The sequence below is a fragment of the Neolamprologus multifasciatus genome, chromosome 20, assembly GCF_963576455.1.
Source record: "Neolamprologus multifasciatus chromosome 20, fNeoMul1.2, whole genome shotgun sequence".
NCBI classification, from domain to species: domain Eukaryota; kingdom Metazoa; phylum Chordata; class Actinopteri; order Cichliformes; family Cichlidae; genus Neolamprologus; species Neolamprologus multifasciatus.
This window is the reverse complement of record NC_140458.1, coordinates 15,305,379-15,377,467: the sequence shown is the minus strand read 5'-3', so window position 1 is coordinate 15,377,467 and position 72,089 is coordinate 15,305,379. Positions and strand designations below refer to the sequence as shown.

The following is a 72,089-nucleotide window of genomic DNA, read 5'->3' as shown; positions in this document are numbered from 1 at the left end:
ACTTTATCCAGAGTAAAAATACCTGCCTACTTATAGAAGGGGAGTAGAGAGGGAAGCCTGTCTTCAAACATTCAGCCAAATGCCCCCTTAGTATTGGGGAAATACTCTGGTAGTCTCTCTGCTTCTTCCTTTAGAGGAGTTATATAGCATTAATTACGCAATATCACAGGGACTTCTGAAGTTGCCTTTCATAGTTGCAGCAGATTGCCCTACAGAGCAGTGAGACACATCCAATATTCCACTCTACCTCTAACTGCAGCCGACTTTCAGCTCAGTACCTTTCCACATTCACTGAATTCCCCTACTCCGCCCCTTTCACACCACATCTGTCTCTCTGCCCTCCGAGTCAAGGACAGAGAGGGCCAAGCAGACATGGAGAGGACAGCTCTGCACCAATCAGGAGACACAGAGAGCTTGTGTCAATTAAATGGTATGTGCTTATGCCGCAAATCACAGACACATGTTCCTTCTCCCCTCCCACCCTGTGGCTGTTGCCTCTCTTCTCCACCACCTAATGCAGCGTAATCATCCTCATTACCTAATGAGACCCTACTGTACACACAAAGCCTCCCCCCGCCCCCTCCCCCCAAACACATATGTATAAAGAGCAGTCACATGCTCATGAAAAACACTATAGACTGTTATAGCAATGCGATAAACAACGCTCTGAACACCTACCACACTGTCAACAGAGTAGCTCTCAGTGCCACAACATTGTAAAGCCTCTAATGCCACAGTAATACTATTGTAGTGTGTATTATCAACAGGACAGTGAGCACTGAATTAGGCTGGCAGCTGGGGAGGGGAGAAACCCCTCATTAGCTCCCTTCAATGTATCTACTTCCTCTAATCGCTTACAATAACATAATCTCTTTAAAAGTGCTGCAGCTTAAGTCCAATCTGCCTAAAACCTGACACGTGATTGAGGTCAATCCGCAGTAAACCCTCAACTGTGGGGTCCCAAGAACTTCCACCCAGTAGCTACAGTACTCTATGAGCAGGTATGCATTTATTGGCGGCACTGTGCAGAATATTACATAGTTGTAATGCTTCACAGTGATTCAGACATGTCGCTCCACAGCTGTCTTCATACATACCCTCAGCGAGACAGAGCACAGCCGGCCGCCTTCTTCTGTGCATGATCCCAGTGCAGTTTGTATCCTTCTCACAGCCTCCGTTCTCTCTAACTCTAGTAGAGGAGACCCATTATGCCCTTTTTTTTTTTTGTTGATGTTTTTCCATAGTGTCTCTTGCCTGCAAACCACTTACAGATGTTGGCAGCAGGGAGCGTTGTGGCAACTCCAAACGAGGAAATCTAAATAGAGATCAGGCTGTAAAATAAAAAAGAAGGCCAAGCGAAAGAGAAAACAAGGGTAAAAGCAAGAAAGCAAATGCGAGAATGAGGTAAATGGGTTAGAGAGAAAGTAGAAGGCATTAGTGTGGAATTAGTAAAGACAGAAAAAAAATACTTACTGGGCAAGTATGAAATGTGATGTTATTTTTAATGACTGGTTTCTGCAGAGCTTGGGCAGTTTGCCCTGGTTTGCATCTTTGCAAACATCTTTATTTTCCACACAACAGACAAGCAGAGGTAGTAACAAACACAAAACTGTGGCACAATGGTGGTATACTTACAGAGCAGGACTAGGTTAGGATAGAAATATTGCCAAAAAAAGGCAGCTACTGTAACAGGAAACATACACTTTCAACAAACTACTACAGCCTCTCAGTAGCTGATAATTATACCCTTAAAATTCTATATGGCTCAAAACCACAGCTTCATATTCACCTTTCCAGTTGCTGCTCCCTTGGCAGGTTTTTACATTAAATAGTGTTTTATAACATATATAAATAACCAGTACCAGCTGGAATTTACCGGTGCATACTGGAAAATAGGTTGGCTGTGCTCAAATAGGCTTGGTTTGATCTGTGGGGGCGGCTCCATGTTACCTCCCTCCACCTGTTTTACAGGAAGTAGGCTTGTCCCGGTGGATCCGAGAGGAAATGTGCTGAAATGCTACATCCTGCTCACAGCTTTTGGGTCACAGTTCAGTATCGCTAGTTCTCGTTACGTCCAGACACCTGCTAGAGAGAAAGAGAACAGAGAGAGAGAGGGAGAAGTGGCAGCGTGTGTGCAGCCATGCCACTCCCCCGAACAGTGATTGTAAAAATGAGTGACCTGTCTCTCCCGTCTCGCTTCTCGCTTCTCATCCCCCCTCCCCACCACCCCCTGCACTTTATTTATTAATGGATCCATTCAATTATTTACCTCACATCTTGGGGCGACAACAGGCCAGAGCGCAGTACATAAGGTGGAGATGATACAGTCGACAACACAACACACAGACACAGAGCTTGTTCTCTGTAGAATTAGCTGACTGCTACCCATTTCTCAAAGGATTTGTTTTTTCTTTTTTTCTTTTGCTTGTTCTATTGATTGGTAGAAATCAGTTTCCTGGGGCCCAAGATGATGTTTTTAAATAGCTTACTTTGTCTAATCACTGGTTTAAAACCCAGTAATCAATATTGTGAATAATCAGTATTTAAGCACAAAACAAGCACAAGATTTATAGCATTAGGAATCCATACAAGTTTTATACTTATGTGTTTTGCTTTTTACTAATATGCTCAAATAAGTGGCATGTACGACTTACGTGGAGGAGCTTGAATGCTTCCTCCACCAGTGCTTTTCAGCCAGCAGCACTTAAACAGCAGCAAGTTCCTTTTACATGACCTGGTGACATGCGGTCTGTATACCTTTAAAAGTTACTACAGCATCCTGTTTGCAGTAGAGGTTGATGGTCAAACGTATCATTGACTGCTCTGTGTCTGCTCTTATCTTCTTCCTATGGCCTTATCCCCGCAGTGGCCAGACATGGATCAATCCCACCCGGAATTGGGTTTCACATCCCGGAAGCAGAGATGTACACATGGGTCACTTTCATCGACTCACTGCGGCCATGGCTATAGGTATCCATCATACAGACCATTGACTGGTTGTGACCATGAAGGTACAAATTCATCACAACGAGAGAGTGTGGTTGACGAGGTCAGTGGGAAAAAAGTAGCTCTTTCCCATCTACAGTCAGGTGAAAATTGAGCCTTTTGACGTATTATCATTTAAGTTGGCGTAATAACAGCACAGCGTGAATGTGGAAGTATTTGGAAAGCCCATATTTTGTGTCAAGTGTCTGTCATATGTGTAATTTAGCTTATTTCTATGTGTCTGTGTGTGCATGTACCGGACATGACATAAGGAAATATATTTATACTACCTGCACCAATCTGTGTGTTATCTACCAGAGGAATGATGTAATGTGTGTGTATGGTATTATTTAAGAATGTGCATCCGTGTGTGTTTTTGTGTTTGCGTGCATGATGCGTAACATGCTGAAGATGAATAACAGATGCTGTGACGCTGTCGCTATCTGAACTTGGCTGGCCTCGTCCGAGGACTGAAGGGGAGTAGATGAAGGGAAGGATGACGAGGGAGATGAGGGAGAGATGAGGAGAAGATGCTGAAGACTGATTGTCACTGACTCGCGTCCAGTGTACTGATGTAACTGGGAGATCCCCTCAGCATATTTGGGAAGAAAGCAAACATTTCCAGTGCCAAGAAGAATCTGACAACACTCAACGCTAAAGAGGAAAGCAGAAAATAGAAAGATGAAACAACATATTTCTTTCATCTTCTATTCTCAATGTGTTTGTATTGGTAGGTAAATACTAACACATCCAAAAACAGTCTCAGTAACTGGTTAATGCTCTTTTGCGTGTGTGTGTATGTGTGTGTGTGTGTGTGTGCGTGTCCCTTGAAAATAGCCTGCTGTAATTTCCCAGGAAATCACTGTGATTTAGAGTAGCAGCAAAGTAACTTCCAATTACAGTGAATGGACTGCTAGTGTGGAAGTAGGCTAGACTGCTTGTGCACATGTGTGTCTCTGTGTGTGAGCAATATATCTGAATGGGATTTATTCCACATTTAATTAATGAACATGATAATACATACAAAGCTCAAGCTATGCTGGTGGTAATTAAAAATAACTAAATGCGGTTCTCTCAGTTGAGCAGCGTGTGGTAAAATTAGCACAAAAAAAGATCCCCTCTTTTTTTTCCTAAATGATGAAAGATGCAAATGAGTTCATGGTTTGAGTTCAAGTCTGCATAGAGGAAGCAGCAGTGAGCACACACTCTTCAGAGGCTCTAAAATGCGTGCAGCTGGGTTGAGGCTAACGCTTGGAGAGCTTATAAAAGGAGCTGACCTGCTGAAGCTGACTGGAGCATAAAAATGTCGTGAGGTCCAGGCGATGAACAGAAGCATGCCATGATTGAGGCTGCTGTCCCGGACTGCTTGATGCTGCCGCTGCGGATACAAGGAGCTGAAGGTGGAGGCTGGCAGAGCGGGCTGAATGCAGATAGGATCTCTGTGGGGGGGCATGAATGTGTGATTGGAGACTAAAATCATTACAGTACGCCAGGTCCCTGTGTCCTTGGCTCTTCCGCTGAGCTGAGGTTGATGCTGATGCGCTCTCGTAGTTTCAACCTCTGCCTTTTTTCGCTCATATTTTTTTATCCTTTCCCCAATTTATCATCACACATTTCTGTGAAATACACACAGTCCCCAATGAAAGACGCTCTTCTTCGCAAAATTTTAAATCGCTCTCTGCAGGCAAGAATATGACAAAAAGTTCCCTTTGAGATGTTATCGCTGCAGCTTGTTAATAATGCACATAAAATGCAGTCAGGAATCATGTGAGCAGTGGTAGCGCAGAGAAAATAGTGTAATAATGTACTCAGGTTTTCAGATTTTTTTAGACATAAATCAGATTGCCGTAATATTTTTTAGGATCAGCTTTTTTCATGCCGTCCAATATTGATGCGTTGCTTTTCAGAGGTTTATCATACATGTGGCGGAAATAGAATTTAAGCCTCTGCGATGAAATTGGTAGACTTCGTCATGTATTTGATATTAATGCTGGATTATTTCCCTCTGTGTGTCTCAGCGAGCGCTTCCAGACTCTTTCCCCTTTTCTTTTCCATGCATCCAGCTGAGTTTCATGCACATTTTGAGTGCTGAAGTCATAATATGATTCTTTACATAACCTGTTTAGATCTGATTCACTCATAAAGTGATGTTTATGAAAAATCTGAAGAAAAGAATCGGAATAAAGATAAGCCTAATCACTTGTTTTTGTTATGTTCAATTAAAATCACATATTAAAGGCCTCTTTCTCCTGGTTGACCCCAGTTGAACTCATGCCCCCAGGCTGCTGGTGGCTGTCCAAAGAGAGAGAGGGGGAGAGAGAGGGGAGAATGTAAACTAAACTTGCCTTCCTTGAGTCTCATTGGTTGATTCCTTCCTAGCGGTTTTGTCCTTGAGAATGTGCAGACATGGGGCAGATAATGTTCTGACACCAGAAACTCTAGACCGGGACCAGATCAACACTTACTCCCTTCTTCTTCTCTGCTTCTATCATCGTACTGTCAGGACATGCACATTGAATAGTGACGGTGCTTTTGATATGTATATATACTGCACCTAAAAATCAAGAGTGTGTTTTCATTTATTTAGTTTGTTTTAATGCAAATCAACAAAATACCAGAATTGTATACTTTGCTCAAGTGTTTGCATGCAGCAATAATCAGAAGTGAAGACAGACTTCCGAGGTATAGCAAGTGTGTTGACACATGGCAATAATAAATTCCATTACCGTTAACCGTAAAAATATCACACTAGCAGGCGCACACGGGATTATTTTGAAACTGAGGCCTTGCTCCGCGCTTTAGGCGACAGGGTCGGACTTTTTTTTTTTTTTTTTTTTAATATTCAAGTTTTGTAAGAACCAGTTAGATTTAGCCTTTAAGTGTATTCAAAGCCATGCACGGTGAGAATGAAAATTATTGTAACACTTAATTCAAATTTGAGGTTTTCATCTCTTCTCCGGTATATTGCAAGGTCAAAGATCTCCTTTTACGGCGCGGGGTTTCTGCAGAAGTCAGCATGCCAGCAGAGCAGCGTGTATAGGAATCTCCCTGCAGCGGCATATAAACTACCATACGCGGTGATCTAATCACTGCAGGCCAGTGGGCTTTAATCCAAAATTTGCACTTTGTTTTCACGTCTGAAAATAAAAATGAAGGCAAAGTGCAAATGAAACGGAAACTGCTTGATTAGTGCAAATTAGCTCTTAAAGGGAAAAAATAATTTTAAATGTTTTTCAGGGCATTAGCAAACTTTTTAAAGATTCATATTGTTACTGTCGTTACACTGCGTGGCAGCTTTAATTACCGCTAGTATGCTGTTGTTTATATGACAGAATGATTTTGTCACCGATCCTTAAATGTGAAAACGAAAAAATAATAAAGTCTGAGAGGTAATTATTGCCATTTCAATGACTTTAATAAGCAAAATAGGAAACAATTTCTTCCAAAAAACAACAAAAAGAGACAAAACAGAAACCAGCCTGAATGGAACAGTTCAAATTTAAGTGTTACTATTATTTATATAAACAGGATTGAAAGTTGATCCCCATCATCGCCAAGTACATGAAATTTGTGAAAACAAAACAACAACCCGCTGCTGCAGTTTCAGTTCGATTTCAACACAGTTGAATCACTAACAAACCAAAGATTGTTAAATGCATGACTTTTCCACAACAGTTTCAATGCAAGCACCATGCTTTAATCGATATGATCTGACAGTTTAATTTAAATCATTAAAATAAAAACTTTTAACTATGCATCTGGCCAGCAGAACCAGAATCATCAAATAATAATAAAACAAAGAAAAAAAGTATTACATAACATACACATTGTTTTCATTTTGAGACTTTGCACAACCTGGATCCCCTTTTTTTACTGACCGGCAGAAAAAAATCAGGAAAAACATAGAACATTAATATTCAAACTTTCTATCAAAAACATTCGTGTTATCTAAATCGTAACTGCGAATTTTCTAAATATTGCGTAAAATATAAATGATCAACATCTGTCGAATGGAGTTGGGGGGGCTACAGGTGGCTGCCAATTATGATGAGAAATATTTGGACTTGTTTGGTTCTAATTTGTTTAGAAATGCAGATAACACCTCTCCCCACTGAATATGTGCCATAAAAGCTACACTGAGTGTGAAAATAGCAGAGTGTTAATACACGCGGTATCCAGCCTTCGGTGCAATGGAGTATAAACTCTGCGTAATCTGGTTTGAATGATGTCGTGGTCACATGCTTGTCTCCTCTGCCTCACACAACATGCGTCCTAAATACTACTCTTAAAAGTTTGCACTGAGGCCTGCCTTTAATATTATTGCAGTATTACATCATAGTATGTCTTTCCTGGAGGGGGGTCTGCACAAAATTCAAAATGAAAAACTCGCAAATCATTATCCAAAAAAGTGCACTTGACACAGTTTTGCTGTATTTAAATGCAACTGGGAAAACAAATGCACTCCTCTTTCAAACAATACCCAACACGATCAAAAAAAAAAAAAATTTATAACAAATGAAATAAAAACACAACACACAGAAAGAAGTACAAACCAGCCTCCTCAATCTTGTTGTGCAGTTTTCGCGGTTGCATAATATTTACAAGCCCCCCCCCCCCCCCCCCCAAAAAAAGAAAAAGAAGCCCACACCATGATACTGCACCGCCAGTCCTGCTGTTCTGTCCCCGCTGCATTTCTCTAACCCCCCACCCCCACCCCCCAAAAAAGCGCAGATTAACAACATGCTCTTAATATACACGAGAAGATGAAGGTACAAAATAGAAATTATTACCGTACATGTCCAGCATGCAGGATTAATATTTAATGCAGATTTTTTTGTTTTGTTTTCAATATATATTCGAATATAACCAAGCAGGCAATAAATCAATGAGATGTTGCATAAAATGTCTCCTCCCGTGACGGGTTAGTAGACGGAAGATAAATTTGCATAAAGTGGTGTCCCGTGTTTTGTTTTTGTTTTGTTTTTTTTTAAAGATTTATTTCTTAATTTTTTCTTCAGATTTCGGGTCCACTTGTCGAATGTGAGTCTCGTGAGTTGCAGGCTGTGAGATCGGGCCTGCTTGTTGGTTCATAAGAATGTCAGCAAAAATACAACTGCCTTACGCCGTCCCACGTTACTTACAGGTGATTTAAAAGCTGGAGCCTCAAGTGAGAGACAAACGAACAAACAAAAAAAGTTCATCAGTCGCTCCTCTTCTTTGAAGAAGAAAAACAAAAGTCTCTTCACTACAAGCAACTAATCTACAAAGATGCTGCGACTGATCGGACACTCTACATTGCTCTTTGTATCTCAGTTGACACGTGGATGGTGAGATGATTATATATGAGAATACTATCTGATGGATTACTCGTCTAATATGAATATAATTGTTACCGTTATTAATATAATCAAACAGTATGGGAGGTGTGGATTATTATCGTTTGCTCATCAGCAAAGTCAGTCAGAAAGTAAAGGTGTCGGGGGGTGGTGGAGTGGGGGTGGGGGTTGTTTGTTGAGTAAGTTGGAGGGTTCACAAGAAAAAGGCTATGGCAACTCACATGAAAAACTCTGGTGATGAAGGGTTGTCACTGGTTGAGCCAGCCTCGCGGAACCCGTTATTGGCCCCCGACCCCGTCAGTTTCTCACACTTGAGTTTGTAGGCGTCCCTCTCCCTCGCCAGCCGGGTGATCTCCGCCTTCAGCTGCTCCACCTGGTTCATCAGCTGCGTCTTCTCGTTCTCCAGCACGTGCTTCTGCTGCACCCGCTTGAACCGGCAGGACTGAGCGTAGCCCCGGTTCTTCAGGGTCCTCCTCTTCTGCTTGAGGCGGATCACCTCGTCCTTGCTGAAGCCCCGTAGGTGTCTGTTGAGCTCCCTCACCGACATGGATACGAGCTGGTCGTCGGAGAAACGGTCCTCCACGTTGAGTCCGCCTCCGGAGCTGTGGTGCGCCGCTGACTGGCTCAGGTGGCCGTGCGGATGGTGGTGATGATGGTGGCGGTGATGGTGCAGCGGCTGGTGGGACTCTGGGGACACCGGAGATGGGCTGTCGGGGTCTTGGCTGTGGTGATGATGATGCTGGCTATGTGGGTGGCTGTGTCCGCCCGGGTGCCCGGAAAGTTCCTCGGCGTGGTGCGGGATACCTCCCGCATAGGGGTGATGATGCTGCTGGCTGTGGCCGTGATGGCTGTGGTGGTGATGCGGGCCCCTGTAGCCCTCGAAAGCGCCTTGCTGCTGCAGCTGCTGTTGGACATGCGGAGGCGGAGGGTGGCCGTGAGCTGTCGCTCCAATCAGGGCCTCCACTGCGTCCTCCGGGGTCAGGCTTAGCGTCTGCGGGTCTATCTGCTGGTGGTACCCGTTGTTCGGCATCCAGTACAGCTCCTCCAGGTGGCTTTTCTGCTCCGTGGGGCTGAAGCTGGGCGACGAGGGCACCGAGCTGCAGGGTGTACTGATAGGGGTGGAAGACACAGAGCCTTGGGGTTGGAGACGGTTACACTGGCGCACCCCGTTGCGATCCAGCCCGGCCAGGCCTTCCTTCTTCACGTCAAACTTCATCAGGTCAAAATCGTTCACATATTCCAGAGCCAGAGGGCTGCTGGGCAGCTCCGGCCCCATGCTCAGCTCTGCGCTCATGTTGTTGTCGCGACTCTTTTGCAGATATGCAAAAGTGTTGGCGAGCGTCGCAAAAACTGACTTATTAATCAGCGTCTCTTCTCTCCTTTCTTGTTTCATGCAATAGTTCTTTTGGCTCCTCCACCGCTGTGCACTGACTTGCTGTAGCATGAAACAGCGTGTGGTTGGTGGAAAAAAAGGAAAAAAAGAAAAAAAAAAGTCGTGGAGGAAAACTTTCAGACTAATGCTCTGCACACGGTTTGCGTCATATAGCCTACTTCTGCTGGGATAATCTGGCAGAGAGACCAGGCGGGAGGTAGAAAGCTGTGTGTCTCAGTGCAAAAGTAAAACCCGAGTCCCTTCAGCAGAAGTGCATTTACAAGAAAAAAAAACATAAATAATAATAACAAAAGAAATACCACGTTAATTCGCTGAGACGGGCACCAGTCCTCGTTGCAATTTCTTGGTTGTAAGTCCCTTTTTTCCCCAGGAAAATAAAAGGAGCGAGTAAGCGGTGTAAATAGGGCGTCTGATTTTCGCTGAGAAGCAGCTTTTCCAGCTCTGCACCGCAGAGATTTAAAGGCTCGCCTCTCTCACTCTCTCCACTCTCTGGTATCCAGCAGACTGCGCTTGAAGCCAGCCTTGCGCTTTATACTAATATCGCCTGGTGACGTCGAGCTCGGTAGCACTCGGTTCTCCAATGGGAACAGGACTTTGCGCTCAAACCGAGGAAGAGAAAGAGGAGAGGGACGAAGGAGAGGAGGGCGCTCGATCCAGTCTTGACAGCTACAGTCAGCTGACCGACTTCCCTAAAAGCAGAAGAACGGTGGAAAGTGGCGGAGTGAAATGCCTTCGATGTAAGGCGCTGCTCCTCGTATTCAGTCGTGTCTCAAATGAGACAAACGTGAAAAAATTGCCACTTTATGGCCCAACACTCTTAGAATGACACCAAAACGTTGAATTTCAGGCAGATTTCTGAAGTAGTCCTAACAGTTGTTCCAGATGTTTCCAGATGCACGATACAAATTGGACTTACCACAGGCACTGCTCCTGCATTATAGTTCAAGACACAACTTCATTTGTCTTGAAAATGAGATCAAGAAGAATCATTTTCTTATGTTGTCTTGTTTATGTTTATTTGCTGCATGTCTATAACTTTCAAAAACTCAAAAGATAACCAGTCACATACAAGCCTGTATTACGCAGCATGGTGATAACACAAGGTCAGAACACAGTTTCTAAGCGACCATAAAAGTTAAATCGTGACTATTTTTCTGCCACACACAATTTCACACACAGGCGCTTTACTGTATAATAACTATATTAAGGCTGTAGCTACAAATACGTCATTTTAATGTTCATTGTAGCGAAGAACCACAATAAAGTCTCAAGGTTTACATGTAGATCTGCTTCTCACTGGCGACAATACTGGTACACTTTAATTTATGGATTTTTTAAAATCCCAATTTATTGTTTAAACAAATGTTAAAAAAAAACATACCACTGCGGTATTCTATATAATGAAATTCGTGGATTAAATATCTTTTTGTTTGGTAAAAGCAAAGTTGACTTTGTTCAGACTCTGTTACTCGCACATCAGGCTGCTTTTGACTCGCACCGTCTTACTCCAGGCAGTATCAAAACAGGGGATTCGCCAGAAAACAGGCTCAAGGCTGCCCCTGCGTGGGCAACGCACGAACCGACGAAGCTGTGGATGACGCTTCTGCTATACATTCCCCTTTAATTTGCGTTTGGATCGTCATCTCCGCGCTAATTGCTGCTTTTAAAGGTCACATCATGCAATTGTGACTGACAACAATTCATTTCTGTCACGCGAGTCTCCGACAAGCTCGCTGTCACGCGTGTATTTTTAACACTCTCACTTTCTAACAGGTAGTTTGGCCAAAATAGGGTCAGATCTTCCCTGGAAGTATGCAAGCGTCATTGATCTGGTCTTTATTTTAATTGTCTGCTAAAATCAGAGAAAGAAAGAAGGGGGGAAAGGGAGTGTGAGCAAATGTCTCGCTTCCCTGCAAAAAGAAACTGCTTGTAAATGAGTCCGTTTGTAGGATCGATTGGATTATCATTTCGTTTCCACCTCATATCCACGGTTGAGCACAGCCGCGACCATAGCGTATTGATCAGACTCAATGTAAGAGGAGGCTGCCAAAGATGAGATCCGATAATGAAGGGCTTATTTGTTTAGTTTAAATTCTTAATCAGTTTTGAGCTGTAGCAGTGTATCAATAGATGAACTGTGACTCAAACTTCTGTCATAAATCACCCTCATATTTAACAACCCATAATAACTCGATGTGATGTAGTTTATGTTTGTTTTATTATGTCTTTGAAAATAGTCTTGGACTTAAGGCTAAAAGTTAAATTGATATAGTCCCCAGAAGAACTGATGATAAAAGATGAAACTTTTAGCCAAACACGCGAATTATTATTATTATTATTATTATTATTATTATTATTATTATTATTATTATTATTATTATTATTATTATTATTATTATTATTATTAGTCATCACAGGCTTATGTCTTTATTATTTTGGACAAAAGGCACATTCTAATAACGGGATGTATTGATCCAAGAAAAATGCACTTTACAGTGCACTTTACCGCGACTCTGGATCCTGTTTATTCTTTTTTTTTTTTTTTTTTTTTTAGCTTTTATCGAGCGATAATGCACAATTATCCGGAATCTTTATAACATCTCAAGCCAACTCACACGCTACCCACTTTATTTTCAGGCTCAAAGCGCCTGATAACCACATACTGCTGCAGTCAACTTCAAATTCTAGGCATTCCCTTTCCCGAGCACAAGATATAAAAATATACAGGTAGTATTCCAGTTACAATCGTGCTCTGTTAATTCCCTGCACCTGCAGGCGAGCTTCTAAATCCTGAACTCCAACTTGAACAGCGCCCTGAGCGAGTCGTGCCATGCCGAGCACAGCCGACTTAAAACTTCTTCCCAGCGAGGCCGACCCGGCGGCAGCCCCATTAGGTTGTAATGCTCTCAAATATAACCCGAGTCCACCGTCTAATAGATCCAGGCAGGCCTGGCGGCGGCTTTCCCCCTTCGGTAATAACGGGCTGTAATGGAGAGACGAGATGTAAAAAACCGTCCATGTCAGCAGCATATCGGTGGTTAATGATCTATTAAGTGATCCGTGTGCTTATGGACAGCGAAAAAAAGTGTTGATGCTTGCTTATCCTCCCCTAATGAGAGTCCCATCCTACGGATTTTAGGAATGAATAACAGAAATAAAATCACCTTTAAAATGTTACATTTAACAGTTGACGCATGGAAGCTGCAGAGGCTGCACAGCTTCCCACAGCTCACATCTCACACCTGCAGCAGGCCCGCTGGTTTCACACAGGAGGCCCGTGGTCTGTCCATAGGAAGATACATGATTCGCCTCACAAATATGGATTTCTATTCTACTTCAGGACCTATCGATGCATGCGCATCTGCGCTCCGGTGGCCAAGCTGCACTGCCAAAACCCGTTGGATCTCAACTCAAACCCGATCTGTATGGAAAGAGAGTGATTATAAGGAACACCTTTCTCCCTTCTTTTAGAAACAGAATCAGCTTCTCTGTTTAACTCTAAGGTAAATATTTGGTTTTATTTCAGAATATTTTTGCTATCTGGCGCGCGTAAACATTAACGGTTTTCTCGAAAGTTGCTGGAAATGTTACAGAAAAAAGGGAGGTAGCCGAGCTGGAAGGCCCGCGACGGGGAGGGTGAGGGATGGAGTTGGAGAGACGGTGCTTTCGGAAGTACTGCTTTGATGCGTTTTGATGCAGGAGGAAGAAAAGAGACACGCAGAGCAGACGCGCAGACCCGGCTCCAGCCTCTGAAACACGCCTTCAATGAGCAGTAACTGATTTATAATGTTTTTTTGAGATGTAATATACGCAAATGTAAAACAAACATAGTAGCTTTTTGTCAATGCAACAATCACCCCGCATTTAATTGAAGTTGTATTTTTGTAGTTTTGCAGAATCAATAACAGAAAAAGAGTCGCTGTGAGTTTGACAAGAATGCATGTTCGTTTTTGTGCAGCGAATTAACTGATTCATGATTAATTGTCAATATTTTATAGCTGAAACATTTGAAATGCACTTCATCACTAAAAGTGCATAATGTATTTAACAGGTGTTCCCATCATTAACGTGATGGGTTTCGGCGTAAAATAGTAATAACACCAGCAAATCCGTCTCTAAAATTTAAGTTCGATTATACACTCAGTCGTCCTTTTTGCATCAGTAATCTACATCTTCCGTTTACAAGGTGAGAGTTACTCAGACATTCTTGTTTACTCCAGACTGATCGATTATCTCCGTAAAAACATGTATTATTAAGACGTGTCGTCTATGTAAACAGGCAGAGGCCAGCCTCTGAAGAAGAGTAACATTCCCATCAGGGATAATTGACTGAAGAGACTTTCGGGGAAACGGCAAGAGGTGAGATAAGTGCAAATTCATGCAGTCTCATTAATATGAAAAAGTATCGATTTAACGGTGGACATCAAATGTTGTCTTTAAAAGTCCACCATTCTTCAGCAGTATTATCACAACGCTTGCACTCTCGCTATTTGCACGTTAAAAGGGTAGTTGTGTTTGCGAGGGAAATTAAGGTTTATTTCTTGTGACAGGGCGCCTCTGGTGGCGCATTTACTCATTGCTAATAGTCTGACGTGTATCATCAGTGACGTGCAGTCTCTTTTTGGCACTAACCCCATGCAGACAGCTCCAACTTCAAAACTGAAGTTATTTGCTTTGCTTTTTTGGATATGGCAGAGTAACAGAGAGGATATAAAAATATGATGGGGAGGCCAAGACATAATTGTAGGCCTTTTCTGAGATTAGATGTCTCTGATTGACATGTAGTAAATATAACAACAAATAAATGTCAGTATGCACTGTACTGGCATAATCCCAGAAGAAAAAGAACAATAAATCTGCCCTTTGCTGTGGTCATTTCATTAATGTAAATTGCAATGCTATGTACAATAGTTTGGCTTCCTTCCAGTTGGCTTATTGCTGAGGCATATGCATGATATTGGGTTTTGTCATAAACTGGTGGCTGTGTGACCACAGAATGTAGGCGACACCACAAGAACCAAATATCATAGTGCAGGCAGGACATAATTAAAGACCATATTCTCAGGTCATAACTGCAATTTACATCTGTATTTTCTTAGCCAATAACTGGCTACTGTAATTCTAAAGATACCTGCATGTACTGAAAACATAATTACAGTAATTCTGAGTAAAAAGTTAAATATTTTTCTTAGAATTAATTGATGTACGCTTCTAGCTGTACAAGCACCTAGAAGCAGTTTCTTTTTTTTTTTTTTTAACTTTTGTGTTGTTCCTGAATGTCAGACTTTAACATGCCAGTGCTGAGGAACATCCACTGGCTTCTTTAGCCTTTTCTAATTGTCTGCATATGGAGCTGTCAGAGCTTATCACTGGTTTACATTAAACCTCCACTTCATATATTCTGGAAAATATGCGTCATGTAGCAGAGACTATACACAACACCGGCATGTTATTAAGCTAAGAGTAAAGAGAGAGATTTAATAGCCGTCAAACGTCTCTTTATAATATCTTAGAAGACTTTATCTTCCTGTCAAGTGTGTAAAGCATAAATGTTTATGAGCAGACTTAGTTTGTTCTGATTGTCTGCACATGAAAGCTGTACACAGGAGCTAGCAGACCCTCGGTCATATTGTTTTGGCCATGTTTGAGTGTGTGGGCATGATTGATCTGGAGGTGGGTGGGCGCCACACCAGGCAGTTTTAGGGATTAGAGCCGAACTGGCGTTTTTATTTTTCTCAGTGCCACAAACTCCTCCTCTAACCCTACCATTCATCTGTTCTGTTTTTTCTCTCTCACCTCCCATCAGAATGTTCTTGCACAGCACTGTCCCTGTTTGTAATAATGTTCAGACACGTTGTCATCCTCCACGGATCGAAAGACGCTGCTCTTATCAAACATCTATACTTTATACTCCTTCGTATACCCTTTTAGTCTTCTTCTCTCCTTCTCTGTCCACCCTCCCTGGCCGGGTGACCTCCTTACCTCTCAGCTCTCTCACCCCTCTCCTCTGGCCCTGGCCCTGCCCACCCTGGGTCATTTATCATGGACCAGAAGGGGAGCCCCCGGGCCTGCAAGCCCCCGTCAGCCCCTGCAATCGCCTCTTTGTGGCTCCCAGCAAACAAGTGTCGGATCAGCAAAAGTCTATTAAAGCCTGGTGGGCCTTTCTCAGCCAATTGGGCTCGGGTCACTGAGCTGCTCTCCTTGCTGCTCCGAGTGCTCTTTGTGTCGCCGCCGTTCGCTGACACAGATCCTCACAAGATTAATGATTTTTAGCAGCCATTTGGGTCTCATTCACAGGGTCCTTCTCTCTTTCTGTCTCTCTTCCACTTTTCCTCTTTCCCCACACTCGTTCTGCTCTTATTTCTTTTACCCACTTCTTCTACTCTCCTGTATCCCCATCCATATCTGTTTTACTTTTTGTTTACTGATTCAGTCGTCTCCTCCTCCTTTTTACTGCAGTTCCAATCAGCGTTGATCGTTTTTGTCTGTTTAGTTTTCAAGGCCACTATTCATACAGTTGTGTTCACTGCTAATGGAAGTTACAATGTCTTTGATTTAGAGATTTTATGCATAAAAATGAGAATTGAAAAAAGCTCCTTATTGTTCTTTGTTTGAGAGTCATGAACTCTTGTCTGATATAGCCCAGGCATGTTAAGAAAACCAGCTCAAGTATCCACATTACAGTCCTGCTAGGTCTCCCCGCAGCATTCCTCAGGAGGCTCAGAGTAATTTGAAATCTTAGAGCCACTTCCACGACTTCCATGTTGCCATGTTCTCAGTGTTGTTTCCAGTAATTACTGCAGGTTAAGTGCACGTCCCGGAGCCCAGTGGAGGCAGCTCTATGCCTCACCTGGGACATGACTCAGCACACTTCAGGTCATCCGGCCATTTCCCTGACCACTGGACCACACCCCACCTACTCTAAACCCGCAGGACAGCCACGTTCGCTTCCATCACGTAATGTAATTGTTGTTTTATTTACTGGCTGAACTGTTTGCAGAAAGACAGCCCACACTAACATGTTTATCTAGTCGGATGCTAAAAAAGCATATATTTCTTGTCTTTATTTTCATATTCAGCAGCTTCTAAATAAGATTATGCTTTATGTAAAATGAAACATTATATGTTTCTCTCCTGGCTAAGATGGGAGATACAGTCTTAATGCATTCGATTTTAGATAGGAATGATAAAATGTGCATTTTGCCATTCATATCTTACACCTGCCTCTCTGTCAAAATGAGTTCAGGCTTCGGTTGTCTGAATTAAACAAAGCAAACTTCCCCTATGCTGTATGCTTCCTTTGAATCTCAGCAAGAAAAGACTGTCTGGGGAAGCAAGAAGAGAGCTGGACTTACATTAAGCTGTACTTCAGAATATATGATTAGGTTAAAAAAAAATGACTGTGGCTGTTCTCCATAATCACTTAGAAAGGATCTCTACAGTGACGTCTAACTTTTTTTTTTGTGCTGACCAGATATTAAAGGATGATATTTAGGCTCTCAGCACTGCACTTTTATTTTTGCATTAAAGTACAGTTACATCCATGTAGATAGTTCCTAATCAGCTCAGCTGTTCTTAGGTTCTTATTAGGATGTGTTGGCTGAGCAGTGAAAGAAACAAACTGTGTGTGTATGTAGTGTATATGTAAAAAAATAATATAATGTTCACGCGTTAGCCTAGCGAAGCTGTCAGCGTGGCTGCCAGTGGGTCAGTGTCTGCTTTCACCTAAAACTCTCTCTGTGTGTTTACAGCATGTCTGTTTCAGGACTGAATGGATGAACCCAGCCTGCTGCTGAGTCCATCCACCTGCCCCGTTTCCTGTCTGACTAATGTTCTTTTTTTTGTGCGTGCGTGCATGCGTGTGTATGTGTGTTTGTTTTATATGTGTCGTTGTGTGGAAATGGTTATAGATGGGACTACACTATCACACTGGCAGTCTGAATCATTACTCACAGAGATAGGGAGAGACCCAGGGCCGAGGAACCCCTAACATCCTCCACCTTCCTGCACTGACACACCCACACACACACTTGCACACATAGACACACTCTGGCTTTCACATATCCCCAGGTTATTCATTTGTACGCAGAGTGCCTGGCATTTCACCATATCCGCCCCCCTCCACCCCCACAAACCCCCTTTATTAAGAGACTGAAGCATTGGGTTCCCTTTTGCGGGTGGGGGGGGGGGGGGAGAGTGAGGAATGGTTTTCGTTTGAGCCTTATATTCTCTGCTTGTGCTCTTTGTTCCTTACCTCTTCATTTCTCTTAATCTTTCATTGTCATTGCTTTCTCCCTTTTTCTCTGTCTCATTTTCTCTTTTTCTTTTTAAGGGAAGCTGTCAGCCCCCAGCCCCGATGGCTACTTGTTTTTAGACGACCAAAGGCAAGGATGGAAAAAAAAAGTTGGTGCTAATTTACAGTATGAGTTTTTACCTGCATTTTGAGACTCCGGATGTAAATCAGTAGCAGCAGATACTGGCCTCTAGAGTTGTAAAGGTGCAGAATTCCCACTGATTTTGAGCATTGGGATTCCCCTACAAAGCCAGTGAACCTTTACTCTGGTACTTAAGTCTGGTTGTGCTGGTGGAGATTCACTTTAATACTCTGCCACATTAGAATTAGATGCACAAGCAGGTTGCTACAATGCTAAACTTTACTTTAGAGAACCTCTTATGAAGTCGATGAATTTATTAAGGTAGTTTCTGGCCTAGTTTATTAGGCATATTTATAATAATAATTCTTTTGTATTTATAACTAATCTTCCCAAGATGCATCTTATCTGGTTTGCTTATTCTGTCTCCTCCTCAGGTGGAGAAAGATCCCTCACTTTGTTGAATATATGGGAGCAATTACACCCCCATCATGAAGAGACTGTGGACCTATGCTGAATGGTAAAATGGCAATATTGTTAAACAGCCTGATTCAAAGCTCACAGTAAGAATACTGCTGTAAACAATAAAAAAAGAAAAAAAAAAAGTGTATCATGTGTGCTCATACATTTGATATCAGATAAGGTGTGTTTGTGGTTTCCAGTGCTTGAGTAGGTTTGGTGTTTGTAGCATATATGCAAGAGTATGTGTTATGTGTGTGTGTGTGTGTGTGTAGCAGTAAGTATGCATGTGTTGGGGCGGGGGGGGGGGGGGGGGGGGGGTATATGTACAGGAAGAGAGCCTGTAAATAAATCTGTTTGGGAATTGTGGGTGTGGGGATGAAATATGGTCCCCGGGATGTGGAGCAATGTGAAAAACTCGGCAACGCCAGGGAATAACAAATCTCCTGATGTCCCCTCACCGCAAAATAAATACACTCCCCTGTACAAGTCATCCATCTGGACTATGAGTTGCAACAAAGACGCCCCCAATACATCGCTAACACACACACACACACACACATACACACGCCCACACTTACACCCAACACTCATCCCACACAGCAGCAATGTTTATTTACACATTTATTTATTTGTTTGTTTGTTTTTTTGAATTAAATGGAAACTGCTTGTGTGGAATTGAAAATGTGTTTATTGTTTTTTTGTGAATGAAAAGTGTTCCTCCCCTCCCCCTATCTGTAAAGTGCTGTCTTGATCTTAATGGGTGGTTTGTAGGGGTAGTGATGAAGAGTGGGTGTTTGGGGGGGGGGGGGGGGGGGGGGCTTGCAGGGTTTGTAGATCGAGTGTTTTAACTAATGATCGATCACGAGGGATTCAATAATTAAATTTCAGCCTTGACAATTTAAAAGTCTCCGCACACGAAGTCGACTGAATGAGGAAAGAGGGAAAGATGAAAGATTCCGCCTGCAGCAATGTATCAGAAGGATTCAGCATCTAATACATTACAGGGAGAAAGTATGCGTGTATGTGTGTGTGTTACAGCACAAGGGTGTACTGTTTTTAGCTTATATGCATGATGCATGTGCAGAGGTACTCTGTACTGTCTTTTCCTGACATATAGGCTATACTAAGTACATCCAACTAACCATGTAGGCCCACCAGATTCTTCTTCACTTTCCTTATCTGGCCCTCTTCTGCCAAACACCCCATTACTATGACTGCTGCACAGCTAAAAGCTCGTACGTGGGGCATTGTATATCTGAAAAAAAAGAGCAAAAAAACACACAACAACAGCATAAAGGCGTTCATGTTTGCAATAAAGGGATAAGATGTTTTTGTTGTTTTGTAGAGTACAGTTTTCTTTTTCCAATTAACGTCTATTCTTTAGGCTTAACTAGGTCATGACGATATGGTGTGTATGCACGTGTGTGTGTGTGTGTGTGTGTGTGTGTGAGGGTCATTCTGTCCCTCACAGGGATAAATATTAGTCCTTGTTGTTTGCAAATAGGTGATGTATGGTGGCCATATCTCTTGGTGATGAATGTTTTTTAGAAATTTCCTCTCCTTTATCAATTGACTAACAAACCCATGTATCACTGCCACTCTCTCCCACTCCCCATATAAATTAAATAACCAGCTCTCTCTCTCTCTCTTCCTCTGCCTCTCCCCCTCTCTTCTACTTTTCACGTTTTCTCTCTGTACCTCCATGCTCTCCAGTTCCCCTTTCATGACTCGTTTTAGCTTTATTAGTTTTATTACATTTTGGAAGTTTTACCTTGTTTCGCAAAACACACACCCATACATCAAACCAACAGCAGTTAGAGCTGATGTTGTGTGGTAATAATAATTCAGCTGTTACATACATCTCAATCTCAGATTTCCCCAGAATGGGTTAGAAACAGTAAAAGGGCTTTTCACTGACTGCCGCTTTGCCTTCCAGCACATTATTTGACTTACTTATCATCAGGCAGTGCCTTGACATACTTAAGGACAGATCATCATGAAGTGAAAATAGGTTTACTCATTCCTGTTTATCACTGTGATGCTCTCTAAATCTGCTGCCTTCTGTAAAAAAGCTATAGGCTTGAGCTTGCTAGGATCTTTTCTGTCATGGAACAATGACAGGAGGCCGATTATGCCGGAGTGCCATATTGTAAACTACTCATCATTAGCGGGCCCATCCCAGCTAACGACTGCACTGGAGATAAACAGTAGCGACGTGGAGCGCCATCTTAATCGGGAGAGCTGTTTAAAAGTGGGGCTCTGTCATTAAGCACAGCTGTATCACACCAGGATATGGGAAATGCCGAGCTGTAAAGCTGCACGCTGAAGCTGGCTCAGATCCCAGCCCCAAGCTCTGCGGGGGTCCTGTGTTGTTCTGATTGCCCCTTTAAATCCAAAATGATCAAGAATAGAAAGATAAGTGTCTAAAACAACCGGCCAAATGAAATTATTATCCACCATTGGCTGGCTCCAGTCAAAGCCTCCCAGGGACACTCAAACTTCAGTCAATAGTGTAGGGAGGTGGGGGTCGGGGGTTGAATTTGTAGTTTATGTGAATCCTACTCCCTCGTCCCTTCTGTCTCCTTTGCTCTGTTTATGCCCCCTCCCCTCCTTTTTCTCGTCTCACTTTCCAAAATCATCAGTGGCTTCAGAGAGAAAACAAACAGATCTGTAGCCATGAGACTAATACTCCTCTGTAATGATAAAAAGACAAAATAACAACAACTCTGAGGAGGATCTGCTTGTCTTTCCAGGTCAATAATCTTGCTGTTTATAGGAAGTAATATCATCATGTTGACAGATTTCAAAACATGTTCACTGTCATTCTCTTCCCCTAATTCCCAGTGACTGAAGGACACATTTACTGTTTTACATGTTTTAGTTGGAAGAGTTAATAACCACTTGTAGATCTGGATAAAGCCCAAGCTTTTTCCAGCAACGATCGCATTTGCATCATTTACTTCCCTCCTTTTGATCACAAGATTTTGATAACCAGGAATCTACTTACACTAGCAGTAAACCTAGCAGAAGCAAACGTCTGATATTTTGGCTGAAATAAATGACTTACAAGTAGTAATGGAAGAGCTCAGCAAAAAAGACTATTTAAGTTTAAGTTTATTTAGTTTAAGTATCATTAGATCATTTTGTTAAAACTAAATATTTTAGGATTCTCCCAGATTCTGATACATTTCTTGCATGGCACTCTCATCATATCTCCCAATAACCCACTCTGTTGTCCTGCAGTCGGACAGGCCTGAGTTGTCTGGACAGGCCGTAGCTCTCCCTACAAATGCTTGAACAATTGGAGGTAAATACATTGGAGACAGCCCATTTGTTTTGGGCCGGCGGTGATGCATGCTTTTGCAGTGAGCAGCACATTTTTACCACGCAGCCCAAAGTAGCTGTGAGTAATGGACTGCTCTGGCCTGTCCACTCATACTGCTATTTTTATTATTGTCTCCCTTATAGTTTTCATTTTTCATATCAGGGTAGGGAGAGAGAAAGAGAGTGAGGGCGAGCGAGCAGCATCGTTCCCTTCAAGTATATTCCTTCCCTAAAAGAGGCGGGAAGTGAGGGGCCCACATCCTCCGTTCCACTCACTTCATCATCTCCCATGAACCGTCCCTTGTTTTTGTTTTTTTCAGTCAGACTGACAGATTTCGTTGGATGCCAGAAGAGACACATAAGGGATTATCAACAGACAGAACAATAATTCAGGTTGGACAGCTTCATAATAATTTTTCATCGATCCATCACTGTGTTTCTGTGGCATGTTGTCTGGTTCAGCCTCTGGGGATTGTTGGGATCTTGGGATATTCTGAGATGGCAGACCTGCGAATCTGTTATGAAAGACAAAAACAACAAAGACAAGGTTGGAAAAGCTCAAATGAAACTGCATAATAATGTGTACTTAATGCAGAATCTGTAACAACGGAGCAGCTAAAGCTCGACTCTGTCTTTGAAGATGATTCACTAAGTATCTAAAATTATATGCCGCCGCTGGCTCCGCAGGGAGAAGACTGGTATTTTGCATTGAGGCACTCATATGGGCACCTATAATGGGTGCCTCTTAATTCTACTGACAGCTTTACAGGAGCTGAGTTATGAAGCCACAGCAATGCTGCTCGTTAGGCCCGCGCCAGGCTTCACGCTGGGTTACACTAATACACCTCCTCCCCCCTCCCATGCTCTTTCACCCTACACACACGGGCATAAAAATCAGCCACACATTTACGAAGACTAACTCATCCTCACACAGACACAGAGAGCTACTGGCCCACACAATTCCTTTACAGAGCTTTCTAGTGTAATGGGGGTGATTTGTTCAAGTAGTTCAGCTGGTGTTGGCATCAGATTTATTTCCTTGCTTCTACCCTTCATTTTCTGCTCTTGTTCTCCACCTACACTATTTTCTCCTCTTATCCTCTCTCCTATCATGTCCACCAGGCCAACACCCTCTCCCTTGCCTCGCTGCGTCCTGCTGGGTGATCCATCTCTGTCAGCCTGCTAAAATGATAATGCCAATTAAAGCAGAGGAGTAATTGCCCTCCACTGCCTCTCATCCGCTGCAGACCCTCAACAGGAGCCCTGGTTCCAAATATGAATGAGACCTCAGGCCCCAAGAGGCCCTTTCTGGGTGAGCATGAGGACAGGTGGAGAAGACTAGAGAAGGAGGAGGAGGTTGGGTGGAGTGAAGAGAAAGGGGGGTGGGGTGATTTGTAACTTTTAACCTCCACTGATCACCAATGGCCTTGGAAAAGAAAGGGGGTGAGGGGGATATCACGCACACACATAGACAGACACACAAACACACAGGCAACGATGCTGGTAATTGTTGCACATGGATGAGCACACACACACACACACTCAAGGTCGCTGTCAAAGGACTTATGGCTCTTGCCTTTGCACACAGACTCTCAGTGTGAGGAGCCAAATAGGAAGTGAAAGGACTATCTGGCAGTGGACTGTAACACCACTGATCAGAGGTGACATAGCTGCACTCTCAGGTCAGCCAGGCAGCCTTTATTACCAGCGTCCCTATCACAAATTCAGTGTTTTTGTCTTTCTTTTGATAAGTGCACAGACACACGGTGGAGTGAACAAGGTGGGATAAGAATTGGGTGTCACGTTGGCCTGAAATAAATGATTATTTTTATTCATGAAAAAATTCTGTTTACTTTCAGCTTAAATATTTCTGTCTCTAAAATGTGAAAATACTGAAAAAAAAATTTTTTTTCTTCCCCAGTCTGTCCTTACTTAAGTTAAAAACCTGCGTCAGTGGTACTTAACTAAAGATTTAATACAGACATGATAGATTATGAGCCTGTTCTTTAATGTAGTGCCTTCACATTGCTAGTTTTGTCTGACCAGTAATCCAAAAGCTAAATCTTGATGTAAGAGAAGCTGAAATTGAATGATTGTGATTTTATAAATGATTATAATATTAGCAGTTTTTTATTGTTTAACTAAAGGATAAATTGATAAGTAGTTTCAGCCGCTTAATGGTGAAGAATAAAAGCCTGTCAGAGGTGATGCCCTATCATCTTGACTTAACAAGTGCAGTTTTAACTTCACCACCAACCAGGCAGCCGTGACAGCCCATGCATCATGGCATACTTATGGCAGGTCCTGTGTTAAGGGAATGTGTTTGAGTATATTATTACTGCTCAGCTCCAGCAGCGTGTGGGTGGAAGGCTGAACGAAGTGTGTAGGTGGCTGTTAACACAAGCGCCATCACCCATCCCGACTGGGTGGTGACCTGTAGCACAGACCAGAGGAAAAGTGCAACAGCACTGTTGATCTTTTTTCTGGTGTCACACCATTTAAATAAGCGAATACAATCTTATGAACAAATGGCGCTGCCGGTGTATTTTTAGCCTTTTAATTTGACCGTTATGTGGCATTTCTCTGTGGCCCATAAGCCCCTTTTAGACACATGAGAAACACTTGTGTGTTGCGTGAACATCAGGAGAGCAGCTGACGAGCTCCACTGCAGAGAGCAAGAGTAATGATCAGCAGAGCCTCAATATGACAATAATCTCCTCTAACTTCATCAACACGATTTGCGCCAGCAGGCCTCCAAATACTTTCAATATGCTCAGTGTTATGATCGTCCTCTCAGCTAAAATCATTGTTACTCTAGCCATAATAAAACATGGAGGCTCGCAGTAATTCTGCAGGCCTACTCTACGCCATACATCGCAGCGCCTTAGCACCACGATGTGAGCTTGATGCTAACATTGACTTATTACAAGGGAGTGTGCCGCCAAATCCATAATTAGACTCCTTTTGTTGCCCCTGTTGTTGTTGAAAATGTAATTATGAAAGATGAAACACAGCCTTCAATGAGATGGCTGTAAAATAGCATAATTAATATGGGCTTTTGCGAGAACAATCCCCGCTTTACGGGAGCCCCGCGTTGGCCGTGAAATTAATTAAGTGTGCCAGGATTTATGGCCTGTGCTTGGAAATGAAGAGAATTAATTGCAGGCCGAAGATGGATGGTTGCTGGAAAATGATGATGCCCAGGACCATTTGGGGGAGGGGGATGTCTAACTGCTTTAGAGGGGCACTCTTGGAGGGGAATAGAAGGTTTTGACACAATTATACACCCCCAGACAACAGCTGGACCAGTGCTGGAATGGAGTACTTTTTGGGCCAGCTTGGAATTATGAGAGTTTTTACACCTTCAGCCCACCTGCACCTTTTCCCTGTGCTCCGTGCATGGCCCCCAGGTGGCGTTAGCTTTGGCAAAGTGGATTTTTCTTGGAGAGCAGAGTTCTGTACGTGTTGTTGTTGGCTGTTGCAGATGACTAATGTCTCATTTTCTGCATCCTCCTCTATCTACTCTCCATTCAGACAGAAGAACAATAACCATGTAATTGGACACAATTATGACAATTATAGTATAAACACAATTATTGCTGCAACCAATCCAAAACTAACAGTATGTGACAAGGAGAAAATTATGGCGTATGCACACTGCTGATTTAATGATATATTGACTTATACATCTTTCTTTTTTTCTTTCTTTTGCCTTTAAATGACTAGAAAAGATTTTAGTGTGGAGACTCGCTGAGGTTACCGTCCTCACAGTGTGAAATATTTGTAATCTAAGTGGAGAATCTAATAGTTAAAAACATTTTGGAATCTTGATATTTGATGTAACCGTTTTAAAAACTTAATTTTGCAATAACGTTTTTTGCCCAGTTTTGAAGAGAAATTCATTTTAAGAGGATGTAATAAAAATATACAAGAACACTGAATATCAGCTTTTTAAAAAATGTGCAATATTTCTTCTTTCAGCGTGATCTCAGGTGGGTTGAATGGGCAAGTCTTATAACTGAAACTCCATTCCAGAGCCCAGGTGTTCACCAGTTTACAGATTGTCAACTATGACCTCCTACAGTGTCCTTAGAACCAAAACAAGTCCTAAAACACAACCTCCCAACGCTCCTACTACCTCTCTACTCAATGTTCAGTGTGTGTCTGTTTCTATGTGTGTTTGTGTGTGTGTGTTGTAATAATGGAAGGCTAATTACCCACCTCCCATGTCCCTGGACAGCGCCACAATGTCTGGGTTAGGTCTCTGTGTGGGATGGTTCATGGTGGTAATTAGCTTGATACACACACATACGCTCACAGACAAGATAAATGAAGGCTGGGTGGGTGTCTGTTGTTGGACAGTTGATTGGGCAGGTACGAGGGGAGTGTCTGGGGCCTCTAGAGCATGTCCGCTCTGATAATTATGTGCGTATGTGTGTGTGTATTTGTGTGTCCTCCTCCACTGCGAAGAAGCTCTCAGCCCAAATTGCTGTCTCTTGTCTCATTGTCAGAGTGATTATGAAATATTGTTTAATTTACTGGGTGGTAGAGTCTTTGGTGATTTTGATGAATCGGACCTTTTATTTCTTCATTCCCTTTATTGTCTAGTGGTTAGGTGTTGTGTATTTCCTCGCTTGAGTGTGTTAAATTCACTGTTGGTACCCATGGACCTGCAACATACAGTATTGCAACAGACCAGCAGAAGTGTATGCGTTGTGTGTGTGTGTTATGTGTAGAAATACTTGATCCATGGAGCTCAGAGAATAGATGTTGCAAGAGATGCCTTCCTCAAAGGAAATGGAAATGGTAGTACTGTTATCAGTATACCAGCTGTGTGAATTCGGAGATTTGGAGGAGTTATTTATTGTCATAGTTATGAATATTTAGCCTTAATGAAATGTCATTTAAAAATCCATAATTCCACCAATTTTGACACAATGAAATTGTTAATAGTTTTGGTGGTTATATATTGGCTGTCTTTGTGTCTAAGGCTTAGCAAAGAAGTCTGGCTTCTTTGTTAGCCAGAGTAGTTGTTTTTTTGTTTTTTGGTTGTTCTTCTATTCAGGCTGGACATATTGCTTATGTATGACAAAAGGATAAAACCAAATTGGTTAATCAAGAGAAATATAGCTTAGTGCTTGTCAATTAATCTTCTGATATTGATGTGACTTAAGTTAAATAAATTAAATCAGTTCAATTTAATTTAATTTTTATAGTGCCAACAACAGCAGTCGGTTCAAGGCGCTTTACACTGTGAGGTAAGGACCCTACAATAATAGAGAAAACCTCCAAAACCCGATCACCTCCTATGAGCAAGTGATTGGCAACAATGGGAAAGAAAAACTCCCTTTTAACAGGAAGGCGGCAGAACCATGCTGTTTGGGGAATGACAGATAGGACAAAAGACACACGGTGAAAGAGAGCCAGAAATTAATAATTAATAATTTAACTGAACATGTCACGTTAAAGAAACATTTCATGGGACTCTATGAAGTGAAAAACTACATGCACAAAAGTACATTCCCTTCAGTAGCATGTAGAACCATATTTAGCAGCATTAGCCTGAAGTAATTATTTTCTGTGTGATTTTATCAGTCTCTCTTAACCTTTTCCCACATGAAAATGACTTCTGACGAGAGCTAAGGTCCTACCACAGCACTTCAACAGGGTTGAGGTCAGGACTTTGACACTTTGATCATTGTGGCGTTACATAACTCAGTTTCGGCCAATTTGGGTGTTAGCAACAGTCAAATGTTAGCTTTAACATTTCAGTTCAATTCAGTGTTGTTTAGCGCCAGATCACAACAGCAGTTGCCTCAAAGCACTTAACATTGTAAGGTAAAGACCCTACAATAATACAGTATGGTCTCACATTTAACTATATAATACTTTAGTATACAGAAGAGTTCATGCCAACTTAATGACTGCAAGGTGCCCAGGTCCTGTGGCTGCAAAGCAAGCTGAAATCATCACCCCTCGAGCGCCATGCTTGACAGTTGGTGTGAGATATGAAGAAAATAAGCTTTTTTCTGTCTATCATTCCAAAAAACTCATGCTTGTTCAGTCTTTTTCTAATTGTAATTTTATGAATTTTAACATTTAACATGCTAACTGAGGCCTGTAGCGTCTGAGGGTTTTTTTTTTTGCAGTATTTCTGAGAATTGTACTGAACTTGAGGTAAATTTTTCAGTCCGCTCCAGATAATGACTGTGTTAACACTGTGCAGCACACTTGCATTGTGTTAATAGTGCAAGTGTGCTGGAGCAGACACACTTGATTCTAATTGCCCGAACTTCTGCTTTTATAAAGGTGCTGACACTTGCTAATGATCAGTTAATCAAGTACATTTGATTAGCAGCACCTGGCTGCTACTTACCCCTTAATTACTAGAGAAGCAGTAAGATTGTACTTAGTTTTTCATAGGACTGCCTAGAGTCCCTTTTCACATAACTGTATAAACATGATTCATCAGCCTGGAAGTCATTTGAAAATTAATCTGTAGTCCAACATATGTCCAACATTCTTGTTACTTTGAGCTTACTGGTTTTCATTTGGGTCCAGTTAGTAAGATTGACCTATCATGTTCCTGCAGGCCTGCTATGCATGCTGGTAAATAATTGATGTGGAGTCAAACTGCAAATTTGAAACCATAAGGAGTTATCTGTTTTAATTATTAGAATCTGCATATTTTTAATTAAAAGAAATATTTCATGAAAAAGAAACCTGAATGTAAACTTTAAGTTAACTCATATTTTATTAAGTATTTTTATTATTTTTTAGGTTGAATTTCATTATTTTCATTAGTGGGTTTCTTATGTTTCGGTATATCTGTAGTAACCAGTAAACAGACAGCCTAGACTAGTTTTTAGAAACTGATTTAGAAAGTGAATGTGTGAGACAGAAAGGTAGGTATAGGTTCACTCTAATTGATTATGCCGCTATCGACAAGGATCCAGAAAAACAGGCGCTCACTTTCCCCTTGATTGAATTAAACACCTTTTATGGGGCAAATCGATGGGATGGAGATGATGGTGGGAGCGGAGAGTGGGCAAAAAGAGAGGGGGGGGGGGGGGGGTAGCCGAGTGTTATGATATGTGGAGGTGAGATCTGTCTTTACCTTCTCTCTCTGACACGCATTCACTTACTTACACACACATGCAGGCTCACTCAGAGCGCCCTGCAGACAGGTAAGAGGTCTGATTCCATGTTGTAATTCAAACAAATCAATTCTTTTAAAGCATTTAGCCATGCCCGGTGATGAAGTATGGCAAGAATAGGCTCACCAAGCAATATATGCCCCAGACCCAAATCAATCATAATTACAGGCTGGGACAGTTCAGTGAATGGGCAGAGGGATGACTGGACCCCACTCCTTCATTCACTCCTTTTATAGTTTGATCAAAGATGAATAGTAAAAAGAGGATCGTGTCTCAGATAGCCACAGAAAGTAATACAGTATCTGGATTGTGTCTGTACCATAGGTACTCAGTTTGGTAATAGGTATTTTTTTTTGATAGCCCACTCTTTGACTGGTTACAGCTTGAAAAGTGCAGATATCGTTAAATCAACCACTCAAGAAAAATGGTTTCTGTAAAAATGTTAATTTTGCCTCGGTCCATATGTTTTCCCGGTCTGTACAAAGGACAGGATCAGCAGCACAGATGATTTAATAGCCACAATGGGCAAGAATACCTGAATAGCACAAACCCTTTGCTGATTGAGAATTTTACACAGTATTTGTGTTCTTGTGTGTTCTTCAAGCTAAGGTCCTCTACCAGAGGCCTCGGAGGTTGAGGGTTTTGTGTAGTTCCTAGGACGGACTGCACTCTTCTTGACAGAGACCTTTGATGATGTGCCTGGAGTCTGCAGGAGCCACTCTTTCAGTTTGGTGATTACAGCTCCTAATGCTCCCGTTACCACTGGGACCACTTTACACTTCCACATCTGCTGCAGTTGTTCCTTCAGCCCCTGGAACTTCTCTGGTGTCTCGTGCTCCCCCTTCCTGATGTTGTTGTGTGTTGGGATTGCCACACCAAACACAACTGTGGTCTTCTGCTCCTTGTCAACCACCACTATGTCTGGTTGATTGGCAAGCAGCTGCTTGTCTGTCTGGAGCCCTATTGTTTTAAACCCCACTGGGGGTGTCTACCATAAAAACATGGTGATTTCTAGTCTATATGTTGCACAGATGATCCGATACACTATCTCAGCTTCTTGGCCTGTCAGTGTAATCAGTCCCAGCTTGCATCTTACATCCTGCTACTGTGTGTTGGGTAGTCTCCGGGGCACCTTTGCAGTTTCTTCTTGGGTCCTGTTGACTCCTGCCTTTATGGGGGGAGAAGTCTACCATAGCCAATTTAGTCTACCAAGTTGCAGTCTTAGGTGCTCAGAGTCTGTGAGGAGAGCCTCTGTACTGTTTTTTAAGTTGGCCTCTTCTAGTCAGTGGTAGAATTTCTTCATGTCAGCCTCTTCTTCTAATTGTCGATGGTACATCCCATGCAGGTGTCACGGCGAGTGAGATGAGCCGTGTGGAAAATAAAGGAGGATCCAAATGCAGGCACTTGTAAAGGTGTGATGGTGGTTTATTAAACACAAACTAAAAATGGACAAAAGGCGAACCGAACAAAGACTAAACTAGACTGGGAACAAACTGAGTACAGAACACGAACATGAACGAGAGCGGGCGGAAACAGATGACGGTAGACTGCAGGGAAACACACAGATGAAGCAGGGTGGAAACACAGACGGACCAGCAACTACAAACACAGAAGACACGACTTAAATACACTCAGAAAATCACAGGGAGATTACACACAGGTGGGAGACACAGCTGGGAATCATTAACGGGACGAGAGGTAAAACTGAACACACTCACATGAGACACAGACCTTCACAATAAAACAGGAACAAGAAACCATCACACTAAGACGCAGACTCGACATTGAGAGACAGACAGAAAATGACACATGGAACTAGACATACTAAGCAGACACAACCGAAGAGCAAATCCTAAACACAAATAAACAGAAACATGAAATCCTAATAATAAACATAATCGACATCATCAACACAACAAGAGAACAAGAAAACAATCCCTGATGGAAAATTAAACCAAAACATTATGAACTCAAAATACTGGGTAGAAACTGACCCAGAACCGTGACAGTACCCCCCCTCCAAGGGCTGGCTCCCGACAGCCCTAAACAGAAAACAGAACAACAAAACCGAGCATCAGACCAGGGCGGGCGGAGGGGGTCCAGGAAGGAGGGTCCAAAACAAAAAAAACAAGGAGCACAACAGTTCAGACCAAACCAAAAAAAACCGGTCAACACAAACCAAGACCATTCATGAGTCCACAGGAAAGTCTGGGGGTCGACAACACAAGAGCCAAAAAAGGTCAGGGGGCCGACCGTGCACATGGCAACGGCGGCGACGAGCAAACAGTTCCGGGGGCCGACCGTGCACACGGCAACGAGCAAACAGTTCCGGGGGCCGACCGTGCACACGGCAACGGCGGCGACGGGCAAACAGTTCCGGGGGCCGACCGTGCACACGGCAACGGCAGCCGCAGAGCAGGTCCGGAGGCCGACCGTGCACACGGCAACGGCGGCCACAGAGCAGGTCCGGAGGTCGGCCGCGAGGCCAGCGGCGGCAACGAACCCTTTCCGGAGGCCGTCCACAACGGCCATGATGCCAACTCAGAGGCCTGGAAAATGGCCGCCAGAGGCAAGGCAGAACAGGCCGAGCGGGCTCTGACGGCGGCGTTGCAACCGCAGGACCAGACGAAGGCGAAGCTGCGGCTGGACCAGACGAAGGCGAAGCTGCGGCTGGACCAGACGAAGGCGAAGCTGCGGCTGGACCAGACGCGGATGAAGGCACAGAGGCTGGACCATGCGTGGATGAAGACGGCAGCGGGACGGCTGCGGAACCTGACGGCAGCGGGACGGCTGCGGAACGGCTGCGGAACCTGACGGCGGTGATGCTGCAGGAGGTGATGTGGATGCAGGCAACGGTGTAGGAGACACAGGGGATGATTCAGCAGGTGGTGGCTGAACAAACTTCCCCGGACCGTCAGCAGACGTGAGGATGTGCTTGCTGGGTCCTCCAGGACCCCCAGCAGATGAGGCGTGGTGCTGGGTGGGCTCCTCAGACCCACCAGCAGACGACACCTGAGGCTGGCTGGGTTCTCCCGAACCCCCAACTGACGACACTTGTGGCTGGCTGGGTTCTCCCGAACTCCCAGCTGACGACACTTGTGGCTGGCTGGGTTCTCCCGAACCCCCAGCTGACGAAACCTGAGGCTGGACGGGCGACTCGGGCCCTCCAGCAGACGACACTTGTGGCTGGCTGGGTTCTCCCGAACCCCCAGCTGACGACACTTGTGGCTGGCTGGGTTCTCCCGAACCCCCAGCAGACGAAACCTGAGGCAGGATGGGCTCCTCAGGCCCTCCAGCCGATGAGGCAGGACGCTGGCTGGGTCCACCTGAACCCCCAGCTAACATGGCGTGAGACCGGACGGGCTCCCCTGGCCCTCCAGTGGAAACAGACGCTGAAGCAGCAGGTACGGAGACCTCTGCCAGTGTGGACACCGGCTGGGACTGAGCAGCACAGTGGCTAGACTCAGGCAGCAACAGTGGGATGCCGTCCTCAGAGGGCTGAAAGTGTTCCCCAAAACACTCAGCAGAGGACGGAGGCGGACGGATGAACTCGCTTGAACTCTCAGGGGGTACTGAGAGCTGTGACAGATCTGGTGAGTTCTCCGGTGAGGCTGCTGGCGCTGGCGTCTTGACCTCTAGGGGTCCAGAGTTGGCTGGCGACTGACACCCAGCCTCTGGGGAGGCCCTAGAGGGAGCAACTGTCTCTGACATGGCCAGCTTAAGAGAACCAGCAGATATTGTGGTGAAGTGTGTTCCCTGCTTAAAGTGAGGCTGTGAGGATGATGACTGAGTGAATGAGTGGGTAGGCTGCTGAGCTAGTGGCGACTGAGCTACAAGTAGCAGAGACGTAATTGATGGTGAAGTGGCTGACTGAACTGAGGGCAGCGCGGCGGCTGACTGAACTGAGGGCAGCGCGGCGGCTGACTGAACTGAGGGCAGCGCGGCGGCTGACTGAACTGAGGGCAGCGCGGCGGCTGACTGAACTGAGGGCAGCTGGGCGGCTGACTGAACTGAGGGCAGCTGGGCGGCTGACTGAACTGAGGGCAGCTGGGCGGCTGACTGAACTGAGGGCAGCTGGGCGGCTGACTGAACTGAGGGCAGCTGGGCGGCTGACTGAACTGAGGGCAGCTGGGCGGCTGACTGAACTGAGGGCAGCTGGGCGGCTGACTGAACTGAGGGCAGCTGGGCGGCTGACTGAACTGAGGGCAGCTGGGCGGCTGACTGAACTGAGGGCAGCTGGGCTGCTGACTGAACTGAGGGCAGCTGGGCTGCTGACTGAACTGAGGGCAGCTGGGCTGCTGACTGAACTGAGGGCAGCTGGGCTGCTGACTGAACTGAGGGCAGCTGGGCTGCTGACTGAACTGAGGGCAGCTGGGCTGCTGACTGAACTGAGGGCAGCTGGGCTGCTGACTGAACTGAGGGCAGCTGGGCTGCTGACTGAACTGAGGGCAGCTGGGCTGCTGACTGAACTGAGGGCAGCTGGGCTGCTGACTGTGTTACAGACCCAACGTTAGCCTGTGGTGAAGGTGTAGATGAGAGAACATGGTCAGTGAGAACTGTTTCAGTGAGGTTTACAGCTTCCCCTGAATAGACCAGTGTAGATGAAAAAGAGTCCCGAACGTTTTCATTGTCTAAATTCATAATGCCAGGCTCAGTAATTCCTGGTTTGGCAGCAGCAAAGTGGAAACAGTCATTAACACAGGACGTGGGCTCAGGAAAGACAGTCTCAGAAGCAATAGCCATAGATGAAACAGAAAAAACACTATTATCTTCGGTGGACCCGCAAAAAATAGCCCCAGAATAAATAGTCCTTGTATCTGACAAAGCAGAAACAGTGTCCCTCTCACTCACCACTGCCGGTTGTTTACATGTCCCGACATCCGGCTGTGGGGTGCCACGCCGACGGCGCAAACGTCGCTTCTTTCTTGGAGACGGCTCCGACAGGCCGGGTAATCCCTCGTCCGGCGGTTCGGACGGCACGTCCTCCGCTGAAGTGAGCAGGCGAGCGGTAGCGGCGGGGGGGTGTAGGTGAAGCTCGTGGAGAATGAAGTTCTGCACAAGCGGATGCAGAGAGTCCAATAGCCAGGGATAACCCGAAACAAGGTGTTGTAGGTCGGCTTCCACGGTGTAAAGAGAGGTTTCTCCCTCATGCTCTAACCACTGGTTAATTAATATAGAAACAGAGTCGATAACGGCCTCCTGAAGCTCCCTGGGTGGGCTGAATGCCGCTGGATCCATATCTGGCTGGTCCGTACTGTCACGGCGAGTGAGATGAGCCGTGTGGAAAATAAAGGAGGATCCAAATGCAGGCACTTGTAAAGGTGTGATGGTGGTTTATTAAACACAAACTAAAAATGGACAAAAGGCGAACCGAACAAAGACTAAACTAGACTGGGAACAAACTGAGTACAGAACACGAACATGAACGAGAGCGGGCGGAAACAGATGACGGTAGACTGCAGGGAAACTACCAGCAACTACAAACACAGAAGACACGACTTAAATACACTCAGAAAATCACAGGGAGATTACACACAGGTGGGAGACACAGCTGGGAATCATTAACGGGACGAGAGGTAAAACTGAACACACTCACATGAGACACAGACCTTCACAATAAAACAGGAACAAGAAACCATCACACTAAGACGCAGACTCGACATTGAGAGACAGACAGAAAATGACACATGGAACTAGACATACTAAGCAGACACAACCGAAGAGCAAATCCTAAACACAAATAAACAGAAACATGAAATCCTAATAATAAACATAATCGACATCATCAACACAACAAGAGAACAAGAAAACAATCCCTGATGGAAAATTAAACCAAAACATTATGAACTCAAAATACTGGGTAGAAACTGACCCAGAACCGTGACAGCAGGAGCTTTGTTGTATTTGTTGACGCATTGGTTACCACAGTCTGGGGCTTTTCCAATATCCCGTTCTTCCTGTGCCTGTATGGGTTCCTCCCAAAGTTTGGTTAACTGGTCATTTTAATTGTATATGTGAGTGAGAATTATCTGTTTTTCTGTACTAGCTGTGCTGGCAATCTGTGCAGATTCTACCCTGTCTCTTGCTCTAAGACAGCAGGGTTAGCTTTCAACCACACTGTGTGTCTCTGTTAGATAAGTTGTTAAGAAAATCAACAAAGAAATGGAACTTGTAGTCTTTTGCCAAATCCTACATTATACTCAGTTCCTTAACATGGCTTTCATCTAACCTTTTTCAATGCATGCTAGAGTATTTTCTTGTAACACAACAGACTGTAATACATAAAGCTGGACTTACCTTTTAATTTTGATCTATAAACCATTGATGTCAGAAATCATCAAAACCGCACCTCTCCAAAAACCAATAACAGCCATGATAACAGATCCAGGCAACGTGACATCATCCCCACAGACTGCTACAATCAATACAGACCACGGGTTGCTCATTTAAAAACTCAGCTGTCTGCCTTTTTACTACACACAGAGAGTTCATCCTGTCTATGATGTTCCTAAACCTCGCAAGTAAGTCACAGGACATTATGACCTCATGTTGCCACAAGGAGACCTCCCTAGCCAACGTCGATCCTAATCACCACCTCTGCCTGGACTCTGGGTCCACTATGAGCAAATTAGTCAACAGCACCCTACTACTGACCCCCACAAACCACCACACTAACTTCGTAGTCCGGCTCAGCCAATCAACAATGCTGTCAAGACGAACCAAACCAATTAAAGTGTCTAATGAGTGTCTTGTATAACACTAACACAGCCATTAAAGAGTGTTTAAAGTGAGCACAGGGGTATCGGGTGGAGGGCTGTGGGTTAGGTGTCATGGCTTATTAGTATTCAACCAGCGTTTGGATTCCATTAAGGCGGCGTTCAGAAGTGCCTCGGGTGACTCGAAGGATTCAGCGCCAGCGATTTGATGAGTCACACATCCAAGATTTTACAAACAGCTTTCACATCGATGAAAACAATATCCCGCCATAAAGAACACTTCTGATTTCATTTGCAAATAAGGAGATAAGCAAGAACAGAATGAATAAATGAAGTGCACATGAAATGTGTTTGAGAAAACAGTGACTTGACAGTATTACACAAGCACTCAGTTTAATACCCAGCCATAATATTGCTGAGGGAACAGGCCCAAGGCGCTACTCTCTTTTATTAGCCATTCACTGGGATTATGGACACATTGCTTCCATTACCTAAGAGAGAGGAGCAGAAGCCCTGTCCCCCAGGGGATGGCCAAATAGCTCTCTCTGTCTTTCTTTCTCTTTCTCTCACTCTCTCTCTCTCTCTCTCACACACACACACACACACACACACACACACACACACACACACACACACACACACACACTAACATTAACATTAACATACACTATGGCTTAAATAGATTTGAGCCGCAGTGTGAAGGCATACTTACAAACACATGTCATCATTAACATAAACACAAGCTCGTAGCCCTTTTTAACTGTAACATAATAGAGCCAATACTGCCTACAAATAAATAGCAACTAAACAGATCCATATAAAAGTTGATGAAAGACATTAGATCACAAATGTTTGTTTGTTGCTCTCCGTCTCTTTTTGTTAGACTACTTTTCATGTGTGCAGTGAGTTGAAATCTGGGCTTTGTGTAGAAACATTTAAAATGAGTATTATGTCAAATGTGAACGCTAAATCCACACAGACACGTGCAAGGACACACAAGCAGCCTGCAACAAACACATACTGGGTTTGTCAGCAGTGATGCAATGAGGCTGATGGATGGCAGCAGAGAAAGAAACATTTGGCAGATGAATTTGATTTGTCTTAATGCAGCTGAGGTGGATGGACTGTACATCAGTGTGTTACAACTTTAGCTGTGAATGCATGTATCAAAGTAATTCAATTACCATTAGATACAATTCTTTCATTTGCATAGATTAGGCTGTTTTAAGCAACCACTCTGTTTCTGTGTTTTGCCCCTAGAGTGCACGCTCGTCATCTGCACTCTTTCAATCCATCATCCCACCATCTCGCCACACAAGCTCTTTCACTTTACTATGACATCACTCACAAAAAAATGCAATGTGCTCTGATGACAGAGATCCTTGGTGCATGTTATTATTATTTTACATTCAGAGCTGATTATTGTACCTCTGCTGGCCATTTGCCCTCTTTTTCTAATTTGTATTGATGGCAGTAGTTGAATAACCTTAATAAACAACTGAGCAAAATCGCAATAAATAACTACACAGGAAGTCTTTTAGCTAGATATAATCATCCTGAAAGGGTGTAATTGGTCTGTGGATCTGACCCTCACTTACATTAAGCAAGAAGCACGCTGACCAGGCTGCTGAACACCCACAAGGCTGATGCATAGAGACAGCCATTTATGTTCACATTCACATGTGAGAATTATTCATCTAACAAACACTATCCATGCCACTCTTAATAAACACAGAGTTTGCAATATTTCCACTTGGAAAATTTTCATGAGTTACATGTAAAACAGTAGGGTTGAGCACTGACACAATGAGATGAGATGACAGGAGGAGTGGGTATGTGTCCCTGTATAGTAAACAAAAATGGTGCCACGTGTCTGTTATGACAAAGGAAGTTGCAGATTGAATGTACTGAATGAGTCAGCGCTTGAAAAATCCTAAAACATTCCCACAAACTGAACGGCAGTATTCCAACATTTGTCATTTAATAGTCGCGACAGGAGCATGAAAACATGAGCAGGGAAAAGTAGTCGTCTGTAGACATCAATTCAGAGAATTAATGTGTTCCAACAAATCTTGTTGTTTTATTTCCACCAGTGCCTCCATTATGTGCTTTTAGTAACTGGGGTTGATGCTTAATGATGGACACAGAGTTAAAGTGCACATTCAGTGCATCGCTTATTGCGACCTGCTTTCATGTATGGCACCCACATGTACACATCCATGTATGTGCTCACACATTTTAATATTTACTCTCTTAAACACACAAGCACACAGCCAATCCACCCACTCTCCTAAACCCCTATGTGGGCATAAATTTCTCCAGCTGTGACTTAAAAGACAAATAGCCAATAAAAGTGCCAAGAGGTGTTCACATATACGTTTCTGGCACAATCAAATCAATTTCCTCTAAGTAGCTATAAACATGTTCTCTTTTAAAAGGTGAGAGAGGGGTCCTATTATCCCCAGGCCCCCTGGCATGCTCCTCCACCCCAGAGGTCTCTCTATAGGGGTCAGCATCAAGGCCTAATCTGTCTCAGTCCGCTAGACCTATCTTAGCTCCCAGACACAGAAAGATCAGGACCTCAGCCACATCCCAGTCTTCTGATCATAAGACTACATCCATTAATCAGTGGCAGGCAGTGCAGTGACAAAAGGATTGCTTGGCAGGGGGTTAAAGTCTTGAGAGTTACCTTGGGCCTGCTTCAGGGCCTAGGCTCTGCTTTGGGCTTGAAGAGGCCTGTATGAGGGACCAGACAAGACCCTCTGTTGTAGTTAATGTTATTAATCAGCAACTGAAGTTACAGATCTGTAATTTTACTGATGTTTAAATTCTAAAATGTCTAAAATCTGTACTCCCAATATTTTGTCCCCATCCTTCTTGCACCAGTATGTGTCCCATTGTAATGCACTGTTACTGTAGTGGCTTCAAAGGGGGTGCTAAGACTACAATTACCCTGGTTGTCCTCCCTGTGGTGAATGATTGTAATTATAATTGACTAAATCCACTTTTTGCATATAAACCCCATGTTAAACATTCTACCCCCAACTTGCAAACACTCCCCCCCCCCCCCCCCCCGCCCCCCCTCCACCCTCTCTGTCCCTAAACCTTGTGCCTCAAGCTTACACTCATGGGAGTTGACACTCTGCTCCTACAAATCCAGTTAATATTCAGTGGCTCATTAAAGATTGATTGTGAGCTGTAAAAGGGAAAATCACACATATAACAGCACAAAATCCTGCCTTTACCTTGTAATTGTGGTTTACAGAGGAGCTTTGGTCCTGCTGCTCCCTTGGTCCTTGTTAGTGAATGCTGGGGATCTATAGACCTGCAAAGTGGAGGCCATAGTCTGGCCCAGGTCGACCCGGATGCACCCAGGAAATAAACGCCAGACCAGGGCAATCAGGCACAGGATTGACCCCCTGAGAGAGTAGTTCATTTCTGCTACTGAAATATTTAAGGGCTGAGCATGCCCGGAGAGACTAAGAGTAGCAAATCTTAGACACAGCTGTGTATATATGCTGGAAGGAGTCATTCCTGTACATCTCAGCCCAGGTGAATTAGTGTTTGGTTAAGAAAAAAATTGGGTCTCTGCACATTTTTTTGTGAAAAATCTTTATAGTGGTTTGACCTGTTTTTAAAACTGTATTTTCTCTGATTATCTGTATTTTTTTTTTTTTTTTTTTTTTTTTACAGTTTTTTAATGTTATACATTTTGTCCTTCTCATGTTCATTCTGACCTGCTTTCTTCCTCTCACTATTTACCTGCTCCTGTTTCTCAAGCTCTTCCCGCCTGTCTACCTGACCTCTGTGACCTAGCCAGTTTCCCAGGAGTCCCTGGCCTAGGCAATGCTGCAAACACAATTTCCATAATGTCATTTGTAGCATGGATGGAGGAGAGAAAGTCTGGGCTGTCAAAACCACCTCAGCGTTGCAGTGAAGAAAACACAAACCGACATATGACAGATTCTTAGGTTTGTACAAATGGACAGTTCCCCAGCTCCCCTCCTTCTCACTTCAAGCCTCTCACTTCTGCTATCCTCCCTCCAGCAGCACCTTACACCTTCCTTGCCCCTCATGTTTTTCTTCAAAATGTCTACTCCCCCTCTCACTCAACCACTTTCCAAATGTCATGCCCCTGTCCCTTTGCCTCAGAGTGTCACTGCCTCACTCTCTCCCTGTCAACTGGGCAGAAATTACTGCATTATTAACTATGCATGGAGTGCCAGGTCACATCATCAGAACTAATTTAATCAGGCTGTCACATGACTCACACTATCATGGTCATAATGCACAAATACAGGCTAATCCACTTCTACATTGATATGTCTATGACACTTAAAAACAAGTGACAAAAATGGTAATGTGGAGGCAAACGCCTAAAACAGCAAGTGAGGAGATTATACTCCTGTATTCTGTAGTCACCATTTTCCTTCATGCTTTATCCACTTCAACCTTCAACTCCTCCTGTTCATAAAATAAGGGTAGGACCCTTTCAATCATTGGCTCAATCAATGAAGATGATTGGACCAGTGAACAGGAACACATTGGGTTATAACACCTCCAACCTGCTCTGCACCTGATGTGACCCACAGTCACCCAGAGTGCGCTCACATCCCATTTGTCACTGCAATTTTTCCTGGAACAGGGGGATAAGATTGAATGGGCCGCCATGGAAATATGATTTTCAGTACGCATTGTTAACTCGCCAGGGAGAAGCTTTTGCCAAACTCCATCAAAGTGTGCAACTGTGTATTAAATGACTATCAAAAGGCCACCCATCATTTTTCATAGCGTAACCACAGTGTCCGCAGGACTAACCCCTGACTACTGCTATTGATCCACTGTGAAAATGTGTTGACACTGGTTGTGACAGTGCCACAGCCAAGGAGGCAACACTGTTTTGAATATGAAGTCATGGTTAGTATATCAGAGGGCTGTATGGCGCGTGCAGAGGGCTAGGTTAATATAGCCAATTGCTCTATATACATCAAGACGGGACCCCAGAGCCATGTTTCTTCTTTACTTCCCACACTTTGGCCAAAAGTTTGGTGATCCATATGGAAGCAGGTGGGCGCCAGGCCATGAGTGGGCGAGATGGGGTCCCAGTGGGCGGGGGGTCATGGATCCCAGGCTGACGAAACATCAGAGTCTTCCACAGGAAAGAATGGTGTCTTAATGCAGTCTTCAGTGTGTAGGATGAGAGCTGGTTAAAGTTTAACCAGGCCCATCCTGTTCCCCGCAACCCTCCATCAGCCAGCCAGAGCCAGCCTTATGGCCTCCACCCCCACTGACCCCCACTCTGCTAGGGACAGAAGTGATGGATCGCCTCTCTCATTGTGCCCTGTGAGGGGACCAAAGCAAAGAGAGAATCCTGGTTAATCTGACCCTCCCAGTCATAGTAGACAACGCAACACATTATGACACCCCCCCCCCCCCCTCCAAAAAGCAAAAAGAGAACAAATGACATGTATCTGAACTCGCCCGCCTACGTACGAGCCGCAGCACTCTCCTCTCCTCCTTTTTATTTACCCTATTTTCACCCTCAGCCTCCATAAAACCATGACAGGAATGCTTTAGAAGCTGGGCACATTTGGTGAGGGGTATAAAAAGAACAGAGAAAGTTGGGCAGAAAGAGAAAAATGAGAGGTGGAGGGGAGAGACGGCAAGCAGCTGTGAGGAGTGACAGGATGCAACGCAGATGACTAATGTTGCTGGATGAACTCGTGATATTGATGAGTGATCAGTCATGTCCCGATGCCATCTCTGCCCCAAACCATGTGTTCAGTAGCTCAGGGTGTTGTACTGTTGCAGCTGCTTATTCTGTTTTGTTTGCATGAAAGAGATATATCAATTTGATAGCAGGCTTATGTTTTAGATTAAAAAAAAAAAACACAAACATGTGCTAAAGAGTTTCTCTGAGCTTATTTTTATTATGTAATTTTTGTTTCACGATGACTGCTTCTACAATTTTGTTTTTAATTCTCTAACACCATTTGCAAATCAGTAAAACTTAAAGTGTCAATAGAAGTTTATCTTAAACTATATTTTCTGCAAAAACCTACACATTTACACATAAAAAAGGATCACAACTGCAATAAGTGATCAGAGAAATGCTTATTATGATGACAAAAGAAATAATCGTGCTAATTCGTAATGGTCCTCCCCTTGATTATTACATGTTTTCCTTGGGGAGGACCGGCAATGTTCATTTTAGTGGTTTGTTAAGGGGACAGGATGTCAAACCCTCACAAGCAAAATGTAGTAATGCAAAGGACATGGGTCAAGTTTAGCATTTGGAGGAGAAAAAAATCTTTTCCCTTGTTTGTGACAGTGGGGTCAGTGCTCCTCCCATCTGGGTCTAAACTGGAGACGCTGGGTGTCAGTAGGTGACAGAGAGGGGCACCATACTGCCTGAGTTCGGAGACTTGATTCAGGGAAGGACGTGTGTATGTGTGTGTGTGGGTGGAGGGTTTGACACACACGCGCGCTACACCTCTCTCAGCTGACGCTGAGAATATGTTTGTGTGGGACAAGTCCACCAAGACCCATCCATCAACCGGGTCCAAATACGCCCTGCGCCACTGTTGACATGGGGTTAACAACTTGGCACTGACAGAGGTGGGTGAGGCCTGTGGCAGAATGGAGCCTGGGACGGAAAGAGAGATGGATTGGGCCGTGATCGACATTCAATTTGAATTATTGCAAATATTCCCATTTAGCGGAAAAATGAGAACATCATTGAGCGCGCATGCTGTTGGACAAGTAAGAGCGAATTTCCAGAGTACACAGTTTTGATCAAAAGTGTATCTGTGAGTAGTCAGTGTTCACTGCTGCAGAAGTGAAAACAAGCAGTGACCTTGTCCTTAGTTCAGAATATTGCTTTACGGCTAAATAGACAGGCTTGTCAACTTGACTACGAGAGATGAGTTATGTTAGAATTGTTCATGAAGACATTAAACTTCCTTCCCCTCAGTAATGAGCGTACATTATTACACATTAAACATGCACTAATGTACAATTGATCAATTCTGTGGTAAGGCAACAACCAGAAAATGATTAAAAACTTTTAGGGGGCATTGATTGAAAAAATACTTTGTGGGCTATATGGAAAAAAACAAAAACACAGGCTGTATATAAAGTTGTAAATCAGTGCTGATGAACGGGTCGGGATGTTCCCCGATGAAAATTTCTGTCCAGCGGGGGCTGAAAATGTAAAGCAAATGTCTTAGTGGCTGTGGCAGGAATGCAGGTGGAGAAAGCGCAAGGGAAATGTAGCGTAATCTCAGCTTCAGCCACGTTATCGGCTGGGCTTTTTAACACAGGGGCCAATTTAATTGCACTTAAAGCAGAATGGCAGAACATCAATCTTGATGAGTGGATCTGCATCGCAGTTCTCCCAAGCCAATCTATCACTATCTATACCTCTGGGTAGCCTCAGCCCCCCAATACTAACAAACTCATACATACCTGCACATCCTCGCCGTCCCATCTGCACCTTATCGTCACGTTATTTTTAAAAAATAAACAAACCATACATTTTTTAAAATCTAGAATCATCTCAATCTTAACATGAGAAAAAGTTTTGGTTATATTTAAAGTATAAGGATGACAAGATTTTGTTGTTTTTCCCATTGCCAGCAAAAAAATGTGTTTGTCCATCTTGCTTCTGTGACAATGTGAGTCTCTGGGTCCTGGTGACAGAAACTTAATCTTTAAAGCGTGAATGTGAGTTTCCTTGTGGATATCTTTGTACCCTCCTATTTCTTTTTGTAACTTTGCCAAATGCACCAGTAAAATCCAAGAGCTTGTGAAAAGCACGGATGTTTAATTGTCTTTAAAAGATGGTCACAGACATTTTGTATTTTCTTTAATTTCCCAAAAAACAATGCATTGTGGATTTTTTGGAAAAAGGAGAAAACGTGTAATTGTTTTGTTGCTGAGTATTTACAGCAGCTGGAGGATGTGTGATGAAATTTGGATACACAAATAATCTTTTTTCTTAAGATCGCTTTGTTGCTAGTTTTTGCATTTTTCATTGGATTTGATCACAATAAGAAACAAACATCACCCCTCATATTATTTAATACACTTCATGCCCCCAGGAAATGCAGCCGGTTTGACGTTAAGCCTTGTAAAGTTGTGGTATCACACAAAAACCGGCTTAAAAATCAACTGACTATAGAACTTTTCATGAAGTCCGTGTCTGTTTAGTCACCATCAGTGGTGTCCACTGTGATGAATCATTCTTCTAACTGACCAATGTGAATTAAAAGCCAGCACAGTTAATGCTGAAGTAAATGTAGGGGAAATACACACAAGCATTAGGGCTTAAGGCAGCGATGTTGTGGTTACAGAATGGTAACTACCTCCTGTGAGGTAAGCGTCTCGAACTCCTAGTGGCTATTGAACACTTAAATACAGAGGGTACTGGATTCATCAAGGCCATAAAGCATAAAGAGTACCTATCTAGCATTGAAAGCTATGGACAGAGCCTATAGAGGAGTAATGATCCCTTAATGCGGTGGCTCTCTCAACCACTCTTTCTGTCCACCCCCTCCTCCCACTCCCAACTGCTACATTAGCAGGGATAATAAATGAGACTCCAGCATCACAAGCATAAACTTTTTATGACCCACCTGACCAGCCTTATCAAATGTGGATGTGATTACTCCACCAGGTGACAGATGGAGAGATGGATGGACAGCATGCGAAGGGAGGGAAATGCAGATGATTTTCTGATGGAAATAAATAATTATTTAATACTATGTTCACAAAGGAGTGATGAGTGTGGAAAAGCGGGAAGAGGAAGTGTGAAAATAAAGGATGAGGAATAAAAAATGAGAGTAGAATGAGGAAGGTGAGGAGTGGGAGGATGGGAGTGTCTAAAGCGCTGCTCTTGGTAGCCGCTCTGAATGGGCTGGTAAGATGGAGTGGACAGGCTGTATAGGCCTGGTGAAAGGCACCTTTCTCCTCTACATGATAACTTTGATCCCTCCTGTTTCCGCACACCAGTCAGCAATATTGTTAAGCAGCAGTTGGTTAATACTTTAACTGAGTCACGAGGGGTGTAGGCACCCCTGACCACCGCAGGCCCATTAGCATATACTACTCTAACAGTAGTATTCGTTAATTTTGACATATTCCCATTTCTGTTTGCTGTAAACCAATTAATTGATCAAAAACAACAAAACTTCAATTACAACTCTAATCAGATACAAAGCATTAAAAAAATACTCAAATTTAAGGCTCATGCATGCATATGTATAAAAATTTATTTCTCTAGATGACGGTATTCTCTAGATGTTATAAAATGAGCTGAAAAGTAGAAATTGAAATTTCTTAATCACATGTATTATTTTACAATATCATGAGGAAACTGGGACGGAACACCAAATGAAAAAAATCATCAATTAATTACTGAATATTTCTGTGCATAAGCATAATGTTGCTGTGGTTTCTGCCTCCCAATGTAGGGCAGGGATGTCAAACTCAATTTACATCACTGGCCCTCTTTGTGCAGGGTCAGGCTGGTGAAACTGACCCGCACTGACTGTAAAGAAATGTAACTAGACTTTTAATCCCTGTGATGCTTTAATATAAGAAAAATAAACAGTATGTCTAAGTTTTTTCTACATGACAAAGAAATACTCTTGTAGTAAATAAGTCAGTACAAATCTTTAGGCTTAAATTGCAACAAATATGTAAACTTGGCAGCTTATTGCCCAGACTGTCCTGTAATTATAACACAGAAAGTTTCTGTGACAGAAAAATGCTTTAAAAAACAAAACAAAACTGTGGACCCACTGTAAAAAAATTTTTTTAACACTGTCATTTAATTGTGTATATTAGTTAATTACTTTGTAGTTGTATGGCTATTAGGTAGGGGTGCAACGATACTTGTATCGATATTGAACCGTTCGATACAGTGCTTTCGGTTTGGTACGCATATGTATCGAACAATACAACATTTTTTATTTATTTTATCAACTTTTCTTCTGACGATGCTGTCTGTGTTGAGAGCTCAGTGGATCTGCGTTCGACTACTCCGCCTAGGCTGCCCTATTGAGTGCAGATCCACTGAGCGCAGCGCAAGCTAGCAAGACAGAAGCTAAGCTCGTTGCAATATGGCAAATTGAACCTCCCCCACCCTCATTCAGATCTGGCGTTTGGAACCATCTTGGTTTTCATGTGAAGTATGACCCTGAAGGTAAGCGCGTCATGGACAAAAGTAAAACAGTATGTCGGATGTGCCACACAATGCTCAATTTGTGGGAACTAGTGCGTTAGCGCAGTTAGCTTGTTAACGTGTTGATGCCGTCCAGCCCCACGCACGGGGCGATCCGCGGTAGCTCGTTAACGGAGATTTGCCGTGTTGTGGCGTTAACGTCATTTCAACGAGATTAACGCTGACAGCACTAGTGGGAACGCAACGAATATGACTGCACATTTACTCCGACATCATCCTTGTGCAAAGACAAGGGGAAGCAGACAAAAACAACAAGCACGCATGCTACAAACTTTACCCGAGTCATTTAGACAGCCGTTAGCACATGATTCTCCTTATGGGGACCTGATATGTTTAATATGCTGCTGAGAATATAGCTCAGAAGAAGCGTATAGTATAGCTTTTATTTTGGAAAGAGACATTTCTCTGTAATAAACTCTCTTTTCCAAAGATGAGTGATTTCTCATTCAGATAGATTTATTTTGTTGTTTCAGCAACATTAAATTTAAAAACTGTACTTTTGAGTTAAAATATATATTTATAATTTTAATAAATGATAAATTAAAAAGACATGAACATTTTTTTGTATCAAAAAAATATCGAACCCTGACACCAAAGTATCGAACCGAACCGGACCGCGAATTTTGTGTATCGTTGCACCCCTACTATTAGGGGAGTTTTTAATCAGGATTAAAAGCTGTAAAACGTATGAAAATACAGCAAAAAAATGTAAAACAAAAAAAAACAAACAAAAAAAAAAGCCATATTCCAAAGCTGTCTAGTGGGCTTGATTTAAATCTTTTTCGGGTCAGTTCTGGTCCCCAGACCTTATGTTTGTCAGCCCTGTTGTAGAGCAACTTTTCCATTAAGTTTATTTTTTATTATGTTAACTAATAAAACACTGTATTTAAGAGATTTAAGAGACGTGATTTCCAAAAATCATTTTAGTTTTTAATACAGAGTCTAATGCTAATTGATCTAATACAGAGTATATATATGTATATATAAAATGCAATAGAGAATAAAGGGGAAAAGTTCCGTAATTGTTTTTAACCAATTATTTCAACTTTCTGCTGAGCAGCAGCACTCTTCATGAAGTCACTGAACATTTTTCCCATGTTAACTGTGTGACTGATAGCACGGATACAAGCTAAACACGTGTGACATGTAGTTTTTGTTCTGCCTCATTAATGAACGGCCCGAGTATGAAGACATCAGATTAAAGGTAATTAAAATGACAAAAACACACTATCATTCCTAATACAGCTGTAATGAGGGCCTAAGTGTAGCTGAGTGCCAGCTCCCTCCACCTCTTTCTCTTCCCCGTTCCTCCCACCGTTCATCCCTCTCTCCAGCTCAGCTGTGGCTGCAGAATCATTAACCTGGCTCTCTGAGAAGGATGTGCTGACAGAACACTCTGCTATTGTGTTTCCTGTCATCTTCAGGAAATCAGGTCTTCCCCCTGCTGTCGAGGTAAAGGACCGCTGGGTGATGAGCGACGGTCCCTCTCTTCGTTCTTCTTTTTATTCTCTTCTCTGTTTCTATGTTTACCTCACTTTGTTAAGCGCTCTTTATGTTCGTCCTCATAAAATGCTTACACACACACAAAAAAAGTATTTTAGTAAAATAACATCCCGACTCCCAAGTTTAGGAGAGAAACTCACTCCCATTTAAAGGCCTGAAATAATGAACAGATTTTACCTTTCAGCTATAAACACTGGCCAAAGTTCCTCTAGTTTTAAACGTGGTTTCATTTGTGTCATCTCAAATAACCAACACTAGTCCCTTAAACCAAACACCAAGATAAAATATACTGCATACATGAAACATAACCAGAACGACTAAAAAGTGCAGTGTGCGTGTGCATTTGTGTGTCTGATTGCATGTCCTGATCTAAGTGATGGAGTGGATATACTCTGTCATGAGCAGCACAGACTTGACGCTTCCTTTACATGGCAGCTGCAAGGCACCAGTGATGTATCAGAGTCAGCAGAAGCATTGATCAGAACCAGGTTAATCATTGCTCCGGGAACCCAGAAGAGATAGAGGCTGCCTGGGGAGAAGTAAGGAGGGCGAGTGGGCGGCTGCTCCACAGGAGGCCTACAGCTCTACAGTAAAGAAATGCAGGGAAGAAACGCATACACGTGTGTTTATCTCTCTTTTCAACTATCAGCTGGTCATATTAATAAACAGCTAGTTGTGTATGCATGCATTTCGTTGTGTGTGAATGTGCATAGGGGTGAGGGCACCAGCAATGTAATGTAGGTGCTTGAGAAGCCGGTTCTGTGCTGTGTCTAGTCAGCAGTACCCATTCACCCCGGTGAGCTAGAGAGTTAATAATTCAAAAGAAAGCAGGAAAAAGAGGTGATAGGCCTGAGTGACAACACGAAGAGTGAGAGACACAGAGAGAAGTAAGAGTGGAAAGAGTGACCACAGAAGGAAGGAAGAACTGAGCGGAAGGACAGAAGTAAAATATATCCATACTATATCTCTCTGGAGAAAGCATGACGTGGCATGAAGTTGTCCCAACATCCAAACTGCACAGATCATTTTACTGGCAGAGACCTTCCCTCCATTTAACTTCCACCTCTTCTGCTCTGGCCATTCTTTTCTCCCCTTACTGCCCGTACCTCTGAGTTTTCACTGTGACCTGCCGTCATCACTCTCACTGGTGCCAACATCAAAGTTCAGGATGCTCTCTTCAAGAAAGCACACGAGGATATGAAGGAAACAAACACGGCCCTCGAAACTATGACTGGCACAGACACCACAAGCCTGCGTGTGTAGATATATATATGTACACATACACTCACACATACACATACACACAGATGCTTGAAAGGAATGTCAGCAATGCCAGTAGGAAGGATGAGGGGCAATGGGAATACAAAGAGGTTCATCTCCTCAGAGGGGAAGAAAAACAGGGCAATAAAACCGTCATGTCAAGCCAAGAATCTGCTGATGGCACACATACATATACACAAGTTCAGAGAGACAAAAGAGAATCTGTCAAGCAGATAAAGCCATCACTTCTCCTTTTCATTCCTTGTTTTGTCCAGAGGCGTCCCCCTTTCACCTCTTCTCTGCCCCGCCAACACTTGTCAGGCAAGAGAGTCATTAATGTTTAGCTGGGCAGTGATGACAGCACTGACAGCACTCATCTGTCTAAGAAGACAAGATGAGAGACAGGGACAGCCCATCAAAGCTTGCCACTTAGAGAAGCGAGAGGGGGGAAATGAGGCGAAAACGGGAAAAAGTGTGGCTGGACCAACAGGAAAGGGACTCATCTTTTTATGCAAAGTTAAAGGTTACGTCACCAAGGTGGGCTATGAAATAATGCCATTGTCATCTCTATCCTCCCCTCCCTTTTCATCTTTCTATCAATCCACCTACACAGTCCCCTTCTCCCCACCCCTCTAGTCCCCTTCATGTGCTTGTCAGCAGTTTGATTCACTACCTGCAGGTTAGTTACTCATTGAGCCGAGGAGGTACCGGAGCCGATGGAGGTATATGGACGACAGTTTGTTGGGCAGCGACTGGTGGTCGGGGGCTGCGGTTTGAGTGACAGATCTGCCTGGATCGTCCATTCCCTCCTGTAAAGACTCAGAATACAAAGCACAGGAAGTGTAGGGAGGCAAATAGCTTTGAATATGAATGGTACAAAACAGACATGGTTAATAATTGGGAAGTGTTGGACTATTAATCCGGGAGAGACAAGGAAACGCTGTGCTGCTCTTTCTGGCCTTCACTTTTGAAGATACAGTTAAAATAGGAAATGTGAAAATCTTTCCCTGGTAGTTGCATTTTTCTTTTTACAGTTATCAACTATTCACTAGTTGTTCTTTATAATTTAAATAATTGATCATATTTTTTGTGCAAACATAAGCACTTATGAATATTTGGAAATGCTTATAAGTATTTATTTTTTTGTTTTGTTTATGTGTGACCATTTATGAGTGTGATGCTATAAATCAGTGTTTCCCTCCATCTTTGCCTAATATGCCACAAGTTTAGTGAGAAGGTGCTTTGACTGCCATGACAAGTTAAGTGGAGGGAGTGGGAGCATTGTCTTTCAAATCAGCTGTCAGTGTGTTTATGCTGTCAGCAGTTTGACTCAGTACCTGCCTGGTTAATCATCGAGCTACTCGCCGAGCTGCGAGCTGCAGGAGGTGTGTGGAACACCGTCACGGACCCCCATCATCGCCACAACAGGACAACATCTGATTGACAGATTAGCAAGCACCGGCGCTTTTATAAAGAAAGAAGGGGGGGGGGGGGGGGGGAGAGAAGTGAGTGGAACTGAAAGAGGCTTGAAGAGGAAGTGTCAGGTCGAGGAGGTGTGTGCTTGTGTGGGTAGGTAGGATGGAGGACTGGAGGTTACCAGGTCTCCCCAGTATGTAGGCATGTGATGAGGCATTGTAAAGATACAAAATGTGCTGTATGAAATTAATGATGTAAAAGAAAATGGAAGAGAACTGAGAAATCCTAATTGAATTGAGAGGATTTACTGGGCTGTACAGATGTGTCTCTTTTTGTAGCAATGACAGTTAGATGGACAGAGTAAAATATCAGATTTAAAACAAAAAACAACAACAAAAAACCCCACCCAATCAAAATAATCAGAGTTATGTTTCTGTGGGTTTTCATAACCATAGAGCTAAAAAACAATGTCTTACTGTCATGCAGTTTTCCCACGGGCCATTCTGGACGAAGAAGTGGGCAGACACTTTAATAACAAGCATTGCTTTGAAAGTGAAATTGCCTCCCCTATTGGACATTAATACTGCTACAACTAACATTTGTCCCCCTCACACACTCCCCCAATCCTGATAAGGTTATCCCCACTGTAGTCCTCTCCCCCCTCCTCTGATTCCCTCTTGCATGCCCGCTGAGGTTTGATTTCAAATGGAAAAATTAATGGGAGAATAATAGCCTTGGGCCTCACTCTCTTCCACACATCTCAGTTGGTCTAAAATGGTAAAGTGAGGGAGGGGGGGGGGGGGGGAGATTTAGATCAGATCGCCTCACTTGGCCTGATACTCCACTGTGACATCAATGCACACATGCGCACATACACACCAGGGATTTTGCCCACCCTGCTGCTTTTTTTCCCTTTTTTAAACACCTTAGAGGACTTAACTTTCAAATATTAGTACAGCGGCTGTGTGAATTTCAAATAAATAAATAAATGAGGAAGCAATGATTAGCAATTCTCCTGATAGTTATATCAACATGCTTCATATTCATTTTCACTTCCAGGAGAATATTTCTGCAGAAACAGTGATTTTTCAGAACTTTCCAAGCTTTTACAAGGTCTCCTAAAACTAATGTAAGGGCTTTTTTTCACGATGCTTTTGCAGCCACATTTAGGGAAGGACATACAGTAGCTTCAGAAAAAAATTACAAAACTTTTGCTTGGATAATCAAAATACATGCAAAAACTGTTCTTTCCTTGTGGTATATTGAATTACATTTCCCATAAAAGAAAAATGAAGTACACAGCAGTCTTTAAGAGACAATAATAAAGATAAACTATGTTGTTCGTACAATTCTTACAAGTACCTCTGTCATAACACTGGCAAAAGTCAGGGCGCAAAAATAGAACATGCGCACAGACAAGATATGCAAGTTTCACTTAAGCTGATACAGGGCCAAGTTGGTTGCAGGCGTTATTAAATCAAAGTTAAGACTCGATGCTCTTAGGCTAGCAAGACAAGAAGTGTGTGTGTGCGCGTGTGTGTGTCTGGTTGGGGTAGGGGGTCGGTTGTTAAGAGTTTAAAAGCGGAAGATGAGTTGGTGTAGAACCAGTATTGATGTCGGGGAAGCCCACTGGCACTTTCTGTTCAAACATTTGAGAGGACCGACCTGCTGAGCTGCAGCACCCGGGTGGCAGGATTCCCGCTCTTCCTGTTTCTCCTGACTTTGAGGAATATTTCGGTGAACAAACTCCCAGTGCTCTCCTCACATGCCCCGCACCTCATCAGAGATACCTGCCTCAGCAAAACTGAGAGGGAAACAGACCAAGACAGAACTTTCCAGGCATTTCAGGAGTTCCTGTCTGTTGTCACCCAGAAACACATTACATGTAATGTTAGAAAACTATTTTTTAAAAGTGACCGCTACATATGTAGTCACTCTATATGCTATATCTTCCACCAAAAGAACAAGGTGATGAACTTTACCTACCACTTCTTTTTCTCTGACCAAAACTTTTTGGGCAAAACACACAGTTTTAGGGTTTTGAAAAAACCCTAAAACTGGATGAAACCCATTGTTCCGAGTCTGTTAAAACATTAAATTGTGCTAAAAAGTAAACAGATCAAGTCTTGCTTCGCCCCTTTTTCTACAGATGGGTTTCACAATGAAGTGAAAGTCTGAAAAGAGTGCAATTTCACTGATGTCACAAAATTGCTGGCTGAATTTGCTGTGTTCAAGTGTCACTGGTGTGGGGAAAACAATTTAGACAGCTACCAGGCATGAACAATATGGACTTCATACAAGTTCAGGAGCAATTTTTTTTTAATCAGTGTTCAGGTGAAAGAGAAGGTTTACAATACAGTGAATGAAAACAAAAGACAGCAAAGAGATGTCTCGGGTATAGTGATGGTACGACACACATAAAACGAGCCACCGTCCCCACACCTCTCACAGTTTGCCTTTGGGCACATGTAGCATTAATTGCTGCCTCTACAGAGCCTGCAGACTGTACGCACCATCCACTGCTCGCATCAAAGAAACCACACACTGAACTTTATGAAATTTTTATTCAATGTGTTCACTTCTCTTCCCTTTTTCCTATTCCCCACCTTGGCCCCCCTCTCCCTTTTAAGCTGCGCCACCAAACAGACAAGAAAGACTTCTCCCTGCCATGTTTTTAAGCTCGACTTCCTTCCTGCCCAGAAGCACTCGAGTATCTCGTTAGTTCTCTCACAGCTAACATCACTCCTCTATCTGCCAGGAGCAAAAACCTGATTGGGGGAAACGTAATGAGAAGAAAGGATAAGAACGGGGGGTGACATCAAGAAGTTTGGTGGATGAGATTCTCAGTAGAGCTAGGTGTAAAGCCGTAATATCATTTAGCTACAGTAATTACAGATGAAAGAAACAAAAAAAAAAAAAAAAAAAAAAAAAAAAAAAAGGGGAGGAGAGATGAGAGGGTTTTCTCTCTCCGAGGACAATGTACACTGAAGAGCCCCGAGTTTCATCATGAAGTTACACATACATGTAAAACCACAATGCGAGATCTTTGTCGTTATAACACGACCCTGGCTTGACTTCAAATGTACAAACAAAGGTTTGCAGAAAGCTTGCCTTCCTTCATCCACAGATTGTTTCCCCTCCACTAATACACAGCTTTTGCTCATAGCCAGATTATGACAACTGGGCACGTCCGGTTTTCGCAGTGCTGTGAACAGTGCTTTCTGTTTAAATCCTCCCGCTCACACACAAACACACACACAGTGGTCATCCATCAGCACCGAGTGTTGTTTCTTCCCCCGCATGTCTCATACACACAGGTATAAATCACTGCACCTGATTTCTGGGGCCAGGGTTTAAATAATTAAAGAGCTTTAATTTATCAGGATTTAGCACCTGCTGACAGTAGGGCTGACAGAAGAGAATGAGAGATATATTGAGAAAGAAAAAAAAAAAAAAAAAAAAAGAAAGAAAAAAGGAAGAGGTCATTAAACATTAGAAAAAACATATACAAAATTATTACACATTGCACAAGACAGAAAGAAAAAAGAAAATATCTAGTTCGAAGTAGAACCAAAGACTAGGTGAGAAGGCATTGAGGTTCTGCTCTAGAGCTACTTAATCTGCTGTGTTAAGATTTTGTTATTTACCTGTTGGCAGAAGACAAACGAGCCTGTTCTACTGTTCTATGTGGGTAATCTTACAACTAACTTGAAAGAATCATTAATGTAAAAATAACACAATTGCAAAGACCTCCCCCCCCCCCCCAAAAAAAAAAAAAAAAAAAAAAACTCCCCCCAAAAACAAGATCAAGCAAAGTTGTGCTGATTTTTTGTTTGTTTTCCTAACTGCACATGCCGTCTTTTTGGAAGCATACATATAAATGACCATGGAGCTTTATGTTTCAAAGCTGCTGAAGTAAAGGAGAAAGTGATAGCCACAAGAAACTAGAGTGTTTTTAGTAAAGACCATCTGAGACCCTGGGCATGAGAAACACACATCAATAAGTTACATTTAAAGTATTTTGTTATGTCACTTCATCAACTGCACAAACTGAAATTGTGGTTATTTTGTTTTAACAATGACAACCCCACCAAAAACCTAAATATTCAAATACCAGTGATTTTTTGTATTAAAACAAAAGCAATAAGTGGAGAACAAAGCACTGGGTAAAGCACACTTATAGAATGAAATCTGTGTTCAATTATGTCCTGCAAGAACCAGCTGTTGTCATGTTGTCACAGAAATGTAGAACTCTACTGCCCTCTTGTGGTTTAGACACATGCAAATAAACTCTCACATGAAAGTGACCAAATGAACCCAAACACACTGATTTTTTTTTTTTTTTTTTTAATACTTGCATCTGTAGATTCACTGAATGAACTACTGTGTTAGCCCTATGAGTTCTGGAAGGTTGAAAACAAGATCTACCAGCAGGCACAAAGACATAAGGGAGAAACATCACAAAAAAGCAAAAATGCCATCTCTGGCTGTGTTTGACCCTCATTGTTTATTCTTACCAGTAGATCTGTCAAAACAGAATGAACACACCCAGCCACACTCTAATGCACAAACACACGCGCTTCAATCAAAAACAGCACTGAAAAGACAGAGTTCCCCCCCCCCCATCTGCTGAAAAACTGTGGTAAAAAAAAAAAAAAAAAACAAAGAAAAAGAAAAAAAAGAAATAAAAGTCCCTTTACCCTTTTTAACCTTTTGCATAAACATGCGAGTACAATTAGTATAATATATTTTTCTGTTACTTGAAGACTTCACAGAGTGAAGTTTGTTGTCTGCTGGCAATAGGTAGCCACCTAGTGGTTAGACCCTCTCATAACATCAAGTATTGACTGCAGAATTTTTAAATCACAAGTTTGGATGTTTTGTTGCTAGATGACACTTTGTCATTGATAAACAAACAGCTTAAACATAGTTTAGCAGATACCTAACAAACTATCCAGTCTACAGACTCAGCTGGGGGGAGGGGAAGATAAGTGATTATCACACCAGAAACACAGTATTACTCCTAAATCAAACAGTACAATATGTTTTTTTTTTTTTAACCATATTGCGTGATTTATTTTCAGAATAATAAACCTATATATTCATAGTTACGATACCAGTTCCCTATGAAAAATAATTACCCATAAGTCAGTACCACCATCCCCATTCTAGATGAATGATGACACTGTGTGTTTTTGTCTTTTCAAGACCATCATCCCTTCATTTGACTGGATTCCCTCCACCGGTGGATTGTTTTCACACTTCAGTGGTCCATAAGGGAGCGCTGTAAAGCCTCCTGAATCATTGTGTGCTCATCTGTGGAATAATCCTGGGAGGTCATAAGCATGAGAAGGGGAAGAAAAAAAAAAGTCACTTAAATTCTTATTAACATAAAAAAAAGCCAACAACAAATAAACAGAGAGTGCTTTACTTACAACAAATGTATCATAGGAGAAAGTGTGTCTGATCTTCAGGTGCTGGAAAAAGTCAGCACTCCTGTAGTTAGGATCCCCCCAAGGCATCGAGGCACAGATGGGGCACACCTAAAGAAAACATGAAGGTAATAAAACGATCTTTGAAACACATTATTAACCCAGCTGAAGCCAGCAAGTGTGTGGAAACTCAGTATGACTCAGAATTATGCCATAATAGGTTGTTGTTGTTTTGTTTTTTTTTACCACTTGGCGTGCATCTCGAGCATGTTGGGTTGTGCAATGTTCAACCAGGCCGTCCTGGTCGAGGTTCTGGCAGTTGCAGTAGGGGCAGGTGAAGGTGTAGCGATTTGGCACTGAACTGTGGCAATGAAACAGAAATAATAAAATGTCACAAGGTTTGGTTCTCAACTACATGAATATTACACTTGAAATGTAACAGGCATCAGCTTATGAAGAAATAAGTGGACATTTACCACAGTTAGTGGCCAATCTTTATCTATTGTCACATCAACTTTGCACCAGCTGAAAGAGCTTGAGAAAGATTTAAAAGTGACAGTTATTCCTTTTTCTTTTTAATAATAGGAATCTGTTTCGTGGCACAAAGGTCTGGAGGGTTAAATAACAAAATAAATAAATACTGGGATCGGTTTCTTACTTTAAACAGTGTTGGCCCACGCCACAATGTGTGGATTCTTTGTTTTAAAGGCTGCTGTTTGGGTGGAAAAAAACCCCCCAAAGGCTACTTCCTGATTAGTCATAATAACCTCATTACAAGTGACGGCTTCTCAAACCATCTTCTCAGAACTTTCTCCAGGAAGCACAGTTGTCATAAATACTTAACATCCATATATGATGAAAACCAGATCCACTTCATACAACTTGACAATAATAGTGTTTTATGTTTTCTAAAGATGAATGTTGTACTGTTTTCTATACACTCTGGAAAAATTACGATCAGAAATTACGACAGGTAAAATACAGAATGCTTAGCATATGCTTGATCATACTTTATAATACTATTTTTTCTTGCAATCAAAATTGTGTTCAATTTGAAATCCCATTTGTGCTAAAACTTCTATTTACTTTTTTTTTTTTTTTTTTTTTACTTTAAGTGCAAAATGTATACACTACATATAGTAAAACCACAAAAAGAGAGCGTTTCATTTTTGACTGACATGTTAGGCATGCCATTGAAACAAGGCAGTAATAGAGTCACGACTTTGGAGTCTTATCAAACAACAATGTACTGCCAAGAGTTTATAATACTATAAACATAGGGAATTTTATATCACTAGAATATATTATTCCATCATTTGTCACAATGAACAGGTCAACTGTTTAAATTTGGCACTTGACAAGTTACAGTGAAATCTACCATAAATCATATCATTGAATATATTTGATTGGGCCAACAGAACTCTATTTCCTATGTACAGTACTTTCTGCTGCGTCAATGAAGCCCTCTCACTGAAACTACTGACAGGGCTGCACTCTTTTCCTTTTTCACTTTGGATTAGTGTTGGTCCAAAGGTGACCTTTAATTTATACAACCCAACAAGCAGCAGTAATTGCACGCAAAGTCTGACTCTACAGTGTAAACTATTGCTTTATTATGTAGGGAATAGCAAATAATTGTTCTGCTTCTTTCCCCACCTGACGATGGCAGGCTGACTCTGGGCAGTTGTCCTGACTCCCTCCTCAATGTACTCCTGGTATTTTGAACAGGCAGCTGTGTGGCTTCTCATCTTAGAAAGCCCAACCTAATTGGGGGTGGAGTGACACATATTAGTAACTTCCAGTATATGACCATCATCATAAAATTGTTGCTATTATCTAAATATAAAGACAGAAATTTAGACACAGCAAAACATTAAGATTATGCATGTGCAGTTATTGGATCTTCACCCTCTGTGATTGCTTCATAAATGAGAGTTAGTTCAGTGATATTTTAGCTTTTGGTCTGTAGTGAAACGTACCTGTGTGCCACAACCCTTACAGGCTGCCACAGAAGATTGAATGAGTGCCTCGAGATGAGCAGCTTTAGTCCAGTGGCCCGGAGCACCTCGACATACAGCACAAACGGGCTTCTGTGGACGCAGACATTCCTGCAAACAACTGTGGCAAAACCTGTCAAGAGATGGGTGAAAGAATGTGATTGCTGCACAAGAGAAATCAACTAAATTGTCAGTTTTAATTTGAGCTCTGGTTACCTTAGGCTTTTAAAAATATATATATAAAAAAACAAAACAAAACAAAACAAAAAAAACCCCACACAAACCAAAAACATGCAACAACTGTTTGCATTAACGCACGGCCTGCCATGAGAAAAAACAAAAAACAAATACTGTCACTAAAACAAACCTTTATTATGCTAGTGACTGGACCTTCCTGTAACTCATATGGAAAGTCCCCCACCTCGAGAATAGCCAGGGACTTGTAGTTCTTTAAAGTGGTTTCAAGAGTTAGAGCAATACACATCCAAACTACAACTCCCAAGTGAGGCCTCCTTTTTGATGTAAACAAAACTGAAACTGATTTAGCAAGCTGGAACTGTTTTTGTCACATATTCGAGAGAGAAAAACAGAAAAAACGGAGTCGTAGCACGAGAAGACACTCGCGAGGTCGATATTTTGCAACTCTGGTGCGACGACACATTTAAAGTGAAGCCATTTCCTCCATTGTTTTTGCCTCTTTTCACTGCATCGTTGGTGGCAGACACGGGTTAGGGGGAGGGCGATCGAAAATAAACGGCAAAAATACTCACGTATGTCCACACTGTGTTGTCACGGGACTGTCGAATATTTCGAGGCAAACTGGACAGACGAATTCGGACACGTCGTTGCTCCCGTCCGAGGCGTTCTTCTTGTGAGGTGCTGCGCTATAGCCTCCGAGCATCGCCATTTCTTTTCTTCACTGAGTCGGTTCCACCACCAGCACCAACCGTCCCCGTGACGACGTCATCGGGTTCTTGTTCTTTTTTAAGCGCGAGGAGGCGGGGTCACCGGCGAAAGTAAACATCGTAACACATAATTGTACGACATACTTACTAAATCTGTGACACTCCCCCTCCCACTAGATTTTGACACCCCCCCCCCCCCCCCCCCCAGAGACATTAAAAATATTACAATATATAGTTATACAAATAAATCAAAATTATTCAAGCACTAAGACAACAAAAAAGCAGGAAATCCACACCACTAAATGCCTACCTTCGGCAAATCATTATGAACCCGGGAAATCTGTCTCTGCGCGCACGCGAGCCTATATATATATTTTCCCCCCAAGCAAAACAAAAACAAGAATGAATGAAGACTGTGGATGATGTAGTTGTGGGTCTGTATCCCGTCTTCCCTAACACGTGGGCTCCTGATGCTGATGAACTGTCAGGATTAAGCGCATGCGTGTTGTTATACTGGGAATTTCCAACAGCTGAGGAGGCGTAGCTAGCCATGACTAGCACTTGTTAAAGGTAAGATTTGCGAATGGTGGTATTTCTGTTTGAAAAAACGTCTTGATCTCCTAGTGGGAGCGCATTAACGTTTGGTCCCAAAAGAAGCTCACCTTAAAAACTCGCTGTGTCTTGATATTTTATTTTAAACTGGCGAATAATGTCTGTGTAGCGATGGAACGCCCTGCTAGCCGAAAGCAATTGTTAGCTAACCAGCTACGCTTAAATGGGCGTTCACTGTTTAGCTCATATTCAGTAGGGGGCCATAGCAGTGGCAGCATCGGGTTTGAGAGTCATGGAGAATTAATGTATACGCTCTAGGAGTATTACTTTATATTGCCATTGGTCACGGTGGACTAAATTTGTTGTAGTAGATACGCAGTTGTAAAGCATGCGTCTGGCTAAGGCTCATTGGTTGCTAGCTCGTTGAGCGGATGTTCGCAGAGATTTTCAGGTAACAGGTATAGCCAGACAGCCAGCTTGCAAGAATCTGAGAGCGAAATGTTTGCTCTCCTGTTGTTCAAGCCTCGTACTATTTTCACGATGTGTTTGTTTATGAGTTTTAAGTTGAAGCTAAGCTAGGGCTAGGGTTAGCGCTACTCTGGTTTACACGCATGTAGTACCAATAGCTGAAACGTTCACTGGCGCAAACGTGTGAGAGGGATGTATACATCAGTAATGAGTTCCTCTCTTGCTTATTTAAGCTATAATTCCACTGGCCTTTTTCTTGGTTATGTACATTGTAAAACAAACATTAAAAAAAAGCCCTTTCACTATGTGACAGACAAAAAACCCACCTACCCACCCACCCAAACGAATCCATCTTCACATCTCTACAGAGATGTTCCTGGATTAGTGTATCTTCCCTCTTATCTGAACCTCTAGATATTTCAAAACATGCTTTACCACAATTAAATTGCATTTTCATTTGGCTAGAACCGAAAATGATATTTTTATCTTAACAGCTATTGCTTGTGTCATTTCAGCTTGGACATGGCTGACAACAACCCCAAGATCATGAATCTGTCGTCTTCATGAGTGACCTTGAACTCTACCAATGCTGAAACCAAGCAATGGAATAGATGCAAGTCTGTGTGCCAAGGAAAACCTCCCCCCTGACGTTATTTTGCATGACAGAAGCCTGTTTTTTGGGAAACAAGTCAGGCTTTGAGCCAAAACCAGAGATGCTCATACCAAGGCATCCTTATGGGCTACAGCCTTGCTACACCAACTGAAAGCACTAGAAAACTGCACCTCTTGCTTAGAGGATGTGCTACTGAGTGGATGCAAAGACTGACTCCTCTGCCATCTCTCCGCAACATTAACAATTAGTGTATACGGTTTAAAAAATGGTAACCAAAAATGGTGTCTGAATGTGGCATTTTGTGGTTGGGCATGCTAAAAGGTGTGAGGCTCTCTCAGAAAAGTATAACAGCTGACTAATAGTCTGCTGCTAATAATGGATGCCAAGTTAAAAGAGGACCTGTTCCGGAGGTATGTGACAGCACTGGAGAAGCGTCTGGAGGAAGGAGGGGATAACAGGGGGACTGGAAGTACGCAAGAAGGGGAAAGAAGCAGACACAAGGACAGTGAGGCCTTACTTTCCACAGCCACAGCTCTGCTAGGAGCCTATCAGCCAGATCCGGCACAGCGATTTCGCATGGTGCGTTTCTATGAGGTAGTGGAGAACTCCCTCCGCTCCCAGAGAGGAGTTAACCTGAAGGGCCTGGAGAGAGCCTTCCATACCCTGGAAACCATCTGCACCAACCTCCTGCTCTTCCCTTGGAAGAAGGAATTCAGATGTATAAAGGTGACTTTATTTTATTGATGGGATATTTAATATACTTTGCTTAGATTAGTTTACTCTAATAGCCAAAATTTCACTATTAATACATTTGTTATAACAGAATGAATCATTATTGTCCAGTTTTGAGCTTTGAGATACTGAGCTTTGGCAATTAATCAGGGCAGTGTGTGTACACCGACATACTTTGGTGAATTTGCATATCTTTCAGACTGTCTTTTGCAGGCAATATATATGAATATCTTTCCTGACCTTTAGTATGGAAGCAAGACTTTTATGTTTGTGTACATATTCTCAGGATATCTGCATAATCTTAAGAGATTTGTGTTGTTGTACCTTAATTACTTGTTGTCTAATCCTAACATCATAAAGTGTGTATACAAACAAAAGTTTGATCCCACCAGCATATCTGAAAGTACATGAGTGGTTCTCCCCTGTCTCATAAACTGCTTGACATGTTCTTTAGTAAATTAATATATAAAGTAAGAACATTTTTCTGAAACTGTTAAAATTTGTATAGATTTGTAATTTTAGTGAACACACATGCAAAGAGGACCTGTTATTATGATTGCCATGATTGCTTCTGCTCAGTTCTGCTCGTTGAATAAGTGACAAATTAAAAGGAAAGCTGTAACTCTTGACCCCTCTGTTTTGCTTTGGGGATTTATGTTGCTGGCATTCTTTGGCTCGTCTTCTTAGAGGGAAAGCACTGCAACTCAATACGAAGTTTGGTGTGAAATATTTCTAACCTAATAGGAGAGGGAAATGTCTTTGCACACAGAGCCGAAACTGTTATGAATTATCTTATGGCGTTCACCCGCACAAGATTATGTTTTGTCAAAGAAAGATGTGCATTTCTATGTTTTTGTCTTTATTTTTGGCTTCATGTCAGCCTGTTTTAAACAACTGACACTTATGCTGATTCTCATTTCTCTCTTTAAGACCTTCACTGGCCCATATGTGTACCATCTGCAGTCTGCCATTTCTGATGCTGAACTCCGAACTTTAATGCGCACCATTGGCTACACCTGTGACCATGATTCGCAGTTCCATTTGCAGGAGCATCCAGGAGGTGCAAATCATCTGCGGCAGTTGGCATTTGAACTCTTCCTGGCCCAGGCAGAGTGTCGTCTTCTGGGAGAGGTAGTGGCTCTGGCCCGTGGTTCAGCGTCAGAACTGGAGGCCCTGGAGCTCCGCAGAGGTTGCAGAGATGATGCAGCTGGCTGTGCTGAAGCGCTCCGCAGACGTGACAGTCTTGGGGCAGATATGGCTCGGCTGTCCGTGCGGCCATTGGATATAGAAAAGCCTCATGCCCACCACCTCAGGCGAGGTAGCCGACCATCTAAGTCTGTGGATGTTACAGATGGGGCTGGTCACTGGCATGCAGCGGTTAGCAAGCCTGTCTTGAAGGCTTCACTAAGTCTGAGGAAGGAGCCTCTATTTGTGGATGCAGAGGAGGATATGAAGGATGAGATCATCAGGCCCAGCACCTCAATATCTCTTTCCTCTGTGGTTGCTCCACCTTCCTATAGCCCTGTTGCAGATTTCTTCCCAATTCAGTCACCTCCCCCAGCGGATCCCTACACATCCTACCATCCATCCTCTTTAGATGAGATTGACTTGTACACAGAAAGGGGTGGGGCTGGCACAGGAGGAAGGCAGATCCCGTCTCGACCTCTATCCAGAGAGCCTCGAGATGGAAGGGATGGGTGGCTGCACAAAGGTCATGGTAGTGTGAAGTGCCAGGGTTGCGGGCTGGGCTGCACCACAATGGCCTCCTGCCAGAGGTGTGACATGATCCTCTGTTCTGCCTGTCATGATGTGGACCCCTCCCCTTGCTGTGGCCTCCAGGACTACCATCCAAAATCTCCACGACCCCTTGATGGATACATTCCTGTCAAGGAAAAGCTCTCTGTCTACTCTAATACTCATACTCACTCCCATCTCCATCCACACCCCCTCACACTGACCCACTCACATTCTCATCCCCACCCTCACCCTCAGATGGTGGAGAAGCCCCTCATGTCCACTAAGCTGTTTCCCAGCAAGTCTGTTGCCTTGACAACACCAAAGGGAGGCAGCAGTGAGCGAATAAGCATGGGGGGATCGCGATGCGGGTTTTGCAACAAGCCAGGTGCATCACACACCTGTGTGAACTGTTCGAAAGTGTCATGTGACTCGTGCATGGGCTTGTATGCAAAAGATATGTGCACGCGAAAGAATCCTCAGCACAACTTTGTGCCCAACCATCAGCTCAACTTCAAAACTGGCACCATATCTCACCTGGTGTACCGATGAATCAGGCAGACAGATTTTTTTTTTCCCCTTCCAAACCCCTCCTTTAACTTGCAACATAGTCTTGCACGATTGCTTTAGCTTTCTTTCCATTTAAATCATTCATGTTCTTCATCTCAGTCCAGTGCTTTATTTATTTTTTTGGTCTTAGTTTTATTTTTCCTAACCCTCTTTTAAACTTTGTACATTTTCTCTTACTGTTGTAGGGCCATTGGATGCACATGCCACAGAGAGCCATATCGTCTGCCCATCTCTCTGCCTTGTACAAGTTCAGGCCTTTTATCTATTTCTTCTTCCTTTTACCTTGCTACCTGCTCTTGAGTAGTCATGTGATGTTGTAGCGCTTCCCAAATCCCTCAAATCTTGTCCTCATCAAAAAGGGAAACTGGAGAAAGTTTAATTCCTTCTCATTTTGAATGAATTCCGTCCAAATGAACATAATCTACTTTGCCTAATTTCTCAGCTAAAAAAATCTTCTTATATATATATATATATATATATATATATATATATATATATATACAGTATATATATATACAGTATATATATGTGTGTGTGTGACTGAATGAGTGAACGTGTATGCGTGAGTGAGTGTAGAAAAGACCTCTGAGCTTGCATTGTGATAAAGGGGTCTTTTTAACTTGAAAAAAATATAGGAAAAAAGAGAAAACATACACTGGAAGTCAATAAGTCAATAGTATATATTTTTAATCTCTATTCTCTAGAACAACGTGAGACTGTTAAATGGGCATGAGGCCTGGCATTAGGAATTTTGGGCTATAAACTTCTATATGTGGGTATGGGGTGGGGGATATCTCAAGGGGACACACTGAGACAATGGTCGAATGCCATAGATTCTATTTAAAAGATTATGCCTTGTAAATTAATCCTCAATTGTTTCTGGTTGTAGGACTGAGGTTAAATGCTGCTGTTGACTTGAGACATTGAAGACAAGCGGCGTTGATTTCTTTCTGGTAGTTGTGTCAGTTCCAAGCCCCCCACTCCTTTTCATTACACTTCTCAAGCCTTCATGGATCATGATGTTGTAGTGCCCCTGCACTAGATCAGTGGTTTCTTATTAGTCTTGGGTGGGACCACAGGAAGTCTCACACTGGGCCAGAAATCTAGGGATTATGGTTCAATTGAACAGTTTGTCAGACTATTGATACGATAGGTTTTAGGCAGTATGAAAGTACATACTCTAACATGGTTTCTGTCTACCTCAAATGGCTTCAGCTTATACACCCAGTATGACATTGTGGTTTTAAACTAGCCCTAAGATCTAAAGTTGTTTGTTTATTGCATCTTTCATTTCTAATTTATGTTTAAGCAAACTAGAAAGCACCACCCTTTTACAATCAGCTGAGCCTGTCAAGTGGTAGAGGCCAGCAAAGACATCAAAAATGTTACACATGCAAACTTTAATGTGGTTCAGTATTATGACGAGTACATAGCAGTTAAACACTTATTGCAGTTTTGCTGATGAACTATTTACCACATTGCTTTTTGCACTATATTTCACAGAGCTTTCTGCACAGCACAGTGGCTGCAGGCTGGAGTTTTTGATTTATTTCTTGCTAGTTAGTTTTGACAACACATTTTTAAACACTACATCTGCATCCGTTTGATGTATGGGGGCAGAAGGGGAGGTAGTTATGCTAATAAACTAAAGTAATGAATTAAACTGCATATTTTATATTCTGCTTACATTTGAAACTGAGGACCATACATTTAGTGTTTACCTTTAGTAATTAGACTTTAATTTTCATTGTAATCTCAATTGTAATATTTTATATCACAGTTGATCGTCACCAAGGGCTAATTTTAAATCACATTGCATTAAACAAAAAAGTCTGAGTCTGGGTTATTTTGACAGACTGCTTAGGCTTTGTAGCCTTTATGTTCTGTCAGGAGTAACCTCTAAATGCCTTAAACTCATTCAGCTGTCTTATCCTAGTGTATTTAAGCTTTTGATGTTGTTGTTCTCACCCTGTTTTGTCTTTAACCAGCCTGTAGGTTTAAAATTAACATGTGGTTAACTAGAAAATGAAGTTCACTTCTCTGATGGTGAATTAAAATTACACCTAAGAGTATGGAGTATGTGTTGAATACAGAACATACCTACCATGTATATTAACATAAATATGCAGCAATGAACACATTGTACATCTGTAAACATTGTAGATGTTTTGCTTGGAAACAGGTTTGGTATATATTTTGTTTGCGTAGAGATATTACCTTAACACATTGGTTTCAGAAAGTGACATCTGATTTCATTCTTTTCATTCCTTCCCTTCAAAACTGAAAATTGTCTTTTGTCTTTATCATATTAAAGAAGGGATCTTTTGATACCAATTAGATGTAGTTTTAGCGGTTCTTTGAAAGATGTTCTTGTGCTAATTTGGGTATCAAAAAAAAAAAGAAGTCGTCTTGAGTGCCCTTATGGGAGGTGTGCAATTTTTCTGTTTCCATCAAAGAAGACTTTCTAGATATTTATCATAGCTATATTTCAGTTATTCAATTCAAATCATGCCAGCAACAAAGACAACTTTCAGATGTATTGAGCCATGTTGAGTGATCATATTGCCAAATGAAGAACAAATATCTTACCGGAGGAGAAAACTAAATTATGTGGCTTGCCTGGATGTACAGTTAATGTAACATAAATCTGTGATTTTGCTAAAGTTTAGCTTCGTGTCTGTAGATGTTGGCCTTTTTAAGAAGCCTAGAGAGGAACCCCCCCCCCCCCCCCCCATCAACATAGATACCTACTCACACACCATCGGATGTGTCACTTGAAACAGTGGACTGATAACTTGTGTAGGTCACTACAAAGGGCTAAACAGTCTGCAGGGCTGCTGCTAAGTTTGTGGGCACTGTTTTAATGTTTTAATGAGAAACTGACAGATCAATATCTAATGTGGGGCTTACATTCATCAGTTGTTATGAATTACTGATGTTGGGAAAACAAATGTCATGGAACACTGAGCCATTTTAACATGATTGGTTTATCCCACACTTGAAACACTCAAGTCATTGTGGAAGTGAATGCTCCCCTTTACCTCTGTGTGGTTATCTTACTGATATTAGCAGTCTTGGTGTAGTTAGGCAGCCTCTACCCATTTCCCTAACCTTCCTCTTGGCATGCTCTGTACAAGGCCCATACATACCCACACCCCACCCCACCTACCTTGGCACTGAGGATCATCGCACAATGTATTTGAAGGGGTATGGACCTTGTGATCAATATGTGGGCTTACATGGGGTGGAATGGGAAAATAGCCAAAAATTGTTAATTGGTGAATATATAAAGAGAAATGAAATGAAGCAAAAGGTAAATGAGATTTTATAAATTAATTTAAAGAATAAAGTTCTGAAAAACAAAGTTTCCTATCTTGAATTTTTTTATTACTCTTTGTTTGTTTTTGGTTGATTGAAATTGAGTTTGTACTGTCAAATCTGTACACATAATTCATTGTTTTTGAACTACTGTAAGCACTTTTGACAATCTGAATTTGCAACTATTGGATTTGCTAAATTGCCATTTTGTTCAGTGTAATGTTAAGAAAAAGGCCAGAGTTTAGGACTCAACATCTCAGCCTTTTTAATCTGACGTGTTGGTACTGGGGGAAAAAGAGCTAATTACGGCTCTTTTTTTACTCATATCTACTCGACTTGACTCAGGTTTGGTCGCTCTCATGGCTCATTGAGTGACACCACTTTCCAGATAATTGGTGGCATGCAGTCTGTCTAGATCACATTTTTGGATTAACTCCGATCAGCCAAGTTGGTAATGAAGTACAAGGTACTACCACACAATGGAAAACCATAAAAACCTAGCCAAGCCAACTGGGTGCTAGTGGAAAAGGCCTATAGCTGTTGATGTAGGTAAGAGCCCTTTAAAGTAAGATCCATATCAGACCCTTGTACTGCTCTTTTTTTTTTTTAAATCAGTTTTTATCCATAGGTTTACAGGTTTGATGTTCCTAGTCTTTCCCTTCAACTTGTAAAGGAAAGCCTTAGTCATAATAATCTATTGTTGTTGTTTTATGTTGTTGTGCAGTCCTTTTGTGTCATTGTAAATTTCTTTCTTCCCCTTCTTTTCTTGCAGCCAGACTCAGATGCTGTTGGCTGGTCCAAATGATTAATCTTCTGTGCTGAATCAGGCTTTTAGGGCCAATTATGTCTCCCCCTAATACTGAAGGAAGACCCTACTTAAGGTCCATGGAAGTTTGAAGTTTTTCCTCCGATAACTCCACTGACCTCTCCCCTGCTTGCCCATGGGCCCACCACACAAACATGTTGTTTCTTAATAGGCTAGTTATACCTGATGATTATTTGAGTGGTTTCACGCTTACCAGGAAACAAATACAAAAGCAAAACCCACAAAAGCAAAACCCACAAACTCAAAACTTTTTTTCCTTTTGAATTCTCACAGGCCTCCAATTAGTAACTATGTTTTATTGCCTTAAGGCATAGTGCACTTACCTAGGTTTTTATCATTTATATCAAGTACATAGGGTTTACAAGAAACAGATAAAAATAAAACTGTCCTCTGTCCTCCACTAGATGGCATTGTATTACTATATTATGACTGCGTGCTGTTTGCATTGTCTGTGAATTTTGCAGGTTCTCCCACAGTACATGTAGGAGACATATATACAAGATTCTTTATTGATTCTAAATTGGCTGTTAGACTGTGAGTGTGAATGGTTGTCTGTCACTCTGTATTAGCCCTGTAAGGGACTGGTGATTTATCCAAGGTATGCCACGCATCTCGCTCAACATCAGCTGACACAGTTTCCAGTGCCTCAGTGACCCTGAACTGGATGAGCAGTGAAGAAAATGGATGGGTGGACGAATGATGCAAGTATAACAATTAGAAAAGTCAATATTCCTTAAACTGTAGTTGCACAAACACTTCTGCACGAACAGAACCCTTCATTATTTATACTAAATTAAGCATCATTACTAGTAATATATTTCACACATTATTTCACAAACTAACTGGCTGTTTTAAATGGGCCCCTTGCCAAGTTTTCTGCGGCATGGTCCGCTAATAAGCTCTCCTCATGACTCAGTGATATCACAGTTAAAGCAGCTGATATTCACATTTACAAATGCTAAATTAAACTAAAATAAAAACCTCAATAAAAAACACTCTGTCTTTTTTTTTTTTTATTTTTTTTTTTTTTACAAATTTTCTTTGGTGAAATTCACCCTCATAAAGCAGCTTGTTACTGTGATCATATAACATTTTATTATAGCTCTGCTAAAGTATTAGAGGAAGGTAACAGTTACAATTATGTAGTTACTTGTATTACAAATATTCTTCTTTTATCTGCAGAGTGGACAGATAGAAACACTGTCTGCTGTCATCTTTGTGTTCACACTTAAGACTAGAAGAAAGATCCCGAGTGTGTGTCCTCAGTAGGATTAGGATTAATGTTGTGTGTGGGACTGTAGCCCAATATTCATACTGTTAAATAGTAATTAGGACTATGCACCTATAGTTATGTGACAAAGTAACACAAAAATAAAAAGCAGTGAAATTAGTTACTTTCTCCAGTGACTAATTTGTTTAATGCATTCTTTTTTTATAGTAATGAATAATATGTAATAGATTGTTTTTCTTTACTTGCTCTTTTTAAATATCTACTCCTGGTAATACATTTTCTGCCATAAAGTATCTTGCACATTTAATAAACTTAAACTCACGTCCTAGGCTTTAGATAGTAAAGTAAATTTAGATCACAAGCAAAAGACTTTACAAGATCCGTTGCTTGATTACAAGTACACCTCCAACAGAAAAGGGAATATCAGAAGCTAGGAGCATGAAACCCAAGGGTAGGGTTACTGTGCTTTAAAATGACACATATTACAGTTAACAGACCAGTGCTAGGTGATTTGTGAGGTTTGTGTGGCTCACACCTTGTAAGCATTTCTGAATTAAGGAGCGAGGACATAAAGTGCATTAAAACAAGTGTGGGTGCAGTGGTTTTTGCTTCATTAAAAGCCAGTGACTTTGTAAATGGCGCCAACAGTTAGTCATCACAGAAGTCTCTGTACTCTTAAAAAAATCTTAAAAGCATATTCTAGCATTTTCAGGTGTAATTGTCATGAAATGCTTGTGAAAACCTGAGGGAAGCACAGAGAATAAAAGAAATTCATCACTTTATCTAAGAACAGGTTTCCTGAATTAAACCTATTTTCCCAGTATAAGGTTGACAAAGGACACCAAGCATGTTTTGAAATCAGGTATATACAAAACCTCTAAGCGAAAACTTATTTTCTAAAGTAATGTCCTTTGAAGTATTTAGAGAATATTTAAGAAGAATGACGGGGGGGGGGGGATTTTACAAAGTATATGACCTTGGATCGAGCGCAGGCCTTTTGGTAGAAATGGCCCACCTGCAATCGTGTGACCTACAGGATGTCCCATTTTATGTTATTTTGTTAAAAGAAATATATGATTGTCATTTAAAAAAAGATAAACATTAGGAATGTTGTAGGACTCCAAGCTTCTTTTGTTATTTCCCTTTACCGTGTTACACCATTACTGTTTTTTTTTTATTATTATTATTAATAATTATTACTGCCTCATTTCAGTCACAGTGAATGTGATGGCTTCACTATTTTGTTATTTTAATTATACACGTTGTCAAAAGGTGTCAGTGAAAAGTGAGGACATTTCTTTTTTAAACAAGTCCCTTTATAAATAAATCTGTGTTAACAGTTATTATAGAAATCCAAATTACTTGTTGAGATGTAAGCAAAAACCATCAGTTTTCCTTTTGTCCCCACTCTCCTTTTCCATCCCTGAAGTCCTCAAAATTTTTTAATGCTTTTCTTAATGCATCACACCTCTATATCCTAAAAACCACCAGATAGCTATTGGGCGGTTGTCATTGTCAGCCTCACAAAGGTTGTAGCATGTCACCTTTTATACAATGCAGAATCAATTTCCCCACACAGCTACCCTGTGGTGATGTGATCAATGGTAGTAATTTGTTTAGAGAGTGACAGCAACAGCATGAATGCCCCATTTCACTGTAAACAACTTTTACACTTTCATATCCAGTAGTGTGATGTGTGAAGGAGAAAGATGAGATTGCTTTCTGCTTTCCTCATGAAACTGAAGGAGAAACTGAAGGAGAACTTTATTAGGTACAGTTTGCTAGTACCACGACCCTCTTTGGCTTTCAGAACTGACTTAATTCTGTGTTACAGATTTAACAAGGCGTTGGAAACATTCCTCTGCGATTTCAGTCCATATTGACATCACAGCTTCACATAGATGCTGCATATTCGTTGGCTGTACATCCATAATGTGAATCAGCTGTTTGACTTCATCCCAAAGGTGCTCTACTAGATTGAGATCTAATGATTGTGTTGAAGAATTGAATGTTGGTGATGTTGCATGTTATTCTGTTGAAAGAAGCCATCAGACAGTGAGTACACTGTGGTCATAAAAGCATGGGCATCATCAGCAACAACACTCACCTAGCCTGTGGAGTTTAAATGATGCTTGAGTAGCATCAAAAATACGTTTCACACTCTTACACCACTACCATCACTCTGAACAGCTGATACCAGACAGGATGAATCTATACTTTTATGTTGTTAACACCAAATTCTGACTCCATCACCTGAACGTCATGGTAGAAATCCAAACTCCTTAGACCAGGCAACGTTTTTCCATTCTCCCTCTCCAAATTTCGTGAGGCTGTGTAAACTGTAGCATCAGTTTTCTTTCTTGTCTGACTCGAGTTACACCTGGTGTGGTCTTCTGCCCATCTGGTTTAGCGTTTGACTTATCAATTCAGAGATGCTCTTTTGTATATTTTGGTTATAATGAGTCACTGTTTGAGTTACTGTTATCAGCTTGAAACAGTCTAGCCATTCTCATCTGACCTTTGGTATCGACAACAGAATGCGCCAGTGAACGCTCACTCACTCTGACCATTCTCTGTAAACCCTACAGACTGATGTGTGTGAAAGTCCCGTTAGAACACCAATTTCTGAATTACTCAGACTATCGGTGCACATTTAAAATCACTTAAATCACCTTTTTTTTCACCATTTTTATTCTCAGTTTGAACCTCAGTAACCCATCTTCACCATGTCAACCTGTCTAAATTGACTTAGATGCCAATATATGATTAGATTTTTACATTAACAAGCAGTTCCGACTGCTATGGTTTGATTTTAATTCTTCTTGATCTGAGCTCAGCATTTGGCACAGCTGATCACTCTGTTCCAGAGTACCTACCTCTGTTAAGGTAGCACATCAGTTTGTGACCCATCGGGAACTGGTGGTAATTTTCTTTTTAATTATTTTTTTTTTCCAATATTAATTTAATTATTTACTTTTCTGACAGGAAGTGCTGGATGACCTGCAAATTATCTGAAAAACATCTGCAAATATTAGAATAATAAATTATTTCTAGCAGTTGGCTGAAAAAATGAGCTCAGAAAACACACAGTCATATCTCCACTGTTCTGACTGTTTAGATAGATTTAGAAATTATATAAGATGTTTAGGACTTTTTGGCTCAACACAAGTTATCAAGTTATGCAGCACTAATGAGACAGAGCATAGTCTCAGATCTCCTGCTTTTGTATTTGGGGCTTAACTGTTTTGGATTTCCCTCATTCTGGATCTGATGTTTGCATAACGTTGTTAAATTGCTTTTTAAAATGCATCTTTTAAAAAAGAAAAAGCATGCACATTTATCAGTGTTTTATTTCTGTCTTGTCTGATTTATTATTATGTTTAATAATATTTTAATCTCACATTATTGTTATATATGATACGTTTTTATTTGATTGGATTTTAATTAAGCAATGTGATTAAACTGTGGTTGAACGATACATAATTCTTTGTAACTTTATTTTGAAAGGTGGTGAATAATTGTGCTTAATTGTAATTATTAT

General features: G+C 42.2%; 3 protein-coding genes across 4 annotated transcripts; 1 reads left to right on the top strand and 2 right to left on the bottom strand.

The window, feature by feature from the left end:
• Positions 1-7,949: 7,949 nt before the first annotated feature.
• Positions 7,950-10,233, bottom strand: mafba (MAF bZIP transcription factor Ba). The gene has a single exon (XM_085145598.1). It carries the CDS (start codon positions 9,763-9,765, stop codon positions 8,539-8,541), a length of 1,227 nt encoding a protein of 408 aa, XP_085001724.1. The 5' UTR covers positions 9,766-10,233; the 3' UTR covers positions 7,950-8,538.
• A 42,238-nt stretch (positions 10,234-52,471) lies between these two features.
• Positions 52,472-58,939, bottom strand: rnf114 (ring finger protein 114). Its single transcript, XM_085146074.1, has 7 exons — positions 58,815-58,939; positions 58,370-58,578; positions 57,582-57,732; positions 57,259-57,365; positions 55,849-55,963; positions 55,606-55,713; positions 52,472-55,499 (listed from the first exon to the last, which is right to left on the bottom strand). Exons 2-7 carry the CDS (start codon positions 58,504-58,506, stop codon positions 55,434-55,436), a joined length of 684 nt encoding a protein of 227 aa, XP_085002200.1. The 5' UTR covers positions 58,507-58,578; positions 58,815-58,939; the 3' UTR covers positions 52,472-55,433.
• An 11-nt stretch (positions 58,940-58,950) lies between these two features.
• spata2 (spermatogenesis associated 2) lies at positions 58,951-65,888 on the top strand. Of its 2 annotated transcripts, none has more exons than XM_085146072.1 (3): positions 58,951-59,074; positions 60,040-60,863; positions 61,800-65,888. In XM_085146072.1, exons 2-3 carry the CDS (start codon positions 60,513-60,515, stop codon positions 63,153-63,155), a joined length of 1,707 nt encoding a protein of 568 aa, XP_085002198.1. In that variant the 5' UTR covers positions 58,951-59,074; positions 60,040-60,512; the 3' UTR covers positions 63,156-65,888. The 2 variants fall into 2 exon arrangements, with proteins under 2 accessions (XP_085002198.1, XP_085002199.1); XM_085146073.1 differs by lacking the exon at positions 58,951-59,074 and adding an exon at positions 59,084-59,507.
• The last annotated feature ends 6,201 nt before the right edge of the window (positions 65,889-72,089 follow it).

Coding starts and splice junctions, on each gene's coding strand:
- mafba (XM_085145598.1), bottom strand. CDS start 9,765: ATGCTACAGCAAGTCAGTGCACAGCGGTGGAGGAGCCAAAAGAACTAT.
- rnf114 (XM_085146074.1), bottom strand. CDS start 58,506: ATGGCGATGCTCGGAGGCTATAGCGCAGCACCTCACAAGAAGAACGCC. Junction 57,366..57,581: donor GTAAGGGTTGTGGCACACAG/GTACGTTTCACT, acceptor ACCCCCAATTAG/GTTGGGCTTTCTAAGATGAG. Junction 55,714..55,848: donor CTCGAGATGCACGCCAAGTG/GTAAAAAAAAAC, acceptor TGTTTTCTTTAG/GTGTGCCCCATCTGTGCCTC.
- spata2 (XM_085146072.1), top strand. CDS start 60,513: ATGGATGCCAAGTTAAAAGAGGACCTGTTCCGGAGGTATGTGACAGCA. Junction 60,864..61,799: donor AGGAATTCAGATGTATAAAG/GTGACTTTATTT, acceptor TCTCTCTTTAAG/ACCTTCACTGGCCCATATGT.